Below are 71,896 nucleotides of genomic sequence, written 5' to 3'. Positions count from 1 at the left end.
TCCTAAAACTCTAAAACCTAAAACCCTAAAACCCAAAATCCAAAATTCAAAAACCCTAAAACCAAAAACCCTAAAATTCTAAAATCCTAAAACCCTAAAACCCTAAACCCTAAGACCCTAAACCCTAAGACCCTAAACCCTAAGATCTTGAACCTAAAACCCTAACCCCTAAACCCTAAACCTCTAAACCTCTAAACCCCTAAACCCCTAAACCCTAAACCCTAAAATCCCCAAATCCTAAATCCTAAAACCCTAAACCCAAAAATTATAAACTCTAAAACCTTAAACCTGAAACCCTAAATCTAAAACTCCTAAACCCCAAACCTCTAAAATCCCAAATCTCTAAACCCTCAAAACCTCCAAAACCCCAAACCCCAAAAACTCTAAACCCCAAAGCCTAAATCCTAAATCCTAAACCCTAACCCCTAAACCCTAATCCTTAAACTTCCAAACCCTAAAACCCTAAACCCCCAAATCCTAAAACTCAAAAATTCTAACCCCCAAAACCCTAACCCTAAACCCCCAAAACCCTAAACCCTAAACCCTAAACCCTAAAACCCTAAAACTCTAAAACTCTATACCCTAAAACCCTTATACCCTAAAACCTTATACCCTAAAATTTGAAACTCTAAAACCTAAACCCTAAACCCTAAACCCTAAACCCTAAACCCTAAACCCTAAACTCTAAACCCTAAAACCCTAAACCCTAAATCCTAAAACCTAAAATCTAAAACCCTAACCCTAAACCCCTAAACCCTAAACCCTAAACCCAAAAACCCTAAACCCTAAATCCTAAATCCTAAATCCTAAATCCTAAATCCTAAACCCTAAAAGTAAGTGGCTTGACATGCTACAATTCGTGATTTTTTTTTATATGAGATTCTTGTGTTGGAAAAGCATTTCTTATTGCTCCTACCAATATATATATATATATATATATATATTTCTCGTTGCTCATGTCAGTGCTAGTTTTTCTTGGTTGATTACCCACTATTAATCAATCAATCCTACAAGAATAAACTATAATAAATAATTTAGCAAGAGGGTTGGATGAAGGCACGATGATAAGGAAGAATCATATGATCTAAAACTCTAGATATGCCAACAACTCTTTATCCGAACATGGGGTTAATTAGTTAGGTGATGGTTATTGTAGCTTTAGCCATATGGAGAGCTTCAAATAACATCATAGGGAGATTTGTTTTTTAAAAAAAAATCGCTAGAGGGGGAAAAGTGGATGATTTTGATTGTGGCTATCTAACTAACCCAAGCATTATTTTCTTTTCTTACCCATAGATCTGAATGACTTATTTGGTTCGTGAGAAGGGGAGGAAAAAATTATGGTCAATGAAAAAAATGAAGAAATGCTTTGTGTTTGGTTGATGTTTTCAATGAAGAGAGAAAAAAATATCTTTTTTATTTCTGAATAAGATTTTCATATTTTATAAAAAAAATTGTGTGGATAAGAAAAAGTCCAATTATCACATGCTCAAAATTGGAGTAATTATCTTTTAAAAAATATTCTTAAACTTTTAGATATAAAGTCTTTTCCTTTATTAAGGGCATAACAAATATCTTGCACAATATTTTCAAAAAAGTAGATACTAAGCCAAAGATAAGCCGCTCTGTAATATACTTATTTGTTCGATCAAATATATAAAAATTACTTTTTCAGATATTATATATCTAAATATTAACTCTTAATAAAAAAATATTTTAGTAAAAAAAATTCTTCTACGAACTAAGTAAGTCTGAAGTTATTTTAGCTGGAATCAAAAAAATAATCGATCGAGAAAAATAACTTTCCACCATTCGGGCCAGCTTGGTCGATTAGGAGTGAACGCCCGGGGCAGGGCTACGGCCTACGGATAATCAGACAAGTGAAAGCCCCTCCGAAAGTGTCCACATTGGACTGCACCGTCTCGGCCCATATCCCAACTCAGTCCACTCTCCAAGGCCCCTCCTTCAGAGGAGGAGACGAGGGTAGCGAACATACTCTGTTCGATGCTTGGATTCCGGTGGAGCGGTGGCGGCGGGGCATGGTGCTCCGCCGCTCCTGACGGGTTGGGCTTCCCCTCGTCCCTCCGTCGCAGCATCCCGACGCTCCTCCAACGCCCAAGCCTAACCCTCCTCAGAAGCCCCGACGGCGGCGGCGGAGGAGCGGCGAGGAGCGCCGACGTCGTGGAGCTGGAGTACGCCGATCTCAACCTCAAGGACTTGTACGGCGCCGGCCATGTCAGTGTGTCCTCCAGCTATCCTCTCCTCTCCTCTCTCCATTTTCCCTTTTGTTCCCCCGTAAATTTTCCCTCTTTCCCTTACTTTTTGAACTAAAAATTAAAGAACAAAATGAATGGCAGCTGGGTCAGGTGCGGATCCGGCAACATGTGAATCCCCTCAGCTCGGCTTTCTCCGTGAGTGATTTCTCTCCTTTTTCTCGAAATTCTCTCTCTCTCTCTCTCTCTCTCTGTGTGTGTGTGTGTGTGTGTGTGTGTGTGTGTGTGTTTCCCTTCAAGAAAACTTTTCTTTTACATCCATTTTTCATAATTTTAAGTTAATATACTTTTCCTCTTTTTCTTTTTTTAATTTTATTTTCGGCAACACACTGAGAGGAGTGCAGGCACCGGTGCAGGTTCCGGACTGGAAAGCAGTTTTTCAGGGCTCGACGCTGCCGCTCATGGTGGATATCGGCTGTGGTATGAACATGCTCAGCCAGAAATCATGAGTCAGTAATGTGTTAACTCTTTCTTCTTTGACGTGGTTATCATCCAGCAAATGGAAAGATAATTTCCAAGAAGTAGATTACGTAGAAATGACCGTTAGGGATGTGAATGTGGTGTTCTCTAATAGGCAAGTTCTAGGATACCTATGAACCGACCGCAGACATGCATTGACTGATAATATCGCATTGAATCATGATTACTGAACAACATCGGATATAAAAAGTATGAAATTCAAAAAAATCACCAGAGACATAAGACATTATTAACTAACAAAAAGAATTATTGAGATGCTCTCTTTTTTTCCCAATGCTTTGTTGCACATGAAAAAAAAGGGGCCAAGGCTATCTGAGATGGGCTTTAGGAAGCCTTGCTTTAGCTCAGCCAAGATTCTTGCATCCCACATCTGAAGGGGGAAGCCTAACCCACACAAGAACACTTGTTACTCGAGCTCTGGCCGGGGTCCCCCTCCGGAGGGAAAAAATCTCATCTTTTGTTCTGCTCTTAAGTCCCTGAACTTGTGAAGTCTCGTTTCTGTAGTGGACCAATTTGTTAACATACCATCAAGCCATTTTTTATTAACATAATGACACCGAGCCCTTATTGCAGCTGATGCTACTGAATCCGCTGCTTTATTGTTGCTTTAGCATGGAACACCGCTGAATGCAAGGAAAAATATTGCAAAGTCAGAGAGAAAGAGAGTAGGATAATGTTGTATACTATTTGTAGAGAAAAGGGGATAGTCTTGGACTATTTATGATGGTACAGTGGAGTTTACATAGAGGTAGGAGGGGACTCAAATTAGGCTGAGAAATGGGGAAAACATTTTTTTAGTTGAGTAATATTTAGTCTAACTATTATAATTCAAATCTTCATTGAGATCCAACAAACCTCAATAGCAGATTTTAGTAACTTTTTTCTGATTGTTGAATGAATAAAATTTTAGGCTTTGTGACACCATATGCAAAATACCCACAATAGGCTGCATGAGCAAAACAAGGGAGGCTTTATGTACTCGGGGACTTGGGCTTCCATAGCATTAAACAGTCAGGATTTGAAGATGAAATCATATCTTAAATACTAAGTAGAGAGGTAGCTAGTATTGGGTATGTTGGACTTAGATTTGTGGGAGGGGGAAGCAGGGGTTGGTGGATTTGGGGAGGCACAGGTTTAGGCCAATGGCAAGAAGAATGAGGGCAGTGAATTGGGGGTGCATGTAAAGACATGGCTGTTGGGGTTGGAAACAGTTGCTGAAATATTACTGGATTAGTATAGCAAATATTAGCATGCTTTTTGTAGTTGTTGGGATGGGAAAAAAGGTGCCACATTGCCTTTCATAGGGAATTGGTTTTAGGATTTTATTTTTTAAGAATAAAGTTGATCATTAAACAATTGAAGTAAAAGTAGAATTTTGTGATTGTTAATATAATTAACTATAAAAATTAAGGTATTTGGCATATGCTATAACTTTGAACTGTTGATCTATTAGAGGGGCCATGCTTGAGAGATGTAGGTTTCCTGCTAACAGATAGACATTCCCAGGCAGTGGCAGATTCCTCATTTGGCTTGCAAAAAATTTCCCTGAACCAAGAAACTATCTGGGATTGGAAATACGTCAGAAGGTACCAGATAAAAGCTTTACTTTCACTTCACAATATTTATTGGGATACGTACTGTATTTTTTTGTGTTTTATACCATTTAAGATTACATCTTTTAGCTTATTTTTTGTGATTGGATATTGCTTACTGATACTGGTATTTCTTTATTAATGCAGTTAGTTCAGCGTTCACAATTCTGGGTGAATGAGCTGGGTCTCAGAAACATGTGAGATCTTGTTGATCAAATAACTGCCTTCATGTAGGCAAATGATAATGAGCCAAGTGAAACACTTACCAATATCTTTTTTCAACAGCTACTTTATGTTTGCAAATGCCTCGGTTTCTTTTGAGCGGTTGGTGTCCAGTTATCCTGGTCCCCTAACATTAGTTTCGACATTGGTGAGCATATTCATATTAGATTCCTCATCTGAGGTTAGTTAGTAATCATCATATATTCCAAGATTACAGTTGACCTCAGGCTGTTGATTCTTTTCCGAAGTTGTGAAGTGACGAGTAATTACCGTCACAGTCTTTGTTATAGATTACTTGAACATCATATGCAAAATTAAACTCACATGGAAGCTCTGCTCATTGCAGTGTCCAGACCCCCATTTCAAGAAAAGACATCACAAAAGAAGAGTTCTGCAAAAACCCTTGGTGGATTCTATTTCAAAAAATCTGTGTATGGAGGGACAGGTATGCACTTTTAATCGTTATAGTTTCTTCGCGTTGTATAACAATCTATCAGAGAAATATCTCTATCAAGGAAAAGCAGTGCAGTAATAAAGTCATACTTCATTGGTCAAGGGTTTATTATCCTCTGTTTTCGAAGGAAAGCAGTGGATGAGTTGAACAGTGTCTTTTATGCTGGAATTTGTCATCACCTCCACTATACATCGCAAGATTAAAACAACCAGAAGGCATATCATTGCCAGTTAGTTCAAAGAAACACTACGATCAGGCAGCAGCTGCAGAAACATAGGGAATCAATTCATAGAAAATATTTCCTTTCCAGATCTATTATTGTTGGGAAACAATTTAAATTTATTGTGAACTTCTATGTCTACAACTATTGCCAAATGAACATGCAAAAGAGTTTTTGATGATATATGTTTTCACACCCCTAGACCAACATTTTGGGAATAAATTGTCAATGCTCTCATGTTAGAGCCTGTTTGGATATATAAGCAAAAATTACTAGAGATAGAGGATTGAAAAAATATAGCAATGCAGTGATGGAAAATGAGGATAGCATGGGAAATTTTTTTATCATGGTTATTTATGGTATTTTCTGTTTGATTGAGAAAAATGAAAATCATTTGCAAAAAAATTTATGTATCCCAAATTGTATAGAAACTACAATGAGTTGTAAGCTCTAATCTTAATAAAATATGAGTTATTTTACTTGTAGTCTCCCAGAAAATTAATGAGTATCATACAAAATAAAGATAGAGATCATTTTGAGTTTAGCAAATTATTTTTTCAATGGTATAATTGATGATTATGTGCGCATAGATTTGTAAATTAGCATAAGTTGCCCGTACCGGTGCCGCACTAGTATAGGCGTACCGAGTGTCGATATGGTACGGTATGCGGTACGTCAGGCGTACTGACATTGGCGTACCGATACCGGTACCCATTGGTACGGATACGGTATGTTCGGTACCGATCGGTACAGCATACCATGCCTTGATCTTTCTTTTCACTTTTCTTAGCATCACTGTTCTTTCAACTGTGATGGACCGGCCACCATTTTTCTGAAAAATAGTGAAAATGCTATAGTTTCCATTATCTTTATTGCATAACATGCTATATTTGGAGTTAAGTCTACATAATGTTGATTTTTTCACATCATAATACTACTAAATAACATAATTAAGGACATTTGAAACTGCTATAAATGGCCAGTGTATAATTATAATGGCTGTTATTTTAAACTATCATTTATGATAGAAAAATTAGAGGTATTAGAAGTAAGAGCCTTGTCTACATTATAAGAAAAATATCATATTACCATTTTAGCCTAAACTAATGGTGGTTATATCAATATAATTTTCTCGACTTTTATCACAAAATTCCATCTCATGTATCATGGGTATGAGCATATAGCTATCTAAATATCTTGCCTAATTCACAAAAAGTTCTATTAATTGCTACTACAGGAATTATTACAAGCAGCTAATAGACAAAGGAAAGTTGCTTGAAGCCCTCCAACCTGTGAATCAAATCCTCCACCATCGCATTTATCTTTCCCTTATTCAAACCCCAATTTTAAAGTTTAGTTTAGGTGATATCTCACCTCCACTTATAAATATCTCTATCCCAACACCATTGATGTCCTAACCTCCCATCTCCCTTCTCCCACAATTGATATCATGTTCGCTGCAACTTCTCTTACAATCTGAAATGCTTTGCTGATCATACTCATTATGCATGCAACTTCTTCGAGCCTTCCATGCTGCCAACCACCTTGTATCCACTACCCTCACTGCTTTCACCACTCAACCGACAGCAGCTTTTGATGCGAGCACCTCTCAAACAAAAACATGGGAATAAAAAATTGAATATTAGTTGATGTTTTATTCCCATGGAATCACACATTTATTGTGGAATTTTTCATCCATGAAAATTGCATCCAAACTCCTATGTAGGGTTTTATTCCTTTCTGGTTTGAAATTCTTATGGATTATCGAAGTCCCATCCAATACCATGAAAATAAAATATATACAAATAGGCCCTAAATGTTTGCATAAGCTATTATCGATGGTGATGCTTATCTTTCAAGGAAAGATAGGTTTGGTAAGTATAGTTTCTTCATTGAAGTCTTCATTCTCCAAATTCCTCCAATGCATAATGAGAACCACCATAAGTAATTAGGTGAAAGAGTTGGAAGCTTCCCTTTTTCAAATGCTTTTATCTTACATGCACAACATACTAACACCCAAGGTTCGCCGTACCGGATCCGGTAGGCGTACCGGTCGCCTACCGGACTGGTACGGTTCCGGTTCTGGTTCGTTCTGAAACCGACCGGTACAAACTGGCCAGCTCTTTTCCACTGGAACCGGGGAAGAAGAAGAGAAGGAGAGAGAGCGCAGGGAAGAGAGGGATGGAGGAGACCCGTGGCCGCCATCGGAGAGCCACGGAGGGGCGGCGGAGGCCGGAGAGGGGCAGGGGAACCCTTGGGGGCGAGGCGGAGGCCACGGGTCTCCTCCCTCCCTCTCTTCCCCGCTCTCTCTCTCCTTCTCTTCGTCTTCTTCATCTCCGGCACAGAACCGGCCCGTACTGGTTTTCACTGCTCCGGCGTACTGGTTACGGGCTAGACCGGTTCGAACGGCCTGTACGGGCTGGTTCGTCAGATCTCGCTAACACCCAAAAAATATTTGATAATCATAGCTTTTTAACTATCTCTATAATTTCATTGCCTATTTAGTATGGGAGCATTCAGTTTGGCATCTTGAGATGGAAAAGTAGGCCTTTCAAACGTCTTACTGTATAGTGATTTTACATGTCCCTATATCAAAATTCCATTCTCATTTTCCTGCTAGTCAACATATTCATTGTAACATTTAACTTTGCCATCTGTTGTTGCATTTAATGTCACTATTTTGCTTTGAGAAAACCTCCAGACACCATAGTATCACAACCTAGAGCGCTAGCATATTGCCTTGTGGGAAGTCTTGAGTCCAACACTATGTGGACCTGATCCCTATCAGAATGCCTTGGGTCTTGATTGGTTAGTTTATATGCTCTCACAAGATCTTTGAACCCCAGGTTTTTAAAAAAACTGGATGCCTTGCAGTAATAAGGAGGTGGGACATGGCATGGTTGTAGGGGCCTTGCAGATCTAAATTTGGGGGCTTGGCAACAGACAACCAAGACAAATATTAGGAATTCAAGCAGACTTTGAATGTATTAGAAGCAGTATATGCCTTTAGTGGAAAGTGTCTCAACTCTCCATGCCCATACGAAATGGACCCATCATGGGACATTCGTTGCGTAAGGAAGCCACATGCTTTGTTGTCCTTATATAGAAGCATGTAAAGCTATTGGTTATACGAGCAAGTCATATCTTGCAGAGGGGAATTATTTGATGCTTATCCTTGCAGATTGCTATGGACCATCTATGCATGTTTGATCTCTGTAGTGGAGCATGCAAGTGATGGGGGGCAACTGAGTAAGCTTTGGCCTGTCCAAAGTCTGTTGTGCCGGTACTAGGCACCGTACTGATTGTCCGGCGGTATGAGTCGGTACGGGCCCGTGTCATGCCGTGCCGGGCCTGTACCGATACAGCAGAGGAGGCAGGAGAGAAAGCGAACGGAAGAGAGAAAAAAGAGAGAGAAAGGGGAGAGAGGGAGGGAGAGAGGAGGCCGGTGGAGGCCAACACCTGGGCAGGAGGTGGAGGCCGCGGTCGAGTCCCTGTTTCGTTCGAAACAGGGGTCCGACCACTAAAATATTTCGCGATTTTTAAGTAAAGTCGACAAATTATTTGCCGACTTCACTTAAATATCGTGAAATTAAAAAAATATATATTTAAAAAAATTAAGTGAAGTCGGTAATGAGCTTGTGTTTGCCAACTTCACTTAAAAATCGCAAAATTTTCAAAAAAATATTTTAAAATTTTTTTAGTGAAGTCGGCAATAGGTTTACCGACTTCAACTTAAAATCTGCAAAAATAAAAGAGGCCCCCGGGCCCCTGTTTCGAATGAAATAAAGGACCAGAGGCGGAGCCCCCCTCTGTCTCCTGGCCTTGGGCCGGCCTCTCTTCCTTTCCCTCCCTCTCCCTCCCTCCCTCCCCCGCTCTCTCTCTCTCTCTCTTCTCTCTTTTCCTTCTCGTTCTTCCCTTCCGACGACGGCGTTTTGGTTTGGTTGCCGGAACCATCCCAATCCGCCGCCAGTACGGCTCGGGATGCTCCGAACCGGGCGGTTCGGGATGATTCCACCGACCATGGGCCTATTGTAATAGGTAAAATTTGCAGGTCTCGTGAGGCAATGTGGTGCTACTCGGGGATCCAAGGGAGTTGGTCAGCCATGCAGCAAGATGAGGCTATTGAGATATCAATACCAGGAGTTTAGAACAGGGTGATGATTGTAGTTGGCCAACTGTTTAGACAGCCAATGTTTGTAGGTGTCAGACAATGGGCTGTGTAGAGATGTTGCCATTTTGGTTGCTAATTACTTGATGGGCAGACTAGGTGACAAAACACTGTGCCATTACACAACATTGTGTGAATAGGCCATGAACATATGACAAAGATTTATTAGGGATGCAAGTCTGGGATTGTGTTATGAGAGCTCAGATTAGACAATGGAATCTTGGTGGGTTCAGAATTGCACAATCACCTATGGCTTCAATGAGGTGGGACATATCAGCTTTGCAATTTGAGCTTGTGATATTGGGCTTGTCAAGGAGTCTTGCACAATATTGTGGTATTGCAAGCTGTGCCTCAAGGGCTTTTGTATTTGAAGGAAGCATGGTTAGCTTGTGGATTAGTGGCACAATGGAAAAGTCATGGCATGGTGATACCTTGTTTGGAGTCGAGATGATTGGTTGTCCGGTACCCAATTTAAGGGGCCAGATGTGACAAGGAGGTGTGTGGTTGTAGTGTACTTGACTTTAGGGAGGGGCAAAAGGATGTGGTGTCAAGGAGGTGCTTGGTTGCAGAGTGCTCAACTTGAGGGAGGGACAAAAGGATGTGGTGTCAAGGAGGTTTTTGGCTGCGGAGAGCTCCTGAGAAGAGCTATTTTTCAGTAAAGAGGTGCATATATGCATTGCAATTAACTCGGTGGTCGAGTTGCTTGTGGACACTCAATGATGTTGCAGGAATTTTGATTTATAATGGTGCTAGGTAGGGATGCATGCTTGGTCATGTGGCTATAATGTGTTTATAGGGTATGATTATATTTTATCAGCAGGAATTTTCCACTTAGGGTGCTGCACCATTTTGGAATGTTCTTGGAAACTTGTCCCCACATACGCTTCCTTATTCAAAAAGTTTTCAAGAGACCCAGTTCCCTGCATCCACTCTTGAATTTGCTCCCACATGCACCCTCTTCTAGTAACTAGGAACTACATGGAGGACTCGAGAGGAAAAGCACCTCAACCCAAGACAAGCAGCTCCAACGAATGATGCAGTAGATATATGGTGTGGATGACAAACTCATAATCCTCGAACCCCTAACCACTCCACCCAAATTGACGATGTCGAATCTTCTACTGTTCCCTAAGCCTCCTCTCCTTCATACAAAGTTGCTTGAGCTATTGGGCATAACATTTTCTCACATAAATGCCTTATGCAACCCCAGAAATAAATAAGTTTTTTCTTTCATTTTGGTTGTTTATCATCCTCTCAGTAACTGCATCCTAGTTGTATCACTTAAGAAAGTTCCTAATGTTATCTCTTTTGCATTTTCACTACTCCAGAAATGATAAGCGTCGCATTTCTCCAAATGCCTTTTCCTATCTAGAACCAATAATGGAATCCTTCTTGCAGTTGACTTCAGTCCTTTTTGTCCTTCCAAAACCAGATGTCATATCTTGATCGTTTCCAATTGATCCAAGTTATCCTCACATAACATCCGTGTTTTCATTGGCAGATTGTACATGGGATAGTACAGGCAACACCAAAATTACATAAAAGCCTCAAAGCTTAAATATTTCCTTGCTTTGTCAAAGATTCAATAGAAATATTTAAAACAGAAGTTAGAGAATAGAGACACAATATCATCTTCTTGCTGATATTCTATCCAATCATCAAAAGTATCCTCTCTATGGAACATTAAAAGGACAAAGCATTTGGCCATGTGATGGAGGACCACTGCAGGGAGAATAGAGAAGGAAGAGGAAGGAGAAAAGAGGAGGAAGAAGAAGAAGAGAAGAGGAAGGAGGAGAAAAGGATGCCAATTTTTATTCAATACTTCAATCTCTAATTTATGAGAGGGATGGTTTTTATATAGGCCTTACATCAGGTCGAACAATTGATGACATACCAAATTGGACCCTCAATCAGTTGACTAAGTCAAATGATTGATTACATACCAAAATCGATTCAATCACTTGACCCAATTACATAACTTAACAGCTAACCCAATTGACTTGTCTAATAACAAATAACTGACCAAATTGACTCGATTAAACGAAAGCAAAATGCAGAAAACAAAATGACTCAATCTAGTGGCTCAAGATCATCTTCCAGCCACAATAATGCCAATCCCTAGTGCGAATGTGAACGAGTGCTTCTGATGTCCCCATCAACTCCTCCTGGTTGGGAAAAATTCGACCCCGTCGAGTGCATGTTTGGACGGCTGTCGTACTGCTCCAGAAGGTCATGGTCAAGGCGCTGCAACTCGGCTCTGAAAATTTATGTCACGTCAGACTCTGGTCGACTTTTCTACCGAACAAGGTAACATTGGTATCCACCGTTTCTGGTTGACATAACCTGCTCATCCAATATATGTTCTAGTTGTTCTGCATGCATGAAATTTTGGAGGTGGCAGCTCAATAGCAGGTAATAGGTCAGGGTGATCAACAAAGGCAGGTGTGTCAACAAAGGGGTCAGAAAGAATAATTGTTGTCTTTTTGTAGGGGACTAAATCTTCAATATTAAATGTCGCACTAATCCCATAGTCATTAGAAAGATTCACAACATATGCATTCGAACTAATTTTTTTTAGAATTTTGAATGGTCTCGCACTACGTGCTTGCAATTTTTGAACGTTTCCGAAGAAAGTCGTTCATGCCTAAGTCTTACCATGGCATAATCTCCTACATTTAGCTTTTGGTAACGTCTGTGCAAATCAGCAAGGGATTTATATTTTAAGTTATTAGAGTGAATGCATTTGTTGATTTCTTGATGCAATGAATGCAGGTGCGATGCAAATGACCGGACAGACTCAGACATTCTATGCTGATGAGACATGGAGATCAGGTCTATGGGCACCTAGGTTTGTAACCATGCACCACTTCGAATGGGCTCATGCCTATGGACTTATTGACTGAACTATTATATGCAAACTCAGCTGTCGGTAATACTAAATTTTAGGTTCTAGCATGTTCACCTATCAGACATCTTAATAGGTTTCCAAAGCTACGGTTGGCAACTTCAGTTTGACCATCGGTCTGAGGATAATATGCAGAGAAAAATTTCAGTTTGGTGCCCATCATGTGCTAAAGAGTTTTTAAAAAGTAATCATGAGTTTAACATTCCTATCGGATACAATAGATTTGGGTAGGCCATGGAGTCTAACGACTTCGTCAAAATAGAGTTTGGCAATTCTAGAGATATCGGAAGTCTTAGAATAGGAAATAAAATGAGCTATCTTTGAAAATTGATCCACAACTACAAAAATGAAATCATGCTTGGTAGAGTACGTGGAAGCCCTAACACGAAATCCATACTAACATCTTGTCATGGACACTCGGGAACATGTAGTAGAGTGTACAGACCAGTATTCTGTTTGCGTTGCTTAGCTAGATGACAGGTGCGACACTAGCTGATAATTTTGGCCACGTCTCTTGAGACTTGGCCAGAAGAAGTGCCTTTCCACCATTTCGATAGTTGTTTTTCCCAAAATGTCCAGACAGTCCTCCAGCGTGTATTTTCCATACTAAGAAATCTTTCAATGAGGTTCGGAGAATACACAATCGGTCAGAGTGAAAGAGAATCATTTTGCAGAAAAAAATCATTTTGTTCTCTTTCTACTCCGTCTCGCAGGGTCAGGTATATTTTACTAAAGTCAAGATAAGTGGTATATTGCTCCCTGATTCTCTCAAAATCAATCACTTCAATGCTCATCATGGATAGGAGGAAGATCCGTCGACTAAACATGTCAGCAGTTTTGTTCGCAACCTCAGCTTTATGCTTCAAGACAAATGTGTAAGCTTGGAGAAACTCGACCCATCGGCCATGTCTATGGTATTCAGCTTCTTTTGTGAGTTGAGATATTTTAAAGCCTCATGGTCTGAATATAAGACAAACTCTTGTGGTAGCAAATAGTGTCGCCAATGTCGTAAAGCTTGCACTACCGCATAGAATTCTTTGTCATAGGTAGAGTAGCGTAAACTACCGTCATTTAATTTTTTACTGAATAATGCGACGGGGTGACCTTCTTGACTTAATACACCACCTATGCCAACTCCAGAGGCATTACATGCGACCTCAAATACTTTCGTGAAATAGGGGAGGCGCAAAACAGGAGCTTCGGTCATTCTTTTCTTAATTTTGTGAAATGCTTGGGACGCCGATTTTGTCCAGATAAAGTCTCCTTTCTTCATGCAATCCATAATGGGAGACATTATTGAACTAAAATTCCTAATGAGGCAGTGGTAGAAAGTGGCCAAACTATGAAAACTACGTACTTCTGCTAGAGATTTGGGCTCGGGCCAATGTTCGCAGGATCAACAGAGACACCTTTAGAAGACACTATGAACCCTAAGAAAGTGACATGATCGGTTAGGAAGGCATACTTCCTGGGGTTTGCAAAGAAGCTTTCTCTTCTAAGGACATCGCAGACTTGCCTTAAGTTTGTGAGATGGAGCTCTTGAGTTCGACTATATATGAGGATGTCATCAAAGTACACAACGACAAATTTATTCAGAAAAGGTCTAAGGATCTGAGTCATCATCTTCATAAAAGTACTAGGAGCGTTTGTTAACCCGATCGACATGACTAACCATTCATAGAGTCCATCTTTTGTTTTGAAAGCAGTCTTCCATTCATCTCCAGGACGAATTCGAATCTAGTGGTATCTACTCTTCAAATCGATCTTGGAAAATACTGTGGCACCAGAGAGAGTGTAAGAGGTCGTCCAGCCTAGGGATGGGAAAGCGATACTTAACCATGATTTTATTGATGGCGCGGCTATCCTTGCACATCCTCCAAAAACCATCTTTTTTAGGGGTGAGGATTGCAGGTATAGCGCGGGGGCTTAGGCTCTCACGAACATATCCTCTTGCGAGGAGTTCGTCCACTTGATGTTTTAGCTCAGCATGTTCATTTGGGTTGAGCCTATGATATGGAAGGTTGGGCAGAGATGCTCTCGGAACTAAAGCAATTGTGTGCTGGATATTACGCATCAGGGGAAGTGTATCTGGAAGATCATTAGGGAGCACATAATGAAACTCCTCCAGAAGGGGAACTACGGCGGCGGGGTGCTCAAAACTGGACTCCACACTGATAACTCAAGCCACAAGTGCAAATATGGGTGATCGGCTCTCGATATCTTTCACTACCTCTTTCGAAGTAATGATGTGAAGTGGCTCATTTTTGTGTAGATCAGCACTCTTCTTTTCAGGAGTGAGCACTCTAGGAGGCATTAGGTTCAGGCTAATTTTTCGATCCTGAAAAATGAAACTATACGAGTTCTAAGTGTGACGTCCATATCGTATAGCCAAGTTCTTCCTAAGATGACCTGACCTGCATCCATCGGAATGCAGTCGCACCAAATTTCGTCCTTAGATGATAAGAATTGAATTGGGACGAGGCATCTTTCCAATACAGAGATAGATGTGTTATCTACCCATGCTACTTTATACGGGTGGGGGTGATGGGTGGACTTCAGACCGAGGTGGGAGACAACTCCTAAGCAATGGTGTTGATGCAACTCTCGCTATCAAAAAGAATTTTACAATTTTTTTCATTGATCTTAATAAAAGTGTAGAATAGGAAGGTCCTACGCCAATCTTGTTCGGTCTTTATTTGGGCAAGGATACACCTAACCACATGAAGCCTAGGATTTTGGTTACTTGGATCGGTGAGCTCTTTTTGTGGTTCAGTCTGGACAAATTCTAATCCGGCTTGTTCGTTTCCAAAGTCGTCTATATAATCTTTGATGTTTGGCTCATAGACTTCTTCGACATAGTCTCTTGGGCTCCAGTTTCTGGTTCAGTAATCATGTAGGTCTTGGCATTACATTGGGATGCTATGTGGCTGAACTTTTGGCACCGGAAATATTGGGTTTGGCTTCGAGAAGGAGGGTTGGGACCTAATAGTCATTTTTTCTTATCATTTGAAGGGTTCGGGACAGGCATCGGGGATGCCCTAGCCGGTGCTTCGATAGAGTCGGTCTGATTAGGAGGATTGGGAAGCAACCTGGGTTGTGGGAGGTAATTTTGGGTAGGTCGAGCTCCTGAGGCCATTGGTCGATGGTCGATACGCCTCATCACTGGTGGCCGTAAGAAACTATCCACATCTTGAGCCAACTGGTATGCTTGGCTAAGAGTTGTAATCTCTAGTAGAATGAGCTCTTTCTGGATCTCCTCACGGAGTCTAGCCCGAAACCTAGAAAGAGTGACAATCTCTTCTTCTACTACACTGCATCTTTGTGAAACTCCTCAAATCATGCAATGTAATCAGCTACACTTAATGTTCCTTGAGTCAGTTTCTGTCACCTATCCATAAGGCGTTGTCGGTAAGAAAATGACAGATACTTTTCATTCAGTTTCTCTTTCATATCCTCCCATGTGGTAATACGAGGAAGCTTTGGGTCTCACGCATATGTTCAATATTATACTAGTACCAATGAGCTTGCCCAATAAGCTTCATCTTGGCAAATCGTATCTTTCTATCATCGGACATCTCATACCACTCAAAGTAGTTGTCCATGCTTGCTGTCCAATCGAGATACATGCTTGGTTCAAGTTGACCGGCAAAAGTAGGGGCCTCAACTCTAACAGTACGGAGTAGCCTCTCATCGAGTTCGCGTTGGTAATCAGGAGGTGGTTGGTTCCTAGGAGGATGGGGATGGACTACGGGTGGTGCGGCTAAACCAAATTCAGGAAGTTGGGCAGCGACGGAGGTCGGTGGTTCTGGGGTCCTAATGTTTCGCATGAGCTCACGGACCTCTTGTTTGAATTCTTCATTTTCAGCTCGAATGGCAGCGAACTGTTCAATGAGAAACTTCAGAGTGTCGAAGTCCATGGTAGTTAAAGTGACCTTAGGTTGAGTGACTTGGTACTCTTTACCGCTACTGGTCGGCATGCAACGAAGTCCGAGATATGCAATGTCAACAATGAAACCCTAGCGATGCGGGACAACCTACTTAAGCAACCTACTATGATTTCAGAGATCAGCAAGCTTTCACAAATGTAACTTATAATTTAAATGTTGTTGATTTTACTTCAGTTATTTTGAAGTTAAAGTACGAGATTAATCAATGTAAGAAATTAGGTTACAATCAAGTTTTACGGTTGTTCTGATCCTAAAGTAAGTTAGTCGTTAAACGTTGAGAAACGTCCTATTGCTAGGATGTGCTAATTTAATAAACAAAGATTTAGTTATTAATAGGACGGGTTCGAAAGTGAGAGATTCAATGTTCTGAATTTTGACAAGAATGTGAGTTTGCAAAAATATGACAATCATGCAAGAGAACTAGAATATAATTAAATGAACAAGCCCAAGAAAAGTAGAAATCGATCACCTGTCGTGAAGCAGACAACTAGAATCGCTTGCTCGTGGCTTCTCAAGCAGTGGAGACGACGACGGACGGCGCGCAGTAACTCAGTTGCTGAATCTGACTGCTGCACGGTTGAAATGGGCGCCAAGGGGATGCTACTGTGGGCCTGTGGTTGTACGGTGTGAGCCTGATCAGTCTGCGGGCCTGTGGTTGCAGTTGGGCCTGGCAAAGGGGAAAGGAGGTCGTGTGGGCCTGCGAAGGAGGGGGGGTGGAGTGCGTTCGCGGGCCTGCAAGGCCTGAAGGGCCTGCGGGTCGAGTGGTGCTGGTGGGCCGCAGGCTTGGGATGAAGTGGTTGGGCCTGTTTGGGCCCGCTCGGTGATTGAGAGAAGGGAGGAATAGACCCTGAAGGGGGGGAAGGATCGGGAAGGGGGAGTTTGCAAGGGTTGTGAGGGAGGGAGAGTTGTAGTTCGGTGGCGTTGGATAGGTGTGAATGGGGGGGGGGATAACCGAGGGAGAGAGGTGGGGAGATGGTGGTGCTCAATGGGAGGGGAAGCGGTGGCGGCGGTAAGGGGGAGGGGACGGAACGCGATGGGGTGGTGGTGTCGGCTGATGGGCGGAAGGAAGAAGGGAGCAGAGCGGAGGAGCACTGCGGATGGAGACGCGGCGGCCGACAGTGAAGGGAAGCTTGGTGCGGCGGGGACGGTGGCTCGCGGTGGCACGGCCGGAGGAGGTGGCGATCGGCAGAGAGACTCGGAGGAGGCGGCGCTCGGAGCCGGAGGAGGAGATGGCGCTCGGGTGGTCTGTCGGTGGTGGCTCGGCCGGTGACACTCCAGCGACGACGAAGAACCGAGGCGAACGCGGCGGGGGCCTCGACGGCGCGGCGACGACGGCGGCCGGGTGGGGGGCAGTCGCGGAGAAGATGAACATGTAAGTGGTTTTTTTTTTAACAGCACATGTGGTCACCTGCGATTTTTTTGTGGATGGCATGTACGGTCACGTGCGGATTTTTTTTTTAACAACTCGAATCCGGTTGGATTTGGGTTGTCGGGCGTGACTCGCTTCAATAACCCGTTGCGGATCCGCACGTGCAGGTCATATGACACTTTCTTTTTTTTTTTTGAAGCAGAGCCGGGTTAACAGGTTAGGAACTTACCCATTAGTGCTAATCTCCTTCAACCTCCTGACGGTTGCAGGAGGTTGCGCCGATCTTCACGGCGCTGGCTGTGGGCGGGACCCTGTGGCTTGCGGCGACGGTCGGCGGCCGGTCACAGGGTCCGGCCGGGTAGAGCGCGGCGGAAGAAAAAGTGGCAGGCGGCGGTGCAGCATTGCGGATGGCCGCAGAGGAGATGGTCGTGGGCTTGACGGCAGAAGGAGGAACCGTCGAAAGGGGCTTTCCGCTCTATTTTTCTGGTGAAGTCGAGAGAAAGAAAAGAGAACAGGGAGCTTAGACTTTCCTTTCTCTTTGCAGTGCGCTGACGGCGAGGCGGCGCTGCGTGGCGGAGGTGGTGGTGGCCACGGGCGCGGTGACGGGTGGAAGGGAATCTAGTAAGGGGGTTTTCCCCTTTGGACACCAGATGAGGGGTTTTCCCCTCTGTTCCTTTGAGTGAGGTCCGAGAGAGAGGAGAGAGAAAAGGGAAATAAACTTTCTCGGTCCCTTTGCAACGCGCGCTGTGTGACGATGATAAGACCCAGCTCTCCTTCACGTCCCAGATCAAGGAAAGAAGAAGTCGCAAAGAAAAGAAAGGAAGGGATCTTTATTTTAATAGGCTTCGAAAGGTAAGAAAGCGAGGTACAAGCTCTACTTTTCTGGGTGAGAGCAACCCGATGCATGCAAATATAAAACACTCTACTTCGGGCGAGAGTAACCCCCAATGCAAACTAAGAGACAAGAGATAATACCACACCCCCCCAGCTACCCTCTCACCCCCTCATTTATTTCCCATGGGTGACCTCTTGATAACTGACGTGCGGAAAAGCCGGATGTCATTTCGGAGGACTGTTTCTTACTTTCGACGTTGTAGCCTCGTGCATGGCGTTCGTTCCCTCCTTCTCCTTCGCACCCGAACTGCAAGTGGCTGACCTCTTCTTTTCCTTTACCAGACTCCCTGCGACTCCGGCGTCTTCGTGGGGAACGTGATCGATGGTCGCGGGATAACGTGGGTTCGGCCTCCGAACTCGTCGAGGTCTGTCGATCCCATCATCCCTCCCCCCTTCAGCCAAAGCCTTGTCCTCAAGGTTGGTTCTTGGGTACTGTTGCTTCAATTGTTTATATTCTTCCCAGGTAGCGTCTTCCCTCGGTAATGATCGCCATTGAACGAGAACTTCTTCGATGATCTTCCCTCCCTTTTTTACCCATCGATAGTCCCTGATGGTGGCTGGTTCCAGTGCGAATTGTCCGTCCTCTTGGATGAGTGGAGACCCTGAACAAGGAACTTGTCCCTCTCCTAGCTTCCGTTTGAGAAGCGATACGTGAAATACCGGGTGAACTCTTGCATCCTCTGGTAATGCTAGCCTATAAGCGACTGGCCCGACGCGCTGAATAATGCGATAGGGTCCGAAATATTTCTGAGCAAGCTTCTGGTGCACTCGTCGGAAGATCGTCTGTTGCCGATATGGTGGAAGCTTTAAAAACACCCATTCCCCTACTACAAAAGTAACTTCCCTTCTGTTCTTGTCTGCTTGTTGCTTCATTCGTCCTTGAGCCTTCTCCAAGTTGCCTTTTAACTCCTTCATCAGTTGGTTCCGGTTAGCCAAAGTTCTATCAACTTCATCCACCGCTGTGAGCCCTTCCATGTACCGAACGATTGTTGGTGGGGCTCGTCCATACAATGCCTGAAAAGGTGTCATTCCGGCAGTGGAATGGAACGTAGTGTTATACCAGTACTCTGCCCAAGCCAAATTTTGCTCCCACGTCTTCGGAAACTGACTGCACAAACACCTAAGGTATTGTTCGACACATCTGTTAACCACCTCGGTTTGGCCGTCGGATTGAGGGTGGTACGCAGAGCTCATGCGAAGAGTGGTGCCTTGAAGCTTGAAGAATTCGTGCCAAAAATGACTTACGAATATCGGGTCTCGGTCGCTGACAATCGACCTTGGCATCCCATGCAGTCGGGCCATTTGGTTGACGAAGAGTGCTGCTACTTCTCTTGCAGTGTATGGATGGGATATGGCCAAGAAATGGGCATATTTGGTGAGCCGGTCGACGATGACCAGGATGACGTTCTTCCCTTTAGACCATGGTAATCCTTCAATGAAATCCATGGAAATGTCCTCCCACACCTGGGTCGGCACCGGCAATGGTTGGAGTAGCCCGGCCGGGACTTGAGTCTCATATTTATGCTGTTGGCAGACCACGCACTCGGCTACAAATTTTTGGATATCTTTCTTCATCGACTCCCAGTAAAAAGCCTGAGAAATCCGTTTGTAGGTCCTTAGCGTTCCTGAGTGTCCTCCAATTTTTGTATTATGGAATTCCTCCATCAACCTCACTCCCAACGGCGAACTGGGAGGGATCAAGACCCGATCTTTATAATATAGAATTCCCCCTCTGAACTGATAGTTCTTCATGCGGTCGGGTGTAGCTTCGAGTTGTTGAATTTTTTGCTGCAAATAGTGATCTTCCTGATTAGCAGTCCTTATCTCCTCCCAGATGTCGAATACGGGGCGACTGAGAGCATGAAGTGCAATCTCTTCGGGTAGTCGGGATAAAGCATCGGCAGCTGAATTATCCTTCCCCGGTTTGTACACTATTTCGTACTCGTATCCCAGCAGTTTGGTGACCCATTTCTGTTGCTCCGGTGTGCTCACTCGCTGCTCTAGGAAATGCCGTAGACTCTTCTGGTCGGTTCTTATCTGAAACTTCCTTCCCAGCAAGTAGGGCCGCCACATCCGCACCGCTTCCATTATGGCCAACATCTCTTTAGCATAAGTCGACCATCCTTTCTTTGTTACACCCAATGCCTTACTCATATAAGCAACTGGTTTTCCTCCTTGTGTTAGCACAGCGCCAATGCCTTTGTCTGAAGCATCTGTTTCAACCACGAAGGTCTCTGAGAAGTTAGGAATGGCAAGCACAGGGGTGGTCATCATTGCTTGCTTAAGAAGATGGAATGCTTGCTCAGCCTGAAGATTCCATTGAAACTGCCCTTTTCTTAGCAATGTCGTCAAGGGTGCCGCGATGACTCCATAGCTCTTAACGAATTTTCGGTAGTATCCAGTTAACCCCAGAAATCCCCTTAGTTCTGTCACGGTAGTGGGTCGCGGCCATTCCTTCATGGCTTGTATCTTGGTGGTATCAACCTGTACCCCAGCAGCGGATATAATATGACCAAGATACTCCACTTGTTGTTGTCCAAAGAGGCATTTTGAGGGTTGTAAATAGAAGCAATGGTCAGCCAAAATCCTTAGTGTGGTGCGGAGATGGGATATGTGAAGCTCCCAAGTAGCGCTGTATACCAGAATGTCATCAAAGAAGACCAAGATGAACTTACGCAGGTAACTCCTGAAGATGGAATTCATGGCTGCCTGAAATGTTGATGGGGCGTTACATAGTCCAAAGGGCATCACCAAATACTCAAAATGTCCGTGGTGTGTGCGGAAAGCCGTTTTATGAACATCATCTGGATGAACTCTGAGTTGGTGGTATCCGGCCTTAAGATCCAGCTTAGAGAAATAGCAAGCTCCGTGCAATTCATCCAACATATCATCGACAGTGGGGATCGGAAACCTGTCTTTAATGGTGACCGCGTTGAGAGCTCTATAATCTGTGCAAAATCTCCATGTGCCGTCTTTTTTCTTTACCAACAAGACAGGAGAGGAGAAAGGACTCTGACTCTCCTTGATAATCCCGGCCTCTAGCATCTCAGTTACTTGGCGCTCGATTTCATTCTTCTGGTAATATGCATATCTATAGGGCCGAACGTTGATTGCCGAGGTTCCCTCTTGCAGAGGAATCCGATGGACATAAGGTCGCTCTGGAGGTAATCCTCTGGGTGCCTCAAAAAGTGGAGAGTACCCCTTTATCAACTGCTGGAGGTCGGTGGGCCATTCCTTTTGCACTGTCGTTGGTTGATGCTCTTCGGCGCCTCGGATCATGATCGCAAAGAGTTGGCTACTCCCCTTGATCTCCTTCTGTATTTCTCGGAAGTCTACAGCTCGGGTAGGTCTCGCCAGTTGCCCGGAGAGCCCACACGCTTGGTCGTTCCACCAGAATTTCATGGTCATGTGCTTCCAGTCGCAGAGCACAGGTCCAAGTTTCTCCAGCCACTGTATGCCTAGAACGGCATCCAACCCCACCAGCGCCAGTGTATAGAAGTCTACCAGGAATCGCTCCAGCTCCACCGACCGGAATATCTCCTGGCATTGTAGGACCTCTCCGTTAGCTACTCGGACTCCAAACTTGTCGGTGGCGTCTATGGGCAGCTGAAGTAATTTGGCAACACGGCCACTCACGAAGTTGTGGGTGGATCCGCTGTCAATCAAGACTGTCAAAGGATGCCCTTGGATGCATGCCACCACCCGCATCGTCCGCGGCCCATTCCATCCCGAGAGAGCATGGAGAGAAATCACCGGTTGCGCCTCTTCTCCGGTCGTATTTTCGTCGTAGTGCTCGATGTCGCCGTCCTTAGATCCTTCTGCATCTTCCAAGCGATCGGCTTCGATTAAATAAGCCTAAGGGGTCTTGCACCGGTGTCCTGGGGAGAACTTCTCATTGCATTTAAAACAAAGCCCACGTTCCCGGCGCTGTTGCATCTCCTCCCAGGTGATGCGTCGGATCGGTGTCGGAGCCTGCAGCCGCGGTGCAGTTGTGGGTGGGCCCTTGGTTACTCGGGATGCCACGCCACGGAATGCCTTCCGCTTCTGCTCCAGCCTCTCCTCCCGCATCCGGGCTATCGTGACTGCTTCGCGCAAGGAGTGAGGTCTCCGCATTCACACCTCCTTTGCGATCTCTCCTTGAGTCCTCCGACGAACGTGCCAATGAGTGCGTCTGGCGGCCATCCCCGGACTCGGTTAGCTAGTTTTTCGAACTCCTGTTGATACTCCCGCACAGTTCCATGTTGCTGAATTCGGGATAGCTTCTCGTTGAAGTTAATATACTCGTTGGGTCCGAAACGGGCCAGAAGTTCCCGTTCGAACACCCTCCAGGTGATTACAACTCCCTCATCCTGGGACATTCGCCGTAACCACTGCCACCAGTGGTTGGCTTCCTCGTCCAAGTAGAATGAAGCGGTGATTACCCACCGGTTAGCGGGTACTCCTTGGCCATCGAAGAACTGCTCAGCTCGATCGAGCCAAACAATCGGGTCATTACCAGTAAACCGTGGGAAGTCCATTCTGGGATGGCGTTGGACCCCCACGATGTCCTCCGTTCGCCCAAGGGCTCCTTCTCGTGGTGATGGTGGTAGTGATGCCGTTGGTTCAAACGGCGGAGGGGACTGCACTGTAATTTGGAGGTGTCGGATAGCCTCCAGGACCTCAGTGAGACGCACCTCCATCCGTGCTTCTAAGCCGTGCAGCTCTTCTTGCATGGTGTTCACGTCGACTTCCAGACGCTCGATCCTTTCTTTATTTGACATAACCGGCTCTGATACCAGTTGATAAGACCCAGCTCTCCTTCACGTCCCAGATCAAGGAAAGAAGAAGTCGCAAAGAAAAGAAAGGAAGGGATCTTTATTTTAATAGGCTTCGAAAGGTAAGAAAGCGAGGTACAAGCTCTACTTTTCTGGGTGAGAGCAACCCGATGCATGCAAATATAAAACACTCTACTTCGGGCGAGAGTAACCCCCAATGCAAACTAAGAGACAAGAGATAATACCACACCCCCCCAGCTACCCTCTCACCCCCTCATTTATTTCCCATGGGTGACCTCTTGATAACTGACGTGCGGAAAAGCCGGATGTCATTTCGGAGGATTGTTTCTTACTTCCGACGTTGTAGCCTCGTGCATGGCGTTCGTTCCCTCCTTCTCCTTCGCACCCGAACTGCAAGTGGCTGACCTCTTCTTTTCCTTTACCAGACTCCCTGCGACTCCGGCGTCTTCGTGGGGAACGTGATCGATGGTCGCGAGATAACGTGGGTTCGGCCTCCGAACTCGTCGAGGTCTGTCGATCCCATCAGACGACTCTCAACGCAGTCCAGAGTCCGTGGTGCGATGCTTCTAGCAAGAATCTTGTGCGGTAGGCGGAAAAAAAGAATCGGAGGTGGTCCGTCCATACATCGGATCCAGGGCTTTGGCAACAGAGGCAAAGCCATGGCTCTGATACCAAGCTGATGGAGGACCACTGCAGGAAGAATAGAGAAGGAAGAGGAAGGAGAAAAGAGGAGGAGGAGGAAGAAGAAGAGAAGAGGAAGGAGGAGAAAAGGAGGCCAATTTTTATTCAATTCTTCAATACCTAATTCATGAGAGGGGTGGTTTTTATATAGGCCTTACATCAGGTCAAACAATTGACGACATATCAAAATTGGATCCTCAATCAGTTGACTAAGTCAATTGATTGATCACATACCAAAATCGATCCAATCACTTGACCCAATTACATAACTTAACAGCTAACCCAATTGACTTGTCTAGTAACAAATAATTGACTAAATTGACTCAATTAAATAAAAGCAAAATGCAGAAAACAAAATGACTCAATCTGGTGGCTCAAGATTATCTCCCAGCCCCAATGATGCCAATTCCTGGTGTGAACGCGAACGAGTGGTTCTGATGTCCCTATCACCATGACAATATATATTCAGTCAATCCATTTGTTTCCAAAACCCATCCAGCATAACAAATTATTATCATTATTGCCTCGACATTGTTCCTTTGTTAAGTTTTGCTGAGCAAAAACATTTATGATAAAAAAAATTTAATTATAGTTATGCATGTGATTTATTTTGTGAAATTGTAAAAGAGCTATGCTAGAATATAAAAGAACAGGATTATTAGTATTTTCTAGAGAGCATTATTTCTACATCTAGTTAGTCTAAGGCCCCAAACATTATTCCAGCAAATTTTTGCTAGCATATTAATAGCTATAAAGGGGCATATGGCATTGAGACAATGACACTTCATCCTCCAGCATCTCATTGAAAGCAGTATAGTATTCGTATCCTGAAGTCTATGCATTCTTTTCCCCTGTTTTTGCTTTGTGGTGTTTGGGCACATAAGTGTTGCTATTGCTAAAATTATGCCTTTGGTCTTCTTCTCGTTTTTATCCTTTTTTTCCTGTTTTTACTTCATGATCTTTGGGCACATAAATTGTCAGTGTGCTGCTAAGCCCACTTTGATTTTGATGTAGCCAGGTCTTTCTGCAATCAGATGTGCTTGAAGTTGCCCTTGACATGAGGAATCAGTTTGATGCTCGCTTGGATGAGTTTGAGCATATTGACACTATTGACCCGAATTTTTTATGCGACACTCAAGGATGGCTCTTGCACAATCCAATGGGCATACGGACTGAGAGAGAAATACATGCTGAGCTTGAAGGGGCAAAAATATTCAGACGGATGTATCAAAAACGAAATCGTCGTCTTTCTGGATAATCATTCAGACTTATTAGTTACAGTAGGCACATCAGAGATCACCACCCGTTCCTTCTCTCTCTGAGAACCCATCTCTAACTTGTTTGTGGTTGAAGCTTGCCACCATTTTTCTTGTTGCCTCCGTTGGTGTTGGTTCTGTTTTTCGGTTATTTTAGTGCCTATCTTTTTATTTTGATATATCATTCAGGGTGCCAAATTGTTCAACACTGTGCAGTTTGCATATTTTTTTATATGATCATCATCTAACTGAAAGTTAAGCTTTAATTTTTGATAGATGACTGGAAATTGCCTTTTCTCTTGGTACTTTTGTCAGCTAAATTTGCCTGTATACCTCATGTCAATCAAGCAAGGTGCGTATTTGTACTTCTATGCATGTCTTACGTATTGAGGGAGAAAAAGGCCCTACAAATCATTGCGTGAAGGCCTTTACTGATTATGCTGATCGTTCCAGAGGCATGCAGGACCCACTAGCCATCTGATTTTTTATGCATTTAGATAACAAAAAGTGGTGTTTCACTTGGTTTAAGCGCATCCTCACGAGTGATGACCAGGTACCACCAAGAAAATAGAGGGAATCTTTTATTTGTTTGTTTATTTGCTTCCTAGCTTTTTTGTTTTACCCGGGAAACAACGCAGAGGAGGTTCATCATGTTAAAGTAGCACCAAAGTTGGAGGTTCATCATGTTAAAGTAGCGCCAAAGTTGCGCTATGCTGTATTTTTCAATAGGATTTGCAAAAAGAAACGAAAGAAATATTTGATTGCTAGATAACAAAATATACACACCATTGCGTCATTCATCATTTCTTTACATTTTACTGGAAAGAAAAATAATGTTTAGAAGTAGAGAAAAAAACACATTTACGAATGTTGTCGGTGCATGCTACATTATCTTTTTTCCCGAAGGCAGCTCAAAAAAAGAAAGAAAAGAAAATTGATGTTTGAAAAGTTATGGGCTCATTTGGTTCGCAGGAAGTATTTTTCCTTCTAGGAATATGATTACTGGGAATTAGATTTCTAGAAAGAGAATACCTAGGAAAGTACTTTTGGCACGTTTGGTTGACCATGGGAAAGTGACAAATTTCCAAAGTGCTTATGTTTGGTTAACCATCCACTTTTCTGGGAAAGTTATGTATAATTTTTATTATGCCCTTAATACAAATTAGGTCTTTAATGCCTCTTTAATGCTTCTTTAATGCTGAAGGGTTTTTTTTGTGAAAAAATAAAAAAAGAGTGATTCCCACCTCATGGGAAAGTAACTTTCCCATGTTTCTCATGGGAAAGACTTTCCCATGAAATGTGGGAATCATATTCCTATAGAAATACAACTTTTCCATCTCTCTCCTTTGAAAACTTCAACCAAACAAGAGGCATCTCATTACTTTCCCGTTGACCACATTTTTCCCCCTTCTTTTCTTGCGAACCAAATGAGCCCTATAAGTACTACCAATACATGTTGGAAAAAAGATGAATAATGAAGATATATAACTCATCAGCAAGCAACGTTTTTTGGCAGGACTTTCATCTAGGGGGTTGAAACAATAGCTTCTTCCAAAGCCTCATCAGTATCAAAGCATCCCCAAACCCTAGTCACCTTTGATACTTCATCATCTTCACCTAGAACAACATCCACAAAAGATCTAAAAAGTATGTTGTTCCTCAATTCAATGCCATAAATAAGAGCAAGGAGCACTAGTTTATGAACAACCTCATCCAACTTTAGTTTGCATGATATTTTAAAAAAATCCATGCCTACAATTACAGGTGAGAGCAGAATCAAACATCAAACTAAAATATACATGATACATAATTTATCAAACAACGGTTTATCTATAGGAAAAAATAGAAGAGAAAATTTACTCTACAACAAAACAAACAAACTATAACAATAATATTTTTTATCAGCCTTGAACATAGAAAAATGAAAGGAAATTAATTAAACAATTAAAGCTAATACCTTTTTTTTTGTGCACTTTGTCACTAACGGGTGGAGTGATCATCCAACAAAAAAATATGTTATAGAGAAAAAATGGTAAAGAAAAATGTGGAAGAGAATTGGCAAAATACCACTCCAAAGGACAAGTAATGAGAAACAAGCATTAAAAGCATACTTATGTGGATAGTTCATAAAAAAATAGAATTAACAAAAAAATATCCTCCTCTTTCGAATCTTTTTCTTCCTCTTGGTGCGCCCCTAAAGTCCTCCCCTTTTGCTAGGGCATCCAATCAACAACCTTCTCTGGTGACGAGACAGTAGCCGTGATATGGAGACACTGGTAGTTGCAGTATCAAGGAACTCCACCACCAATTGAGAAGTTGTTGGACAATATACTCGGAGTTCAGCGTCTGTGTTAAGCAATGATCTCTAGTGGTAGCACCCCAACGCACCAACCGTGACAAAAACAGCTACCATTGTCACCGTTCTGCATCTCTTCTCGCATCTCCAGCCAACTAATGGTTAAACCAAATGAGCCGACCTCATCCCTATTCCTTGAGGCTCATCGCTATGGCTAGCCCTTTGGATTTCCATTCTACAGTAGAAATTTTTTCTCCCTCTTCCTCTTTATTATTATGTTGCCTTTTGTTTCCTTCTTCTTCTTCTCCTCCTCCTTTTCCTCCTTTCTTTGTCTTTTTTCCTTCTCCATTTCTTTCTCCTTGTCCTTCTTCTTCTTCTTCTTCTTCTTCTTCCCGAAATAAACAACAAAAAACAAAAAAAATTGTTGTCCCCTCTTCTCCTCCTCCTCCTCATTTCTTCTTCTCCTGCTTCCTGGTGACGAGACAGTAGCCGCGACATGGAGATACTGGTAGTTGCAGTATCAAGGCGCTCCACCAGCAATTGAGAAGTTGTTGGACAATATACTCGGAGTTCAGCATCTGTGTTAAGCAACGATCTCTAATGGTAGCACCCCAACGCACCAACAGTGACAAAAACAGCTACCATTGTCACCGTTCTCCATCTCTTCTTGCATCTCCAGCCAACTAATGGTCAAACCAGGTGAGCCGGCCTCATCCCTATTCCTTGAGGCTCATCGCTATGGCTAGCCCTTTGGATTTTCATTCCACAGCAGAAATTTTTTCTCCCTCTTCCTCCTTATTATTATGTTGCCTTTTGTTTCCTTCTTCTTTTTCTTCTTCTTCTTCGCCTCCTTTCTTTGTCTTTTTTTTCTTCTCCTTTTCTTTCTCCTTGTCCTTCTTCTTCTTCTTCTTCCCGAAATAAACAACAAAAAACAAAAAAAAATGTTGTCCCCTCTTCTCCTCCTCCTCCTCATTTCTTCTTCTCCTTCTTCCTGGATCTTATGCTCCATTTTTTTTTCGGATTTTTATTCTGCAGTAAGAAGAAATATAGAAAGATATATTTATTTCTTCTTCTTCTTCTTCTTCTCCTTCTCTTCCTTCCTTTTTCTTCATGTTCTCCTTCTCATTGTTCTTCTTCCTAGAAAAAACAAGGAAAAAAAATCTTTTTTCTCTCTTCTTCTTCTTCTCCTCCTCCTTCTTTCTTCTTTTTCTCCTTCTTCTTCTTTTCGGATCTTATGCACTGTTTTTTTTGGATTTTCATTCTGCAGTAAAAAAGAAACAGGAAAAATATTTTTTTTTGTTTTTTCATTCTATAGTAAAAAAAAGAGAAAAAGTTCTTCTCCTCCTCCTCCTTCCTTCTTCTCCTCCTCCTCCCTCTTCTCCTTATTCTTCTTCTTCCTCCTCCTGGAAAAAATATGATAAAAAAAATTCTCTTTTCTTCTTCTTTTTGAAACTTAATATTCAATGATGAAATCTCACTTGTTACAAATTGCAATAATATTCAAAGATGAAGTATTTTTGTCCCCAAATTTGAGCTAATGCATCATATAAAGTTTGTAGAAGATCTATTATTGAATCTTTTAGTATTGCAGATGAATCTTTTATTGATGAAATATTTTTACTTTTTTGACAAATAATGTTATCACAAAATATACCTTCTTTAATGATGAGTTTGTTTATGTCAATAGAGATTAATCTTTGATGATGGAAAATATATCATATCGTGATGAAATTTTTAATTTTTTATGACAAACCATCATCGCCAAATGTTTTAGCATTTGGTGATAAATATATTTTCACCACAATAAGCATATATTTGTTGACAAAATATTTCTAACGTCACCATGTATCTTCAATGACACATCTTTCTTGACGTGTAAAGATATATATCATGCGTTGTAAAGATTTTTTTTCTGTGACTAAAAGTTTGTTATGATGAAATTGATGGTGACAATTTTTTTGGTGAGGAATAATATTTTTTGTTGTAGTGTAATTTTGATAGTAATAGTCCGAGGAAAGGCTTGATTTTTGTTCAATACATTGGTGTGGTGAATGTTGTGCATTGATTACTTTGATGTGTTTTATTTTTATCCTGAAAAAAATTGCTATTTTTTCATTGTAGTTGGATGCTTGAAGTTCACATATAATTTTTTTATTTTTATCCTTTTAGTTAATTTTTATAGATATTTCATATTCGTCATTTATTAATATGCAATATTTGTATATATTTATTCTTTTAATTTTTATCTTATTTTATATTTTATATTTTCAATTGTCTTGTTTCACATTTTGGATATTTTATTTTAGTATCCAATTTATGTATAATTTTATCACAAAAATATTCAATTTATGTCATTTCATTTCTTATATATATTTTTGCTTTTTTAATATTGTCATATTTCTATTTTATCATTTTAATTATTTTGTCATAGTTATGCACTTGTGGGATATATGTTTTTTCCAGAGTTTTTTTTGCTTATTTTACTTTAAATTTTGTTTTATTTAATTTCCTTATTTATCAATATCTTATTAATATTTTTTTGGCTTGTCTTTTCTTCTTCTTTTTATATAAATTTTCATGCAATTAACATTTTCTTATTTTATTTTATAATAATTTATACTTTCATATTTATTATATTTATTGTGTTTTATTAAATATGTATTGAATGCTAGTAGATATCATAAGATTTAGTTACATTACTACTTTATTTTGAGATGAACTAAAGAAGTTCCATTTTATAGCTAGCGGACCCTTTGGTGATCCGATGTACCTGAAAGAGTCAGCAGGAGCCTGGATAGAAAGTCTCTGACCCGACCCGTGACCACGAGGGATCTCCTATCAGCCACGCTCCGTCGTGCCCGTTATAGAAAAAGGGTCTTCGAGAAGTTGGAACGAGGGCGATGACGAGGAGCAGGAATTAGGGCTGGGGATGGCGTCGTGCAATCCGTTCCCGGAAGGGAAGCCCCTGTTCCTTGTGATCTACGCCACCGTCGTCGCCGGCATCGTCTTCTCAACCCTCTTTATCCTCTCCACCGTCTATTCCCCCGCCACCGACGCGAACCCCCTTTCCTTCCTCCATTTCTCCTCCTCCGCGGCGCCTCCTCGTCTACCGGGTAAAAAAGGCTTCCCCTTTTCCTCTTTATTTACTTAAAGAGTGGATGGAACGTTACCTCATAATTTTATGGCGGACACTTAATCACTGTATGTAAATAAATATGATTACGACAAATGTTGCAGTGCCAATCTATATCGGTGAGTTGTGCTCTTGCTAAATTCCCCTCGACTGCGTTTTGTGGGAGCTGTTTTCTGCAACGAATTTTTTGGCCCGGGGTGCTCTCGATTTGCTCACATTTAATTGATGTATTTTCGCTTTTTAGATAGAGACTTTACCAGGAAGGGAAATGGTTTGTCCGAGTCCGAAGCAAGTCGGAACGCAACTGCAAATATTCCTCCTCCCACAGCGAAACCTCGAAACATGTTCACCAGAGGTATATGGGATGCCCCTGTTGGTACCAAAATGCCAGATTTGAAGTCATTTCGGCTTACAAAGGAGATGGTGGAGCATCGGGCAAGAGATAATGTCATAATCGTGACCTTTGGGAACTATGCATACATGGACTTTATCTTGACCTGGGTCAAGCACCTGACAGATCTTAATGTTTATAACCTTCTTGTTGGTAATTCCCATAATTCCGTAGAATTTATGCAACCTATTACCAAAGCCATCCTTCCTTGATCTAATCTGAGCTAGATCAATTTATTCTTTAATTGCTTGATGAAGTTTAGTGTTGTTGGTGCAGGGGCAATGGACTCAAAAATCCTGGAGGCTTTGTATTGGAAAGGTATTCCTGTTTTTGACATGGAAGTAATATGGACACGGCGAATGCTGGATGGGGGTCCCCCAAATTTCATAAAATGGGAAGAGAAAAAGTCTTTTTGATTAATGCTCTCCTGCGTTTCGACAATGAGGTGCTAATGTGTGATACTGACATGGTTTGGTTAAAGGTATACATATTATTTTGCAATATATGGCTTATTTCGCTTTAGTTTTATCTTTCTAATGTGTCTTAGCATATTATCCTCAGTCCATTTTGTAATTGCAGAGGTAGTTAACATGACAAATTAGAATAAAATGTTACAAAATTAGAGGGCATAAAAAACCTTGAAATCCTTGCACTGCCGATCAGCTAACCAAGATTTCTGAGAGGTCACTTACTTTTCAATTTGACATTTTACAATTTTATTTGAAGGAGATGAGTAATTTATTAGTTATCAATTCAGCCTAATAAGGGAGATTAGCAGAGCCGAACCTGATACTGCACATTCTGTTTCACTAGAGAACCATTGTCACTAAAATAATCATGAGTCTAGTCTGTACCATTTAGTATCTTTCATTATAGTGACCAACCTGGTGGCCTTGAAGGCTCTGCCTGCAATGTTCTTGAATTATTTTAATAATTTCAGCACTTTATAACAAAGCCTTTTCCCTTTACTGAATGCAGTTTCCTTTTGTATTTTGTGTGAAAAACAGAATCCACTTCCATATCTTGCTCGTTTTCCTGAAGCAGATGTTTTGACCTCAAGTGATCAAGTTATACCGACAGTAACTGACGACAGTCTGGAAGTCTGGCAGCAAGGTAATACCTTGCCAAAATTTGCAAATTCTTATGACACTTTTTTCCATCTCCTTTTGTTTCTCTAGACAATAGAATATATCTCTGTCTCTGCTTGGACCTAACTTCAAACACCGTCTTTTAAATTGTCAATACTATATTGCAATCTTACATGTGTTGAATTTTAAAGCTAATTTACTGGATTGTATTGTTTTAAGCTCAGCATAATATATAAAATATTGTGATTTATCTCACTGGACTTCTAAAAACAAGACAACCCTTTAAATTATCATTTGTACTTAATGTCGTGTAAAACTTATTAGATTTAATCCAATCCAGCCAAAGATTGAGTTTGGGTTGAAGTTTTTGAGGCGGATCGATTTTGAGTTTGGGTGGTTAGGTTGATTCTTAGATTCGATATTATTCATGAGCTAGGATATTTATGATGGTCCAGTTTAGGTCTGGGAGTTAAGGAACACATCCAAGTGAAGTTAAAATGGAAAATAATTGGAGTCTTATATTGAATTTGTTTAGATGTCCTTTTTTGTGATGCAACCTTGTGTTAAGCAAAGATATGGATTAAGAGATTAGCTTAAGTAGTTTAAGGTTCTCGTAAGGATTCAAGTCCCGAGATATTAGGATGGGGCATCATCCTGAGTGTTGGGAATAGGACCAAAATGGAACAAGAATCCATTGTCCCAGTGGTCGGAAGTGGCGCATCCCATTCCATGGAAAGGCTAGGATTTCCTGATCCCACAGGATTTGAATCCTTGTTCTCTAAGCCTTGTAGGTAATTTTGTAGAAATATTCATGTTCTCAAAGGAGATGGATTGTTGAGAATCCATAGGAACAAACGAGACAATGTGGTTGAGCTTAGTTGGTGGGATAGGAATTGACTTTCTTTAAATGATGACAAATAGCGGAAAAGAGGAGAGAGCAGAACAGGTCCCTTGAGTGATGGGCATGAGTTATAGTTTGGCTTTAATTTCTTTTTGAATATGAGTAGTTGGTTGGTGTTCAACTATAGTTGCATGAAGTGGGGGGTAGAAATTGGAGTGGAACCAACTGTGAAGTGGAAAACAAGAATTTAGATAGTCATAGATGAGCATCACCACCTAAGAGTAATTAATTTTTAATATTGTTCTTCCTTTTCTTCGTTACTATCATGTCACTGTTGTTGTTATTGGTTGAAATGGTACTAAATATGAAGAACTTATAAAATTTACCTTTGACAAAAGATGGACCATGCGCAATAAAGTAATATTGAGTTCCATTAGCAAGTTCTAATTTTGTTGGCTTACTGAAGAAGTAGTTAGGGACATTACTTGGTGTAAAAGGCTTGAGCTGACAAGCGCAACGACATGGGTCAAGTCTTGGGGCAGCCACTTTGTACAAAAAGATGCCAAACATTAGGTCTATCCCCAGTTTTGCCCCTCCCAAGTCCTTGGATTGCTGGGACCATAACTGGGTAATTGCCTTTTTTTACTAATGAAGTAGCTAGTGTACATACAAGTGAAGCTGAAGAAGTTTGGAAACGAGAGATAGAAAGGATTTTGAAGCAGATTAAGGGCCCACGAAGTTTAGTGCAGGCAAATTTTATAAGATTTTCATGTTATCGTTATCTATTTTTAAATATACATCTTTTTAGTTATTATTTTCTTTCTTTTTTGTTTTTGTGGGGTGGGCAAGTACATGAGGAGATGTTTATGATTGTGAACCAGGAATATAAGCTACAATCTTTTTATTCAATATTTGGTAAGGGGTAAAAAGATTAACCTAGATTGGAAGGTGGTCGTTGCAAGTCCAAAGAGGTCGAGATTCTTAGATAGAGATTTGAGAGAATGTAATATTTAGCATGTCGAGAATTCTTAGTGTTGGGGGGAAAACTCAAGTCATGCCAGCCAAAGCGCTCACTAAGGAGCGCGACCAGAAAGGCGCTCGACCAAAGAGCGCCGACCAGGAAGGCGCTCGACCAAAGACGCCGACCTGAAAAGCGCCCGACCAAAGAGCGCCGACCTGAAAAGCGCCCGACCTCACAACGAGACACCCCGCTAAGCAACCGGCTCGGCTCGGCACGGGCCAAAAATCCAACCCCCGCCTATCCTCTAGGAGGATCTGACAACTAAATACCACGACTCCACCGTACTCTGTACCATCCTCAAGCCATTTAAGGCACATGACCTCTGCAGGCCTTCGGCACGCCCTACTCAATTAATGCGTGTGACCCCCTGCGGGGGCCTCCGATGCACTCAAACCATTAATGAACACGGCTCAAGATGATCTCCGGATGCACTGGAAGCCATCAAAGCGTATGGCTCTTCCCTGATCACCGCGTTCACTCAGTAATTCAATGCCAACTTGCCATCTACGAACCCCAGGGCCCACCCACGGCCGGCAGGTTCAACCACTCCCAACAGGTCGATCAACCATCGACAGTTTTCGCTGACTGCCGGTCTGATCCGGTTTATTCTCCACACGCCATTAATCGAGCGTTGATCCGTGCCCCAATTATTCACGAAAAAGACAATTTACCCTGTCACCTTCAGGTAACATATATCCTTCGTTAAAGGAAACTTGGGGGAAAGAAAAGGGGACTGGACACATCACAGGAACAAAACATTTCTCCTTTTTACTCCACTCATATACCTAGCCCCCAGTCTGACTGTAAGCCTTCGGAAGGCCGGCGCCCGGAGTTCCGGCCCACCGGTTTCTTGCAGGATTCTCGCAGCGAGGACGCCACCTAGCCCGACGCCGCCGCCACCCACTGTTCCAGCAGCGGAGCTCCTCCCTTCTCGGCTCGCGGTCGCCCCCGGGTCCAATTTCCAGCAACAGTTGGCGCTAGAGGAAGGGCCCGAGTTGCGGCCATGAAACTGAGAAGTAAGGGGGCTTCCAATGCCTCTCGACGTCCTCCACCCAGTCCTGGACACTCTGTCCAGAACTCGCCGCCTCCGGCCGAGTCAACTCCTCAAGTTCGGCCGGAGCAGTTCGATGCCCTGGTGCAACAGATGCAGGCCTTGGCCACCGCTGTCCAAGGTTGCAACCCAGGGGCATCCCGCCGGCACCGCTCCCTCCGGCCCCAGTTCAACCGGTGCCTCCTACAAGCGGACTCCCCCTTCGAGGTCAGGACTCTTAAGTCCAGGCCTTCCTCTGGAGAGAACATCCAGTTAGAGGCCCCGGTGGCTGGCCACAACCCTCGGAGGTGAGTCAGTTCCAGGGCAACCTGCACCGGAGCGGACCGCTGCGGCGATCCCCCAGAATGATGAGCTCGACAAGAAGGTCGAGAAGCTGGAGCGCCAGATTCAGGCACTCCACGGAAGGAAATCGGGACGTGACGGTGACTTCGAGTTCACCACGAGGTCCCCCTTCTTCCAGCAGATTGAAGACGAGCCAGTCCCGCCACGGTTCAAGATGCCCCAGGTGGAGCCTTACAACGGCAGGACCGACCCCTGACCACTGAAAGTTATCGGGCCTTAATGGCCCTACAAGGAGCCTCGGAAGCCATGCTGTGCAAAGTTTTCCAGCGACGCTCCGAGGACCAGCCCGGCTTTGGTTTACCGGGTTGAAGCCGAGTACTGTTTCCTCCTTCGAGCAGCTCGGCAGACAGTTCGCCAGCAATTTTGCCGCCAGCCAGCCCCAGCGGCGGACATCGGACTCCCTCCTTGATATAAAACAAAAGGAGGGAGAGTCCCTCAGGGAGTACTTGGACCGATTTACCGCCGCGAACCTGGGAAGTCCGAGAGCTTGACCAGTCAATTGCCATGTCGGCACTAAAGACTGGAGCCCGGTCTTACAGGTTCCTCTTCTCCATCGAGAAGAATTTCCCTGCAGACCTCACTGAAATGCTTGTTCGGGCGCGGAAGTATGCGAAGGCGAGGAAGCCGTGGCCGTTAGGCGGAGCGGGGCCGAGCAGACTTCCAAGAAACAGAAAAGACGCCGCGAGGAGCGTGGCCAGCCCAGAAGCCCGTCCCCGCACCGAGCCAAAAATCCGCCCCGTCTGAAGAGTCCACCCCGATTACGGGGACCGCCTCAGCAGAGGTCACCACTCCGTCCGAGGTTTCCACCACGGGCCCGTGCACCGAAGGGAGGTATGAAAACTACACTCCCTTACTGCTCATCGGGCCGAAATCCTCATGGAGATTGAGGGTCGGGATTATTTCCGGCCCCCACCCCGAAACCGAGATTCCGGAGCCCGGCGTGATCCCCGAAGTACTGCCGTTTCCATCGGGATCATGGCCATGATACTGAGGACTGCTACCAGCTCCGGAACGAGATCGAAGCGCTCATCCGCCGAGGGGTGCTCGATCGATTTGTGCGAGGCCGGCGTGAAGAAAAGAGGCCAGCGGAGGGAGCCGCACAGCTGAAGGTTCAAACGCCAACAGGCCCATCGCCGCACCATCAACACCATCCGAGGCGGGGCCTCGGTTGGAGAAGCTTCAGGGGAAGGAACCTCCTCGAAGCGCCTACGCGCCTCGGAAGCCATCTCGTTCTCAGATGATGATTTGGAGGGAGTCGAAACTCCCACGATGATGCTGTGGTCATCTCTATGGTTATGAATAGATTTGATGTAAAACGCATCTTAATTGATAATGGAAGCTCGGCGAACGTTTTGTATTTTGATGCCTATTGTAAAATGGGGATGACAGAAGAGCAACTACGGAGGATGAATGCTCCGTTGGTCGGATTTACTGGGGATTCGGTCCCAGTAGAGGGCGAGGTCGACCTCCTGGTCACGGTCGGGCTCGCCCCCGGGAAAGTACCGTGAGAATGAGCTTCCTTGTGATACGCCTGCCCTCGGCTTATAATGCCATCCTTGGAAGACCAGATCTCAACGCCCTCCGAGCAGTGGTCTCACTCGCCACCTGCTCATGCGGATTTCCCGCCAGCCAAGGAGTTGGCGAAGTTCGTGGGGACCAGGCGGTAGCAAGACGATGCTACATGGCGACCCATGAGGCGAAGCGACCGGCCGAGTGCCGGTCCAGCAACCGACCAGCCTTCAGCTAAAACCCTGGAGGCAGGGTCGGCCCTCAGAAGAATCGTGTAGAGCCCGGTGAGTTACTAATTCAAGTTCTTTGCGCGAAAACTTTCCCGAGCTAACCGTGCAGGTCGGCTCCGGCCTCAATGATCGCGAAAGGGATCGCCTCGTCAACTTCTTGCGGAACAACATGGATGTCTTCGCATGGTCGCCCGCGGATATGCCGGGGATAGATCCAGAGGTCATGGTCCACCAGCTCCAAGTAAGCCAACCTGCAAGCCGTGCGACAAAAGAAGCGAGGCGCCGCTCCTGAACGACAACGAGCAGCAGCCGAGGAGGTTGGAAACTTCTCGAGGCTGGCTTCATTCGGGAGATATCTACCCAGAGTGGCTCGCCAACGTGGTCTCGTCAAAAAAGCTAGCGGAAAATGGCGCATGTGCGTCGACTACACCGACTTGAATAAAGCCTGCCCAAAGACATCTTCCCACTCTCAGCATCGACCAGCTCGTGGACTCCACTCGGGGCACGAGCTGTTGGCATTCATGGACGCCTTCTCCGGATATAACCAGATCCGTATGGCGCCAGAAGATGAAGAAAAGACGGCCTTCATCACCGACGGGGGTACCTACTGCTACAAAGTAATGCCATTCGGCTTAAAGAATGCCGGAGCAACTTATCAGAGGCTGGTCAGCCGGATCTTCAAAGACCAAATAGGCCGAAACATGGAGGTCTATGTTGATGACATGCTGGTGAAAAGCAAGGTGGCGCAAGACCATGTGACCGACCTTGATGAAGCATTCTCCACACTCCGAAGGTACCAAATGAAGCTCAACCCAGCCAAATGTGCGTTCGGAGTCACCTCGGGCAAATTCCTTGGCTTCATCATTACACAGCGGGGAATCGAGGCCAATCCTGAAAAGATCCGAGCGCTCCAGGAGATGACGCCTCCGAGGACAGTCAAGGAGGTACAACGGCTTACGGGCCGAGTTGCAGCTCTCGGGAGATTCATCTCCCGCTCGGCCGAGCGCTGCCTTCCATTTTTTGCGACTCTTAAGAAGCCAAAAAACTTCCTATGGTCGGCCGAGTGCCAGCAATCTTTTGAAGAGCTCAAGCACCTTCTTGCTTCCCCTCCCCTGCTCACAAAGCCTCAACAGGGTGAACTCCTCTACCTTTATTTAGCTGTTTCCCCTGTAGCAGTGAGCTCGGTCCTGGTCCGGGAGGAGGGCAAGCTCCAAAAACCAGTATATTACACCAGCCGGGTCTTGAGGGATGCTGAGACCCGATACTCCAAGCTGGAGAAGACTGTTTATGCCTTGGTCATCTCAGCTCGGAGGCTCCGACCTTATTTCCAAGCCCACACAATGGCCGTGCTGACCGACCAGCCAGTAAAGCAGATCCTGCAAAGATCAGACCGCGCGGCCGGATTACTAAGTGGGCCGTCGAGCTCGGAGAATTTGACCTCGAGTACCGACCCAGACCGGCGATCAAAGCGCAAGCACTCGCCGACTTCATAGTCGAGTGCACCATACCGGACGAGGCCGAGCCCAACCTGAGCCTACGCCAACAGAGCAGACCCCGAGTTTGGCATGGACTTTGCATGTCGATGGCTCTTCAAACTCGGGGGGTAGCGGAGCGGGTCTCATCCTCACCAGCCCGGAAGGGGTGGTTGCCGAACAAGCCTTACGCCTCGAGTTTCCTGCTTCCAACAACATGGCGGAATACGAAGCACTCGTCGCCGGGCTCAAGTTAGCCAGAGAGCTAGGAGTGAAGGACCTGAAGGCCTTCAGCGATTCTCAGCTCGTCGTCAACCAAATCCTGGGTGACTTCGAAGCCAGAGACCCCACAATGCAGGAATATCTTCGGAAGGTACGGATCTACCTCGACCTTGAATTCTTTCCACATCCAACATGTTGCCAGGTCAGAGAACTTAGGGCCGACCAGCTGTCAAAGCTGGCGTCCTCTCGCATGAGCGAGCTCCCCAAAACGGCGGCACTGGAGTATCTCCAAAAACCCAGTACGGAGGAGCCCGAGCAGGCCCTTTGCATTGAGTTCGAGCCAAGCTGGATGGACGAGCTCATCAGCTATCTGCAAGACGAAGTCCTCCCCAGTGATGAACGTGAGGCTCGCCGAGTAAAGCGTTCCGCCACCTGGTACATATTGCACGAGGGAAAGCTTTATCGGAGATCTTTCACCTCTCCCCTCCTCAGATGTCTCCGCCCGACAGAGGCTGACTATGCAATGCGTGAAGTCCATGAAGGGATTTGTGGAAATCATCTGGGAGGACGAGCATTGGCCCATAAGATTTTGCGCCAAGGATACTATGGCCGACACTCCAGAAAGGATGCTTGGACTTCGTCCGAAGATGCGACCGATGCCAGAGAAACGCCAATGTCCAACGCCGACCCTCGGCTCCGTTAACTTCCATCAGCTCCCCTTGGCCTTTTGCCCAGTGGGGAATTGACATTCTGGGACCATTCCTCTGGCTACCGGGCAAAGAAAATTCCTGTCGTCTCCATCGACTATTTTACCAAGTGGGTGGAAGCCGAGCCACTCGCCCGGATCACCGAGCAGAAGATGCGGGATTTTGTCTGGAAGTCAATAATCTGCAGATTTGGGCTCCCCCGCATCCTCATATCAGACAACGGCCGCCAGTTCGACAACCTCCGCTTTAGAGAATTCTGCTCCGAGCTCGGCATCGACCACCGCTTCACCTCGGTCGCGCACCCTCAGACGAACGGAGAAACCGAGGTAACAAATCGTACTATTTTGCAGGGGCTCAAAGCCAGGCTCGACAAATCCAAAGGACAGTGGGTCGAAGACCTATACAATGTCCTGTGGGCTTACCGGACCACATTCCGTGTCCCCACCGGCGAGACTCCCTTCAATTTAACATATGGAACGGAAGCTGTCATCCCGTTGGAGATTGGACTCCCTTCTCCGAGGGTAGAACACATGATGCCAGCTCCAACTCCTCACAGCTCAGGAACAACCTGACCTGATCGAGGAAACAAGGGAGGCCGCCCGAGTTCGCATGGCGAGGTACCAGCAAAAGACAGCACAGTACTAAACGCCAGGGTCAAAGTTAAATCCTTCAAAGCAGGGGACCTCGTCCTCAGAAGAGCCGAGGCCTCCCGACCAACTGAGCAAGGAAACTGGCCCCAAATTGGGAAGGACCTTACGAGTCACACGCATCCGGCGGCCCGAACTTACAAGCTGGAGTCTCTCGATGGGACTCCCATTCCACGAAGCTGGAGTTCTGAAAATCTCCGCGTGTACTACCAGTAGAACCCCGAGAGGTTCCCATTCTTTAATCATAAATTTCATTTATAACGGGCTCATGTGCACTTGTTCGAATCACCAATTCTCCTAATAATGTCTCATGGTACCAGACTCGCCGGCTCGTCAATTAGCATAAAGCGGAGCCGGATGCCTTGACGAAATCTTGGAGCGTCAGACATCGAGCTCGGCTCGATCTCCATCGACATCGAGCTCGGCTCGATCCACGAACATCGAGCTCGGCTCGATCTCCTACTCGACCACGGTCGGATGTCCCGATACTTTCGGGATGACGGAGTACCTACGTGGTCTCCCTGAAATTGTGAGTTAGATGCGGTCCACAAATCGAGCTCGGCTCGATCTCCATCGAGCATCGAGCTCGGCTCGATCTCCATCGAGCTCGAGCTCGGCCGATCTCCATCGAGCATCGAGCTCGGCTCGATCTCTACCTCGACCACGGTCGGGATGCCCGATACTTCGGGTGACGGAGTACCTACGTGGTCTCCCTGAAGATGTTCGTGAGTTCGAGATGCGGTCTCCACCAAACATCGAGCTCGGCTCGATCTCCATCGAACATCGAGCTCGGCTCGATCTCCATCAAGCATCGAGCTCGGCTCGATCTCCATCAAGCATCGAGCTCGGCTCGATCTCCTACCTCGACCACGGTCGGGATGCCCGATACTTCGGATGACGGAAGTACCTACGTGGTCTCCCTGAAGATGTTCGTGAGTTCGTGAATTCGAGATGCGGTCTCCACCAAAATCGAGCTCGGCTCGATCTCCATCGAACATCGAGCTCGGCTCGATCTCCTGCTCGTGATCAGCGAAACGTTCGTGATTGGCGACAAACATCTTTAACGACAACTGGATTCTTCTATTATGCCAGCATCCCCAAAGAACGGACTCCGAGCAGAAGAGCGTCCTCAAAATCGCCAGGCAAAGTTCACAGCCTCGGCGTAAGACGCTCATGGTACCAGGTACCCTTCGATTAATGTCTTTACATTATTTCATTTATTTCATTCCTGGTTAATTAATTACCTGAATGAAACCCTGACCAGCGTCGAGGTACCAGGTCGGGCCAATTATTGCTCGGCCTCACCCGTCCACATGCACCGTTCGATAGCGAGCTATAGCCTAGTTTATACCGGCAGCTCGATGAATCCTCATCCCGAGCTTCGGGACATCCGCCTCGACAACCTAAGGTCCGAGTTTGAAGTCCGACTAAAGTTCGAGTTTAGTGACCTTTGGTCCTGGGGCTCGGCCGAATTCTGAGCTAAGCTCGAAAAGGCTTGCCGAGCCTAAGCGTATCCTAGACATAAGCATCGCGATATCACCGGTCGAAGGTCCGAGCAGCGAAAATTCATACCTAAGCTCGGACTAGACAAATGTGCCAAACTTGGACGCAGGTCTAACTACACAATGGACGAAATTGGGGCCGCAGAGCCCAAGTCCTTGGAGCCTAAAGCGGATCCAAGTGAAGAAACTTAGGTCTACCGAAAATCGAAACACAACCAATTGCAAGTTACAAAAAATATATATATATATATATTCATTAAAGGAGCCCGTAGGCTAAGGACAAAGCTCGGGCTCGGCCTTAACAGTATGGAGGCCATTCCGATTACAAAAAGAAAAACGGAAAACTAAGGCTCAGCCCTGCTGTCCTCGGCGACTTCAGGAACGACTGGCTCCTCGGCGATCGAGGCTTCTACCTCAGTAGCCTCGGCAACCTCAGGAGCAGCCTCGGGAGCCGCTCGGCGACCTCGGGAGCAGCCTCGCCCGCCTCGGCCGGGCCTCCTGGTCAGCCCTGTCAGATGCCGAAGCTTCCGCCTCCGCTCTGACTCTTCGACCCCTGCTCCTGGTTGAAGCAGGTTCAGGTCGAAGTTCGGAAGAAGTCGCCGCAGTTGGTTGCGGAAGTCCTTGAAGCCCTGGATAAGCCCGTTCACGCCTTCCTCCTCTAAAAGGTCGCGGAACTCTCCCGACTCCCGTTCACGCCTTCCTCCTCTAAAAGGTCGCGGGAACTCTCGCCGGGACTTCACGGAAGAGTTTTAACGGCTTCCTGGGCCTGCTCCCGAGCCTCCTGGTCCCGAGCCTCGTGGTTAGGCGGCCTTCCGCTCCAATTTTTTATTTCCTGTTCGAAGCTCCTGGGGTTTTGAGGTGAGGCGTTCCCCACCTCCTGGCGTCGCGGATGATGGCAAGCGCTGACTCCGGCCTCCGCCAGACGAGCCTCCGCGACGCGCCACTTCAGATCTGGCAAGTGTTGGTGCGGCGACCCTTCTCTCTTCAAGCTCGGCGGTCAGAGCCCGAATTTCGTCCTCGGCCGCCCCCACTCTCGCCTGGAGCGCATGGCGCTGGTCGGCCTCGGACGCCAGGCACCTCGCCTCGACCTCCTCGTGCCCCGCTGTGCCTTCGGGCTCGCTCCGATAATCTTGGGATAATATGCATCAGCGTCTCCGTCTCGTGCAGATGCTGTAAAAGAGAGACGTGAGAAACGAACTTTAAAATTAAAACTTGCACAAATTGAAGTTGCACAAATGAAAAGATCAACTTACCCGGACGGCAGAGCAGAGGGCAGAGTCCATGAAGGCGCCATAATTCATGGACCGGATCTTGGCCTGGGTCGGGCCGGGAGCAGCGCGACTCGAAGAACCTCGGCGCTACCTGGGGGTTATCGAGGGTCGAGTCGCCCTCGAAAAACTGCCCACACGGGAGCGTAAGGCACCCGCTCCCGGGGGCCCGACGAGCCCGAAACGCCGGCCTCGGCTGGCCTGGCGGAGCCGACCCCATAGCTCCTTGACTGTTCCCCGGCTCGGGACTGGGGGAATTGGGGTCGGACAGGCGGCCGATCTGACTGCCGCAAAAGCTGGGGGCGGGGCGGCACGAGCGGAGCGCCAAACCCGCCGACTCCTCCCTCCCTGGTCGGCGATCGGGGCTTCCTGCCCGACCAGGAATCTGCGAAATCGGCGCCGGGCACGGGAACGCCGACCGTAGCTCCACCAGAGCTCGCGCCCCTGGAACCTGCGCCCTCCCTCCGACCAGCCTCGGAGTGTGCGGTGCGAGGAGCGCCCGTCTCGACCGCCGTGGTCGCCGAGATCTTTGCTTTCTTCTTCGGCTCGGTCGGCTCCCCCGAGAGCTCGGCCGCCCTCTTTTGGAATCGGGCGTACAAGACCTCGCTCTTGGTCACCATTTTTGCGGATATCTGCAAGGGCGAGCAGGATTAGAACACAGAATAATAGCAGAATAAAAAATGACTTTCTACTGTTACCCTTATCCTGAGGACGCGCCGAGCTCAGGCCAACATTCACTAGAGCGTCCTCACTTTATGAGGCCGCTCAGTAGAATACCGTCCCCGAGCTGCGAACGGTGTCGAGGATCCCCTGCTCGCGCGTAGAAAGCTTGGGGACTTTATTGACGGACCTGAGTCGGGCCGGCCCCCACCTAGGGTCAAACCCCCATGTCCGTTCAGAGCCCAGAAAGAAGAATTTCTTCTTCCACTCGTGGAATGGACGAAGGAGCGCCCTGGAAGAGTGGCCGACCCGTCCGAAGGGCAATGTAGAGCCACTCTCCGTCTCCCGGGTTCGACTTCAACACGAAGAGTCGCCGGAAAACGTTTACAGAAGTCGGAATCCCGTACGCCAAACACAGCGACAGGAAACCGACTACTGTCCTCCAGGCATTCGGAGCGAGTTGCACCGGGACCAACTGGTACTCCGTAAGCAACTCGTTCACGAACCCGTGAAGAGGAAATCGTAGGCCGGCCAGAGTGCCTCCAGGTACACTCCGATCCGGCCTACCGGGGGATTCGTTACCCGATCCCCCAACCCGGCGGGCTCCAGACGGAACCCTCACTGAGGAAAGAACCATTCCTCGGCCATCTCGACCTCCAGTTCACTCATGGTGGACTCGACATCACTCGGACCGGGATCCATTAGGGAAGAAGAAAGAAGGGTTCTGAGAGGATAGGGACCTGTGAAGGATGCCGGAGATAAGAAGCTTCAGACTGAGAAAAGCTGGAGGAAGGAGGACAATAAGAAAGTAGCAGGAGGCCAGGTGAGGATTTATTATAGATCCCTCCAACGGCCCAGATCAGCCGTGAAAAAATGCTGCTCCCCATTCAGATCACGACGCGTGTTGGCCCGAAAAACGGAGCACCACATTTAATTCGGGCTGACGCTTCGAACACAGAAGCGCCTCGTCGGATCGTGCGGCCCTATCATGAGCCCACGACGCGAGGACGCTTCGGAGAAGGCACCCTAATAATGAGACGTTTCGGGAAAGAAGAGACGCCGCCCATTAAAAGCACCTCGAAGCGCGCGATAATTCGAAACACGCGATAATTCGAAATTTCCTTAACTCCTAATGGCCCGACTAAAACTACTTCCCGCGCTCAAGCTGGTGGCCAGCTGGAACTCGAAAGTCGGGGGGTAGTGTTGGGGGAAAACCCAAGTCATGCCAGCTCAAAAGCGCTCAACTAAGGAGCGCCGACCAGAAAGGCGCTCGGACCAAAGAGCGCCGACCAGGAAGGCGCTCGACCAAAGAGCGCCGACCAGGAAGGCGCCCGACCTCACAACGAGACACCCCGCTAAGCAACCGGCTCGGCTCGGCACCCGTGCCAAGCCCGTGCCTTAGCCAAATATCCAACCCCCGCCTAATCCTCTAGAGGATCTGACAACTAAATACACGACTCCACCGTACTCTGTTACCATCCTCAAGCCATTAAGGCACATGACCTCCGCAGGCCTTCGGCACGCTCTATCATTAATGCGTGTGACCCCTGCGGGCCTCCGATGCACTCAACCATTAAATGAACACGGCTCAAGATGATCTCCGGATCACTGGACCATCAAAGCGTATGGCTCTCCCTGATCACCGGTTCACTCAGCAATCAATGCACTTGCCATCTACGAACCCCAGGCCCACCACGACCGGCGGTTTCAACCACTCCAACAGGTCCGATCAACCATGACAGTTCGCTGACTCCGGGTCTGATCCGGTCTTATTCTCCACAACGCCATTAATGAGCATGATCGTGCCCAATTATCACGAAAAAGACAATTTACCCTGTCACCTCTCAGGTAACATAATATCCTTCTATAAAAGGAAACCTGGGGGGAAAGAAAAGGGGACGGACACACACAGGAACAAACATTCTCCTCTTTTACTCCACTCATATACTAGCCCCCTCTGACTTAAGCTTCGGAGGGCCGGCGCCGGAGATTCCGGCCATCGGCTTTCTTGCAGGATTCTCCAGGAGGACGCCACCAGCCGACGCGCCGCCACCCACTGTTCCAGCAGCGGAGCTCCTCCCCTCTCGGCTCGCGGTCGCCCCCGGGTCCAATTTCCAGCAACACTTAGATAGGAGATTTGAGAGAATGTAATATTTAGCATGATAGGGAATATATTCTGCATGGGAGGAATAGTGAATTGTTTGAGGAGCATTATCATAATGGAAAGTGCAAAGATTGCAGAAATGTTTCTTAATAACCATGCAAGGCTGTGGCATAAGAAAAAAAGTAGGAGCTTGTATTATAAAGAATAGTGCAATCAACAAACTGCCTTTTTGTAACTTAAATGGGCTACATCTTCAACTCTCAATGGGTCTTTCCATATTTGGAAGCCGAGCAACACAGAACATGAATTCTAGATTGATGTAACTTGTTGCATGAATGAATTCAAGTTAAGCATTTCTTATATCTTTTATAGTGAATAATTTTTAGAATATTAATGATCAGTATTCTCTAACGACAATAAAAAAGCATGATCATGCTAGTCTACGATGGACAGAATTTCATTAAGTGTTTTTTGAGAGTATAATTTTATTAACTGCTTATGAAGTTATATGTATATGTCTTGGGTCTGATCATCCCTGTAGCTTTTCTTGTTTCAAAAATGTAGATCTTGGCATCTTATTTATATGTTTTAACAAATTTAACATTGAAATTTGAGTAATCATCTAATCAATCTTTGTTCTTTCATCATTGTCAGTAACTGGTGCCTATAATATTGGAATTTTTCACTGGCGTCCTACTGATCCTGCTAAAAAGCTGGCAAAAGAGTGGAGAGATCTGCTGGTAGCTGATGATAAGATATGGGACCAGAATGGCTTTAATGAGCTACTCCACAAAGTTTTAGGACCACCAGTTGAAGGAGAAAATGGGCTTGTATATGCTTTTGATGGGACCATCAAATTAGGAATCTTGCCAGCGAGTATATTCTGCAGTGGACACACATTCTTTGTCCAGGTAGTGCCATTTAATGTTTCTTTCAGCATTTAAAACTGCTACTTTCTCCCTTTCCGAGCATTGATCTTTATAACCATCATGGATGATAGACACATTTTTTTGTTCCATATTTCTTATCCATCCATCATTCCTTATGTTCTGTGCTTTAAGTATATGGGTATCAATAAATGTATTATTGATGAATTTTCTTGTGACCATGCTTGTTAAAAAAAAATGGCAGGCTATGTACCAGCAGCTCAGACTTGAACCCTATGCAGTGCACACTACTTTTCAGTATGCAGGTACTGCAGGAAAACGCCACAGATTACGTGAGGCCATGTTTTTCTATGACCAAAAGTCATATTATGATTCACCAGGTACTCTTTCTGTGTGTATCTAATTAAACCAGTTTTACATGCTGCATTTAAAAAATTCTTAGATTACTATTTTGCTCTCCAGTCACACTTTTTAATACATCTATTACAAATATTAAAATAATTATCATATATGCTATCATATGATTGATTAGGATGGCTAGACTATGTTCTGTACATCAAGGAAGGGGACTTTAGTGCAAGGTTCGCCGTACCGGTACCGGTCAAGGAAGGGGACTTTAGTGCAAGGTTTGCCGTACCGGTACCGGTCAGCGTACCGGTGGCGGCCCAAACCGGTACGTACTGGTTTCATACCGGTCCCATACTGGTTCTCCAACGATAAGCTACGGGTATCAGATTCCACATTGATTCGGTATCGGTCCCCAGCCGGGTACGGGCCGGTACGGACCGGTACGGCAGACCATGCTTTAGTGCCATTTTCTTTTTCCAGAAGATTCATGTGGATGTGTGATTTGCTAGAAATAATACTCGAGGAACTAGTGTTGGAGCAGACAGGTGTGGACCTAAGTGGACTTAAAAGGGGGCGGAGGGCATTCCAGCCCCCCACCCTGCAGATCCATGGAAACCTGATGCTATGAATAGGCAAAGAGAACTTTAACCATCTGACAACAACACCTAGACCCCTCCTCCATCCTACCTTTGGTTTCTCACTCAGTTTATTTGATTATTATTTCTTTTCTCTACTCTATTAAATATCAATTAGAACTTAAACCTAAACATAAACCACTCATAACTGGGTTGTGATATCATTTGATAACTCTCCCTTTTTTCAGATGCAAGAGTATTTTAGACTCTTTTTGTGGGGTTTCTTATTATTTAATTTAAAATCCCTAAAATCTTTCCATAACTTTTGAGATGTGAATTCCATGAGAGAGAAATCACTTGACCATAACTAGCACTTGAGAAACTATATCTCTCTATCTCTTTCTTCAATGTAGGCGGAAAGGCCTAACATTAGTTTCAGGGCTATCAAGTGGAGGACTAAAATAGCTAAGCAACAATGTAAACCACTAAGAAAAAATTAAACTAAACCTAAAAGTAAGAAAGCGGAAAATAAAATTAAAAAACTAAAAAGCTAGTTGAAACTAATAAACAAAACTACCTACGGATAACTAGTAGCTTACCACCTTGCTGCAAAGAGAGCTCCATAGCCGTCAAGGAGTCCAACTAAAGTGCCGTAGCATGCCATGACTAAGGACTCCACCAACTAGCCTCACCGCCAATCCCCGGAATCCACCACGGTTTGCATAGAATCCACCATGCCAAAAAATAGAGCAAACATGACTTAACATGCACTCAAGAGAAAACAAACTTCATCGATTTCATGAAAACAAGTGGTATATAGGGAGTATTTATAGGCTCTAGGACCCCTCACTAGTGATAGGATTGATTGGGTATCCTCAAAGTCAAAGAAAAACTTAAAAACTATGATGCAGATCGATTAGTACAATTAAACTCGCCTTAGGGATGCTTCTAGAAGAAATATCCATCTGGTGATGATGTAACTACCGCCGTGAATGGATGACAGTTAGTGTGCTGTCGGAAGGGGTGATACTCCTATCATCGGATTCACCACTTTTGGTGACCACTTTGGAATTGTCCTTTGATCTTTTAGATCAAAGGCAGCGGAACCATTCCGAACTGTCCGGTTTGGAATGTACTGAGCCGTACCGGCGACGATCCGAGCTGTACTGACAGTGGTTCGGGATAATTCTGGCTTCCGGATTGAGAAATTGGCAACTGAGGGGGAGAGGGACAAGGAAAAAAAGGAGAAGAGAGAGGGGGGAGGGAGAGAGAGGGAGAAGGTGGTGAAGAGTGAAAGAGGTGGATGAAGGGGTGGAGAGAGGCTTTTTGAAGCTCTCTCTCCTTTGCTTGCTGGAACAAGAGCGAAGCCTCTGTTTTGAAACGAAATAGGGGCTTCAATGCCTTTTACATGTTTTTTTTTTTTTGAATTTTTAAGTGAAGTCGGCAATGACTGCTCACTTCACTTATTATTTTCTTTTGATGAGGCCTCTTCCTTATTGTCACAATCTCGTTATCAAGGATGGCCCCGATTTCCTACCTTTTTTTTGCTTTGTCGATGTTGGGAGTTACAGCTCTCTATTTTCAGCCACGGTCTCCTGTCCTTCAAAATAGGATGCGAGGTCAATGACATTGAAAGTGGAGCTGAAGTAGAGATCTTTTGGTAGGTCCATGACGTAGACATTATCTCCCACCTAGTTGATGATGTCAAATGGCTTAAGATACTTAGGCTGCAACTTGCAGTGGGAACGACGAGTGCCATTTTGGTCTATTACGGATGGCACTTTGTCGCTAGGTTGAAGTGGATTTGTTGGCTCTTTAGGTTTGCTTTGTTTTGGGAATGCTTGTTACTCTTCAGGATCTTCTTCTTGTCTTCCTCATGGATTTGCTGGATATATTGTGAGAAAATCTGACCTCCTAAGTGAAGAACTATTGGATATTAGAATTGGGGCAAAATCTACTGGGTATCATAGTGTTTCCCTTGTCAACTTCTCAAACAGAAACCATCCTGTTGAGTGTTTGATGGTCTTTTATAACCAAACTTAGCTTGGGGAAGGATGGTGTCCTAGGTGGGTGAATTCTTCGCGACAAGACTTAGTAGGTTTTCCAAATTTCTGTTGACAACTTTTCTCTGTTAGTTAGTTTGGGGACGAAAGGCACAGAAAATTGGAGCTTATTGCCGAGCTTTGCCCCGCGTCCTCCAGAAGTGGCTGGTGAATTTGACATCATAGTCAGACACCATTGATTTTGGATTCTTGTGCGGGTGAGCTACCTTGTTGAAGAAAAGCTTCGCAACAAAGGAAGCATCAGTAGCTTTTTTGTAAGGGGATGACATGTGCCATCTTGGAAAATTGATCCACGACAATCTGATCCTAGATCTTGGGCCGGGGATTGCTGCTGAATCTATCGATCTGTTGGTTTGGGGACTATTGGAAATGAACTTGAAGAGTGAGCTCGTCAAATTCCACTCAGTACTTTTGAACTGATCAGTGTATTGCTTGTTTAGATCATCTAAGTGTGGAGCTATTGGGAATAATCTGAAGGGATATAGCGGTCCTCCAGCTTCTCCCTCATCTAGGACCTGTTGCATGGGCCTCTTGCTATAGTGGGCACCATTCTCTGCTAGGATGGACCATCAGATGTGGGCTGGACCTTTCAGCTTAGCTAATGAATTGGACTTGCTTCCGGTCAGGCAGATGGTGCCAACCAAAATAAGCATCAATTGAGACTAGCAAGTCTTGAAATGCTATTAGCTCCAGCTTCTAGAAGAAGTCATCCATGGTTAAGCATAGTATTTTATCATGATGCTTGTCGTGTGCATCTTGGCTAGGATGCTGGTTCTAGTTGTTGTAGCGGCAGTTTTGACATGGTGAGTTGCTAGCATTGGACTCCTGGTTTGGGTTGAGCTATGCTGCTGATGTTATGGGTTGCAAGGATGGAAGTGCCTGCATCAGGCCAAGACATCTCGTAGAGAGGCCTAAAGCTCTCTCATGGCTTTCGTGTTCTCAGCCATCTATATCTCGAATTGTTCAACCTTGGAGTTGGTGTTGTTGTTTGTGTCCATGGTTGCTTAGGCTGATGTTGCTGCTAGTGTGTCATTTAGTTGAGCTTGCTATCATTGTGAAGGTGCATGGAAGGTCACGAGCACAACTAGAGTTGCACCTGCAGTTGGGAAAACTTTTGATTGCTGACTGGTTCTGATAGTGGGAAGGTCATTGTCGGTAGGGTTTTGACAGTGAAATTGCTGCCTTTTGAAGCCTTCTGAGTTTTGATAGTTTGCAGGCTGTTATTGGAGGCTAGGGCTTGCTAGAGTTGCTTTCGATCTGATAGTGGATGTTGGTCATTAGTTGGGGGTTCCGATGGTGGGAGCTTGCCATCGGTAGGGTTTTTGACTGTGGGATTAAATGCCTCGGTACACCTGTGGGACATGGCTGCAATAGGTAGCAATATTGGGTGGTGCTATGTACTGCCTTACCTTTGTTACTTTAGGCTGTGAAAGCAGGTGCAACTAGGGTTTGCGGGTGCGAGTGGGGGGATCCCTCCGAATGGATGATAAGCTTGGATTGAATTTTTAGGGAAAACAGATGGGAACTGAACAAGCCTTCAAACGATCCCACACAGGACATGGGATCTAAACACATTCTCACTCACCCAGTGGGATATAAATGCATTCTCTTTTGCTCAAGTAGGAAAGTAGACAATCAAGGGGGGAATAGAGTTTGACTTCTGGCAAAACACTTTATCCTACTTTAGATTAAATTAGAATTTTGGAAAATAGTTTGAGATAAATTTGAATTCGAGCAGAAAAAGTATCGAAAGCATTTTTTGTCCAATTAAAGTCTAAATCAAATAAAATTTAATTAACCCTAATCTAAGCATCCAAGCATGAATATTTTGTTAGCAATAATAACTTGAGATCGAGCTCTAATACCAAAATCTGCTGATGCAAATGAGGAAGGCCTGACATTAGCTTCAGAGTTACCTAGTGGAAGACTAAACTAGCTAAGTGACAAGCTAAACTACTAAGCAAAAATTAAACTAAACACAAAAGTAAGAAACCAGAAATTAAACTTAAAAGTCTAAAATGTTAAGGGTAACTAAGGAACCAAACTATTTAGGGATAACTAGTGGCTTACTGCCTTGCTACCAAGAGGGCTTTGCTATTATCAGGGGCTCCACCAACTGACACCATTGAAGCATGCCATGAATAAGGACTCTACAATTGGCTTTGCCACCAATCATCCAAATTAGCTAGGGCTTGCATAGAATTTACCATGTAAAAAAATATTTTAGGAAAAACATGAGTTGATGTGCGTTCAAGAGAAATTAAACTTCGTTGATTGACGAAATAGGGAGTAAATAAGAGGATTTATAGGCTCTAGGAACCCTTACAAGTGATAGGGCCAAGTGGTGTTCTCAGAGTCTAAAGAAAACTAAACAACTAAGTCAACCCACGAGAACAAGTAAACTTGCTGTAGGGGTGCTTCTAGGTGAAAATATCCTTGCAACAATGACCTAATTGTTGATTGTTGGAAGGGGTGAAACTCTTGCGTTGGATCCACCAATCTCTAAGTCCACTGTGGAATTGTTCTCTAGCAAAGTTCGCTGTTTTGGTACCGGACTCTAAACCAGTGCCACACTAGCACTATGTTGGTATAATACAGGGTCTTTTCGCCATATCGAGTATTGGTACGCCATCTGTACCGGATATCGGTATCAAACCAGTACTGTATGGTATGCTCCATATCGCCTGGTTAGAGCTGGTATGGCGAACCATGTTCTCTAATCTTTTGGTCAATGTCCTGATTCTTTAGATGGAGGCTCTGGTGCCGTCCAAATTGAAGTCAAAAGCTTTGACTTAGATGCTTCACGGGCAAGCCTTCTAGAAGCTCTCTTTGATTGTGAGCATGAGATTGTTGGATGCCTTTTGATGGTGCAAAGTTCGCTATTAGATCTGTCAAATTCAAGAGATCGCGAAACATTAGAGCATGTTAGTGCTGGTTAAAACATCCCTTTGAGCTGGCTTTGGCTAATACCTATAGGAACAACTTTGGATGCAATATAGGTATATAACTTGTTCTTTAGTTGTGGGATTTATTCCTTTCATCACCCTCTCCAAACCTTGCAGCGGCAGGAGCCTTGTGCATTGAGATGCCCTTTTTTATTTTGCTTTATGTTGAGTAATGTAAAACAGCTTTTTTCATGCTTAATTGAATCCTAATTTGCAAAGAGGCATTTCAAAGGAAGCTCTTTGCAATTTTCATTTTAGGCTGGTCCTTTTGTCTAGTCAAAAGATTTTCGAAATCAATAATTCTCTCATGTCCCATTATCCACGGACTCTTGGACCTTAAGAGGGATTCTGAGTTTGAATGTTAATGAAAAGAATACCGCAACCACTAAGTAGTACTGAACTGAGGAAAAACTTGATTAAAAACTCAAATGTGTCCTACTACATCATAAATTATTTCCTTATGCTCACACGGTTATTTTCTACAGCATGCATCCTTATATTTTGTGCTGACTGAATCTCGTAGCAATTCCTATGGTATTTTTTACTTGATGGAAGTCTTTTCACAGATGGTTTCTTGACATTTAAACCAAATATTCCAAAGAGCTTGTTGCTAGATGGCCCACATAACCTTGAATCTCACTTTTCATTAGTCAATTATCAAGTAAGATTGGCTTTCATTTTAGTCAATACCTCATATAATATAAATGCTTCATGTTAAATGATCAAGCATTATATATATATATATATATATATATATATATATATATATATATATATATATATATATATATATATTGGCTTTCAAATTTTCAGTTGAAGCAGATGAGGACTGCATTTGCTATTGCTTCATTATTGAACCGGACACTGGTAAGTGAGATTTCTCTTGTTACAGATAGTACTTGATATTCATTTAAAAGTTTCTCTTTTCCTATTCTTTGGTGTTACTGTTTGAAACCTATTAAAAATCAACAACTCTATGCCAGATTGTAGTTAACTTTGTAAAATTAATAATAGTTGTATAAATGTTATTTTTCCCTTTCAAGTATCAAAAGATGCATTCCAGCATCTGGATGCATGCTTGCAGATATCACCTCTTGATCGATCTATATGTTTTGCTAACTGGAATTTAGTTGTGTTAATCTTATTATTGCTTATTCATAAATCATAATAAATCTTAATCAAAGCCATAATATACTTCTTTCTTGAATGGTCTTCAGGTTTGCTATGATAGCTGATAAACTTCTTTGCACCAGATTCCTTAAAATAAACACGTTTTTAAGTGTAGCGAAAATTCTGTAGAAAAAGATATTCACTAAGCATATTTAACAAAAAATTATCTCGTTATTGCAATACATGATATGACGCAATGACTTTATTATCTTTAGTATAGCCACCGGTACGCCGATCGGTACCGGTACGGCGGACATTGTTTAGAACCTTTTTATAGGCCATTATTTTTCTGTTTGTTTGTTTTTAAATGAAGAAATGATTTGTTTTTTGTCAACTATTGTCTCATCACTAGTGTAAGGCACTTCGATCTTGACAAAATTATGAATCTGTTATTTTTCATTTTATATTGCTGTTGTTAAGAGCTTTGATACCATTGTTGAAAAGATATGAAAGGTTTATAGTTCCTCCAGCAGCATATAAATACCTAGTATGTGGAGTTTGATGAAATGCCTACTCCAATAAAGTTAAGGAATACTACGTTTGACAACCTTGATATGGAGCATGCTTCTTCACATCATTTATCGTTATATATATTTCTATTAGAAATACTGAAATTCTGACCTGCTTCTGTGTTCATTTCTTTAGGTAATGCCTCCATTATGGTGCAGGTTTGATAGAATGTGGTTTGGACACCCTGGAATTATGAAAGGAACAATGACTAGGCAACCTTTTATCTGCCCTATGGATCATATATTTGAGGTACTTAATTTGTTAGATATACTCATCTACATGTTTGTGTAGACTGCACTGCTTATGTTGTATTCTCCTGACATATTATTAATGAGAGGCATGTGTCAAATATTGTGGTTTTTTTTTGTTAGGCCATTTGCTCCCTTACAGTGGATCATGGAAGCATTTTGCCACTAATCCAACTCTTGCTCCTTAACTTTCAACTTTTGAAGGATCAACAAATAGTTAGTGTATTCTAGTTGCTGGAAAATGCATATCTAATGTTCGGAAGCTACGGCGAGGCCAAACTGGGGAAAAAGTGGCAAAGGTCACTGTCTACTGTGTAGCCTAACACCGTCCATCTAAACCTGAATGAAGGATAAGGACAAGAGTGTGGTCGGGCATGAGGAAGGTTCAACAACATAGTAAGGAGGTTCAACAACATAGAGGGGCAGCACAAGTGGGAGGCGTAGGGATCAGGAAGGAGGTGACCGTATTTGGGGAAGAGGTGAAGTGGGGGCTGAAAATGAGACCCCCATTTTCCTCTTAAAGGTCGACTTTCGATACCTTTAAGTTGAGACAGGCTGGAAGTCATGTTAACCCCACCTAGTTGTTTTTAGGAAAGTGATTTTAGGGTCCAAAGTCGCTTTCATTTTTTACATTTTGGTCCAAACTCTCAAAAAATGAAAAAATCACTTTTGACAAACCACTTTCGTCCACCTCGAGGCCAATTTAGAAATGCCTTTAAGTAATGAAGAATATTAGGTGTTATAGTAGGTTAATCGCTAACTATTAGCCCATAATGAAGGCATTTGGTATCTCACCGTCCCAAATGTGGGAACTAGATGAGTTGGGACATGGACTAGGATCACGGAATATGGGACATCCATTGTCTTGAGTGTCAGTATCTAAAACCGAGATGAGATATGGACCAGGATGATGGGATATGGAACATGGACCAGGTGTCATGTTCCATAGGAAAACTGAGATGACCCTGTCCTATAATATTTAAAACCTTGAGATTAGCTTTTCAAGACAAGACTGAAAATCTACGAACTAAAATGTTGCAACTATTTTATATATTTTATTGAAAAGGACTAGCTGGCTATTGGTCAACAACTACCTCTGGTACCCTTCTCTTGGAAATTAACCAAGGATGTGCAAAAAAGGGGCCAAATTGTGAACCTGATCGGAACCAGTCTTGTTGGTTTGGTTTATATCGTTTTTTTTTAAAATTCGGTTTGGTGTCGGTTTGAGAAAGTCTTGAACCGAAGAAATCCGGTTCAGCTTTAGTTTGAGTTTTTAGAAAATCAATTCAAATCGACCCAACCCAACCTATATGTACATATATAAATATATATTTTCCAACCAACCCAACTTGACCCGACCCGACTCATATATGTGCGTGTATATATTTTAATTTGTTTTTATTTTTTTATATTTTCTCTTATATATAAAATAAATTTTTATGTTTTTGACTTAGCTCAGCCCATTTAGTCCAGTTCATTAAATATCAACCTATAAAAACTGAAATTTTTATGTTTAAACTTAATCCAGCCCATTTAGCCCAACCCATTGTACATGAACCCAATAAATCGAACCAAATTTCTTGGATTGGTTTCAAGCAATTTTTGTACATGGTCGATTCGGTTTCATTCCGATTTTAGAAAACCGAGTTAAATTAGTTCAGTTTTGGGTGTATCTCCAAACAAATCTGACCCAACCCATGCACACCCAATGTTAACATATGGCCTGATTTCATGTCAGTAGTAAGTCTCCAATTTTGCAGAAGCCTTTTATTGCCTTTGTGATATTCTGCTAATGGCATTGCAATATTTCTTGAAATTTCAATTGGGAATACAGTGAGCCTGGTTCTTGTGCACAGTTATAACTACATTGTGCAATGCAGTTGCTGATTTGACCCTTTTTTCAGCTCTCCTAACATAAAATTATTTTTCTGAAACTCAAGTGCTTCTGCTAAAATGTTTCAGTTTTCTCTCTTTCAGACCACAATTTTGAGTAATGCGAGTTGAGAACGTCTTTAATGTGTGGAGTTCAACCTCAATCTTGTCCATCTTAACTTTCTATCCTGTAAATTCGAGACTTGTCTTCTTTCGATTGGAGTCCAAATAAGTCTGTAACTTGAGCTCTACTTCTTAGCCACTTGGTGTATGCCTTTGTGCCCAGTCTTTTGGCACACTTTGGCACAAAGAAGGTTTTGTAAACTTGGCCTTTGTTTTTTCTTTGGTGCTCTTACTCCCATTTCCTCAATTTTTTGGGTTCAATCTTATGTACCCTTCATCACCATCATTGTTCTAGTCAAGGTTCAAAAATTCGTTCTCACTTCTGGCCCCAACCAGATGAGTTGTTGTAGCAGTTTAGGCTTCAAATTGCGGCTAAAAATTAGAAAACTGTGAAAAGATTACAACAATGATAACAATCAATAAAGTGAATTGGTTAATATTTTCAATATGTCTCTATAGCTGTTTTCTGTTTGCTGTATGTTTTTGCACTTTCCATGTGCAAGTAACCAAAATTTTACTGTGGGATCACAAATCTGTCCCTTGGTATTAAACCTTAGGATAGATATTGATACACAAATAATTTAGGGTATGATTTGTTCAAATTCACCCATATGTCAGGGTTTGTTATTTAAGTAGGTCCAAGACTTCCAATAGACTCAAGAATGTTTTATTGATTACTCCTTTTTGATTAGGAAGTCTCCGATTAATAAACTTTACACAGTTGCTAACTAATACAAACTTGGATTTATCAACTTTTTTTTCTTTATTGTATAATTTCAGAAGATAGAAGTCAATATGACATCAATTTGGATGAATGTCAATATAATGTCAATTTGGAATTAAAATTATATTCTGAATTTTGTGAAATTAAGAATTGAAGTTTAATTATTTTTATTTTAACAATATCATTATACTTAAGACTTTTGAAAGTGGAGTTGAAATCAAATTCTATTGCCAGTAGAATTTAGATTTCTTTTTAAAGTAAGGCTAAACGCCCATTTTTATTTTAAAACCATGATATTATTCTTTTTTTTAAAAAAATATTAATCATAGTTGCTTTTGAAGCATAATTTAAGACACTTCTTGTTTAAAAATCTTTGATTTCTTTTCATTAATACAGTCTAAGACTCTTAATCAATATAAGATCAAGATGTTACACCAAATAATGAAGTCAAAGATCCCATTTTGATTTAGTCTTTGGTTTCCAAAGTAGAACCAAGGGTCTACTTCATGTGTCCTCTATTAATGGAGTTTAAAACTCCTTATAAAATAGGATTGAAATCCTGTGGGAACTACGAAACCAGAATCTCTTTTTAAATGAAATCTGTTGACTTCTAGTGAAAGTATTATTGATGGCATTCTTCATGTTAAGCGGGGTTTAACCTTCTATTGATGGAGTCCTGGACTCCTTATAAGAATAGGATCAAAATCCTATACTTGTGGGACTCAATTTTCATTTCAATGAAGTCCGTTGACTTCTAATTGAAGCATGACCAAAAGGCCTGCTCCCTATTAATGGAGACTTGGACTCTTTATGAAAACAGAATAAGGATCCTATTTAAATTTTGAGACTGGAATCTCATTTTGGATGAGGCTAATTCATTTCTGATTGAAGTATGAATGAAGACATACTTCATGTTAAGGGGTCAATGACCTGTATGCACAGAGTCTTGAGACTCTCTTATAGAAGAAGGGAATAAGATCCCTACTTTAGTATTTGATCTTAAAAAAAAAAGAAGAATCGGGTGTGCAATGGGTGGCATCTCACCTTTTCTAAGAGCGGGAGTATGATTTTGGGGGGGAATATCAGAGCAAAAATTCTCATATTCTCTAAGAGAGTATTTATAGAGGATTTCATGATAACCACCTGGCAACCATTTATTTTTTAGTTGGCTATTCTTTTTGTCGTCTGAATATAAGGTGGCCTCTTCAGATGAGTAGTTGCTCCCATCTTTAAGGAGCAATTATGTATTTTTCTAATGCAATAAACCCTAAGAAACTGCTCTTAATTTGGGATCACATCATGACTAGAGCCGTTAGACTGTAAGTGTTGCATCTACAATCGTTAGATTGTAGGCATCTTCCATAAGATGTAGGCATGGTTTCTAAAACATTGGATTGTAAGTGTACTTTTCATAGCCTATGATGATAAGTTACATTGACTAAAATAAATCCCATTCGTTTATTCGTTAGCAAGGCTTCTAGAGCCATCAGATTATAACTGCATTTAGTTAATGAACAAAACAACTTAATCTGATCTGTTAATTGTTCTACGAGGCTTTTGGAGCCATCGGATCGTTAAGTGGCTTTAGTTAAATGTATTAAACGACTTACTCTGGTCCCTTAATCGACCTGCAATCCTTTTAAATCCACTGGATTGTAAATGACGTAAGTGAACCAAATGACTTAATCTGGTCCATTGATTATCCAGAAGAGTCATAAGTGACTTTGGTTCAATGAACTAAATACCTTAACCTGGTTCATGGATTGATCTGCACGGCTTTTAGAGCCATCAGATCATAAGTGACTTAGTTATATTATATAAACCAATCGGCTTAATCTAGTCCATTGATTGATGCACTAGGCTTATAAAGCCATTAGATTGTAAGTTAATCTGGTCAGATGAGCCAAACACTTTAATCTGATCCATCTATTGATCCAGAAGGCTTTCAAAGCCATTGGATTATAAGTTCATTTAGTTAGATGGACTAGACAAATTTATCTAGTTCGTCTATTGATCTGTGAGGCCTTCAGAGCCATAAGATTATATCTTCTTTTTGTTAGATATTAGTGATATGGCCTAATCTGGCCCACTCATCCATTTACAGGCCTTTTCCAGGCATTGGATAATACACTTCACCTATTCAAGATATAACAGATGCCATCTGTTTGTTTGAAAAGTCATTATAGCCATTGGATTTTGAGAATTTGGTCCCAAGATCACCCCATGCATTTACATTTTGGTTTACATAAGGATAAAGTCATGGTCCACATCATTATTCTGTAACATAAAATTTTCTTTATCTGGTGATAGTGTACTGCATATAAATGTATATGCTTTTTTTTTCCCTTCTTCTTCTTTTTTTTGTAGTTCGATATTGTTCTGAGAAGCTTATTTTAAGGGATAATATACCTAGTATAATTATACTATCTTCATGCTTAATGCTTATTTAAAGAGATTATGATTCATAACATTGCAAACAGTCTAAACTACATAACTTGCATGAATCAGAAGATTTTTATGGCTATGGAAAATTATTCTGCTCTGAGATATCATTGTAATAAACTAATATTCAGACTTCTGCTTTGATAGATTTTTCATCTTTGTTCAGTAATTTTCTTCAAATTAAAATTCTTGTGGTGTCTGCCGCATCTATTTTCTCATTATAAGAAAACATGTAAATGCACAGGTGAATATGATGCTGAATGAACTTCCTGAAGCAGAATTTGGCCCTAGAATTGATTTCAGAGAGTATTCCTTCCTTCAGAATCCATTGGTTCCAAAAGAGGTAAGTAAATGAAGCTATTTTAGATGCAAAAACAGTCAACAGCTGGTGTATTTCTTGCATATCAATACAATTCACTTTTCCTAATTACTTTAGATAAAGGAGTCACTACTTGAAGTTCAACTTTGTGATGACCATTCTGCAAAATGCCAAATAGCCAATGAAACAACTAGACGAGGAGTTCTTCGTTTTCCAAAGCATAGCACCCAACAGATGGTACTTGCATATGCCACTTAATTTATGCTTCTGATAGTTTGGATTGTACTTATGGCTATTGAGTTTTAAATTTGGTAGCTTGTTTAATTTATGATGACATTTCTTGGAAAGTCAACTAAAAAATTTCTTTCTTCATAATTACGATATTTTTTTAATTTATCAACCAATGAAGCTTGTAGCTTTGGAACCTTGCATATATGCAGTGTTGGATATGTACAAGGCATAGAACACTAGTCCTAGATGCTGATATGATATTACATATCCTCTTGTTTGTTTAGGTTCTCGTTCATTTTAGTTTAACTTTAGTAGAACTTTAATTACAAATTAGAAAAATAAAGTTTAAAAATCAACACTTCATGAATCATTCACCACTTGTTTGCTTAAATCTATTGGATGTACTCTAATCATCATTTCCTGTTACATTTGTTGTTTACTTGATGCTCTTCTCATTCATTTATGGCCTCAAAGTACATATAATAAAATATAAACATCTACAAAAATAGGAGCACTTTTCACCTTGTTCTTGAAGTACGAAGTGAGAGTTGTATCTATAAAAGTCCATTGTTGTGAGAGAAAGATGTGTTCACATCTCGCTGTTCTAAATCCGTTAACTCGATATCTTTGATTAATTTGCATTCTACCACAGAATTTACTCCAAAAAAAAGTATATTGCATGCAGAATTCTTTGAATATTTTAGGAGCTTAGAACCATTACAACTTATTTCCATCTTATTTATCTTATTCAGTGGAAAAAAAAAAGAAAAACAATTGAAGCTTGCCATCGATGAGATTCTCAACATGCACGTAACTAATTGGACAGAGTTGTTGCCTTTGAATAGCTGATCACTGTCTTGTTAGATAGTTAACCACAATACTGTATAGATGAGTTTATTATCTGAAGGTAATATATTGTTCATCAAACGGAGTGGGTGTCCTTTTCAATTCAATATGAGACAAATGCTTCACTCTACACATCCAAGCACTTTTGGTCCTATGTCTGTTTGGGCAGAAGCCTGACTCGAGGGTGTTTCGCCATGCAGTTCATACAAGCTTTCTCCCTATACAAAGATGTGAAAGTCATACAGTTCTCATCGATGGAGGATGCCTTTCAAGGATTCACGGATGAGGTAAGCTGATTATGTTCTCCTTTTTTTCTGCAACTCTCAGGCATTTTTGCTCAAAAGCACAAGATTTTCTGAACTATGTGCCATGCTAATGAATGATTAGGTAAGGGAGGAGAAGTTCAGAAAGCGTGTGAAAAGATACGTGGGCCTGTGGTGCTGTGTGGAGTCCCGTGATCCTGGCCATATATATTATGATATGTACTGGGATGAGAAACCTGGTTGGAAACCAGAGCCACCGCGAACTAGGGAAGATGACCGTCCGCCTTGGTAGACAGGCAGCTTAAAGTTCCACATACATAATCGATAAGATGAGGAGGAATGCTAATTTATACCTTGCAGTGGCTTAACCATCACTATTCCCACCGGACCTGTATCTTTTCCCTTCCATGGCTGCGAGAAATTATTCATATACATCAAGATTTACCGTCTTGGTACTGGGCTCCATATCGGCGCTATTCTGTCACTATATTGAGTGTCGGTGCATCCCGTGTTGAACCAATGGCATACCATGCTACATATTGTTGTGCTTAAAATGCTACTTATTGGGAGAAAAGGAGGTGGTTTTGTATATTAACATACAAATTTTGACATTTAAAATCATTGAGAAAAAAACAGTAAAAAAAATATATATTGAACTGTTTATTCTGATGGCAACGGCCAACTTGTTTCTTCAGCTGGTTCAGTTATACCGTCTGGAGGCAAGGGTTCTGTTTGTAAAATGTCATATATACGCGAATAATCTTTATTGCTAAATTCTAGTCTGTAAACAATACAGGGCAGCATGGTTCCGAGGCATGCTGCAGCATATGACGCATGATATCTCTTCATGGATGGTACTTAGAAAATGTATAAAAATCTATAAGTATACATATGATGGAAATTGATATGGTAGTTTGTTTTGAAAGGTTTGCATGGCATATTGGATAACCGGAAGGTAGGCACACGTGAATTTCGATGAACTTCCACGTCAGGATAGCGATATAAAAGGCAACAACAAAGGGATAGAAAGCTTATACGAGGAGTGAAGGGCATGGATTACATGCTACTCAGTTAGCATGGTTTGATGATGCTTCCCTTGCAAATATTCTGCTGACTTGACATAGCATGATGTTGATTGTCGATGCATGTAAATCAAAATTTTTTAGAAACCAATTAATAATTATCAACCTATAATTTAGGGGGATGCATATTATTCATTAGGGTCATCTCAATTCAAAATGAGTGATCTACATGCTACTTGGATGGTCAATAAAAATTTAGACGAGAATCCTAAAACTAAACAAGTAAACATGCCAAAGCATGGTAAAAGATTGCATGCTTTGTCATAGAAAATTGGAAGCTTCCTCGCCCCCAACGGAGCCTCTAGTACATTTTACTGACAAAGGAGAATTCACAATCCAACACGATATTTTGTCTTCGCAATGGAGCATCATCCATGCCAGAGCCTTCAGTCGCATAGAATACATGCCCCTGTCAGAGGAGAAAACTAGCACAATCCATACCACAAAGCGCAATCCGGAGGCACTCTCCGGATGAGAGTGCATAATGCTACACTTTCTATGACCAACCAATTATGCAATGTCACACGAATTATAGGCGCATAATGCTGGCAAACTACAAAGTTAGTAACTTGTATCAGATGCAGTTGGAATGGCCCCTTCTCAACAGACCAAGCCAAGCGGCCCAAATCCAATCCTTTATAGTTCCATGTAATATTAGCATTTAGAAAAGGATATATGTGACAAATGAGCATGCCGAGTTTTTTTTTTTTTGGTCAAAACGGTATTTCATTCATATACCTCTAACGTGAATACATCCAGACATATCAAAGAAAAGTAGACAAAATAAAGCATGTGGAATGCCCTCTAATCTAGACCAGAAGGCCTCCCCAGTATGCCGGGCAACATAAGAGGCGACCCAGTCTGCTGCACTGTTCGCCTCTCGGTAGGCATGGGCAATCTGACAGGAAGTCAGCTCCCGTACCAGACTGCGTGTGTCCCGTATCAGAGGGTGACCATCCCCATACGTATCCACACCTCGTATCCAGTCAATCACTGTAGAGCAATCACCCTCGAGAACAAGTCTGTCGGCCCCCAGAACCCGTCTCGCGACCAGAACGCCCTCCCAAGCAGCTTGCAACTCTGCTCCCACCACCGAACATCCAAAAATACTCCGTCCTCCAGCCGCGATAAATGTACCACGGTGGTCCCTGATCACGAAACCCACGCCTCCCGATGCGCCATCCTCCGCCATACCACCATCGAAATTCACCTTAAGATAGCCAGGGGGTGGGGGTACCCAAGAGAAGAAACTAAACCTGGACGCTGAAACAGCAGTGCAAGTACCCCAGATATCCCTAGTCCTCCCAAGTGGAGCCGACGTGGCCAACATAGATGTCTCCGCTGCCTGCCGCAGTGCTCTCTCCATCACAGCCCGTGAGGGTAACCGCCCGCCCTCGAAAAGACGGTCATTCCTAGCCAGCCATATGTGATAGGCTAGATAAGCCACAATGGAACCTGTCTCAGCATCCCTCGGCCTCCGAGTAGCCTCACGCAAATACCGCAGCAAATCCTCCACCGACTCCCACAAAGGAGGGAGTAGCGCCGAGGCCGATCTCCAACACTGCACTGCTATTGGGCATCGGAGAAGTACATGGCCGATGGTCTCCTCAGCATCCAGGCATACCTCACATAGTGATCCCATCCTCATCCCCCGTCTGGCCAACATACTCCTGGTCGGAAGGCAGCCCCAAGCCACCTTCCATAGAAAAAGTGCCACCCGGGGATGCACCCTCATCCTCCATATCCATCCGCCATCAATCCGCCTCTCCGGCTCCCTACTGGTCCACACATGGATGTCCCTGGCACGCACCCTCGACCGGCCTGTCGGAATCCAGACCAATCTGTCAGGCTCCGCCCGGAGCGGGATCGGTAAGGCCAAAATCCTCTCCGCCAAGTGCTCCCCAAAAGTCTCCCGAACAAACACTTCATCCCATCTCCCCTCCCCTGGGACTAGCAAATCACTAACTCGACGTCCCATCAGCCTACCCGTGTCCACCATGGCCGGTAGCCTGCTAATCGGTAACTCAGTCACCCAACTATCCTCAAGGACATCCACCGACATACCATCCCCGATAGCCCACCGGATCGCCGGAAGCACTAATGTAGCCCTAGCACTGATCTCCCTCCAGATAGGGGAGTGGAGCCGCCCCGCCCTAACACCAACCGTCAATGCACCGTACTTAGCCCTCGTCAGGGAGGACCATATACTCTCGGGCTCCAGCATGAGGCTAGCTGCCAACCGCATAACCGAGTCCTCCCATCGTGCCACCAAGGACGGCACTCCCAAACCACCATGTCTAACCGGCTGACAGACCACCTCCCAAGCCACTAGATGTGCTCTGCCTCTGTCACCACGCCTCCCCCAGATAAAGTCTCTGATAAGTCGCTCAACTGATCTCAACGAAGATACGGGGAGGACAGCGTGGGAAATAAGATATATCGGAATAGCACTAAGTACTGACCGTGCCAATGTGACTCTACCCATCATAGATAATGTATGCATCTGCCATCCCTCCAACCTGTGTCTGATGCTGTGCTCAAGAGAGAGAACATCTCCACTACGTAGACGTCGCCCAAGAATCGGCACACCCAGGTATGCCAAGGTGCCCACCTGCTCACCAACTCCCATAATCTCCATAATAGCTGCCTTTATCTGAGCCTTGGTCTTCGGACTGAAAAGAATAGACGATTTCTCCAAGTTGATCCGTTGACCAGAAGCAGTACAGTAGTCATAGAGGATCCTCCGGACCGTATGTGCAGTCTGCCAGGTCGCCCTAGCCAACAGTAAGCAATCATCAGCAAATAGCAAGTGGAAAATCGGCATGGCCCTCTACACCGGCCTATAAACCTCCAGAGTCTGTGAACCCACTGCAGATCGAAGAGCTCTGGATAATGCATCTGCACAAATGATAAATAGCAGGGGGGACAATGGACATCCCTGGCGAAGTCCAACAGATGTATCAAAGAAGTGAGAAGGTGTGCCATTTACCAGAATGGAGAAGGAGGAGCCCGTCACACAGCCCATAACCCACCTAATCCACATCTCATGGAAGCCAAAACTCTGTAAGGAAGATCGAAGAAAATCCCAGCACATCCTGTCATATGCCCTCTCCATATCAAGTTTGACCCCCATGAGGCAACGCCGCATAGGAGCCCTCTCCAGATCAAACATGAACTCCTGGGCAATCAGAACATTATCTGATATACTCCTCCCCCCTATGAAAGCACCCTGCTCTGGACTAATAATCCTGGGTAAGATCCCTCTCAGTCTAATTGCCAAGATCTTTGCCGTGACTTTATACAGAGTAGAGCATAGGCTGATTGGCCTAAAGTGGCCAGGCTCAGTAGCATCCTGGCGCTTGGGAATCAATGTAATAAATGTCCTCTGCCAATCCGGACTCATCATGGCCGTACTAAAAAACTGCTGGATGGCCTCAATAACATCATGTCCAACTATCAACCAATACCTACGAAAGAACACGGGTGGAAAGCCATCCGGCCCAGGGGCTTTGTCCCCCTCTAGGGACCACACCGCCTCCTGGATCTCCCGCCCCGATACCGGTCTGATCAGTGCTAAAGCATCCTCACCGGACACCCCCTCAGATGGAAGGGGTAGCTCATTATGTATCCCACTACCTGTCCGCTCTGTCCACCTGGCCCTGAAGAACTGCTCAAACACCCTGCATATCTTATCTGGGTCCTCTATGGTCTAGCCATCCTCACCCCTGATAGATCTGATCCTGTTCCGCTGTCTTCTGATCAATGTCGACTGATGAAAGAACTTGGTATTCCTGTCCCCATCCTGAATCCACTGACCCTCGATTTCTGCCTCCAGAAGATCTCTTGTTGGTGAAGGAGGGAGTCATGCATAGATAAGAAGGATCTCAATTCCGACAACTCCTCATGTGATAGACCACCCCCCGCAGCCTCTCGTGATTGTAGATTTGCAATGGCCTCCTCTAACTCATCAATTCTACGGAATATGTTCCCTACCTCCACCCTGTTCCACCTCCGAAGATATCTCCTTGTCAACTCAAGTCTGCGAGAAACCCGATACATAGCATCCCTTGGACCGGCTTGCACCACGCCTCGCTCACAACACCCCAAGACCGAGGGTAACACAGCCATAACCTCTCAAACCTGAAAGGGCAGTGAAAAGGGATGTGTCTATCAGTGCTCACCAGTATTGGACTGTGATCTGAAGCTATCCGCGAGAGGTGTCTGACATGATAATCTGGGAACTCTTGAATCCAACCAGCCGTGGCAAAAGCCCTGTCAAGCCTCTCCCACACTCTAGCTGGGCCCTGTTGATTGTTGCACCATGTGAATCTGGGCCCTGTGAACCCCAGATTTATCAGCCCATTTGTCGAAATAAACTCCTGAAATTCCTTCACCTTCCTCTGATATGAGAATTGGCTCCCACCCATCTTCTCCTGTGGATCATCAATACAGTTAAAATCTTCTGCAATCAATACTGGGTGCCCCTGATCCACCAACTTGGATGCCTCCTCCCACAATGTCCTCCGAGCCTTGAAATCAGTACTAGCATATACAGCTCCAATAATCCATGGCCTCCCCTCCCCTTCTGATATCACCATAATCACTTCTTGGCTACTTACATTAAAGATGTCCACATTACTACAATCCAATTTCCAAGTTACAATAATACCTCCCGACAACCCCTGAGCTTCCACAGCATAGAATCCCCAAGATCGCGGGAGTGCCCTCCTAGCTCTCACAATACTCCTCTCGGCTAACCGGGTCTCAAATAAAATACACATATCAGGGTTGTGCACCTGCACCAACCTCCGAAAAGCCGGGGCGAAAAAAGGTTTCCCGGCCCCCCGACAATTCCAAAGGATTAGCTTCATTGACAACCTGTTTCATTGGCCCGGCTCTCCCTACCAGAGTCGACCCCACTATCCACATTCACTCCTTCCTTGGGAAAAGACTCAGAGGCTTCCTTTTGCACCGCAGCCAAGATCTGAGACAATACTTGGCTGTGGCTTGGGGCACTGTGTTCCCGTGCCGGATGGCACACAGAGTCCACAGTAGCCCCAGCTTCCTTCGTGCCGCAACCTTCCTTCAAGCCAGCCCCACCCCCTGTTTGAACGGCCGACTCCCGACCTTCCGACTGTCGCACCGTCCCCGCCAAAGCCTCCACCGCCCCTGCCGTCGCCTCCACCGCCGGCAAGACTGCCGAGAGGTCCCCAACAGAAGTGGCACGGGAGATCCTCCAACCTGCAGAAACTCCGCCCGTACCTTCCCGCCCATCACCGGTCGCCACCGCTGCCCTAGGAGGTCGGGGACACGTCGATGCCGTCGGCGGAGGTGAGCTCTGGCTCCTCCGATGTCCTCCCGCCGCCAGTCTCCGAAGACCCATGGCCGGCCGGGCACCTCCAGATGGGCACACGAAGTCGGCACATCGATTCCTTTTAGACGGGCTGCGGGCGCGCTTCATCGGACTCAGACCCGGTCCGCGCCCCGGATCTGTCATGGGCAAGCCTCGGTTAAATGGGGCCGGCCCATCCCCAGGCCTACTTGACCCCGGCTTCGAGCAAAACAGCCCAAGACCAGTGTTCCCCGCCCGCCCACCCTTAGGGGAAATGGGCCGTGCCGTGACGTGGAAACCCGCCCGTTCTCCTGCATGCAAGCCCCGATCAGCCACCACCGAGTCGCTGGTCGACTCGGACAACGCGCCGAACACGTTCCCAGGTTGACTCACCCCTCCTCCTGAGTTACCAATGGAACATGCCCCTTTTTCCTTGTCCGGCGACTTCCGCCGAGCCACCTTGGACGGCTTTTGCCAACCGTCCAGGTCCACCGGGGAGCCAGATAGGATCGTCTCCCCACCCACCGAAGAGACCTCCGCACGGATGGGCGTACCCACAGGTTTGGGACCGCCCGCCACCGCCGACTGCTTCCTAGGTTTCTCACTCCCTTTCCCAGTCCACACTTGCCGAACCCTGTGGGTAACCATCCACGGTCCGTACCCCGGGGTCTCCGAAGGGCCATTCCCACTGAGCCCTCCCTGTGTAGAGTCCTCCGATGATCGGATCTCTTCCTCCATCACTGCCTTACCACTCCTATCCTCTGGAATCTCGATTGGTCCGGACACACATGAACCTTCCCCATGGCCAACTCTGCCACACCTGCAGCACGGATTTGGAAGATTCTCAAAGATGAACGATTGCCAAACCCTCTCTTCCATCCTCTGTGACTTCCCCTTCACAAACGTGCCACCTCTTAGAGGATTCTTGAGGTCCACCTCGATCTTGACCCTAGCAAAGCCCAATTTCTTTCCTTGTTCCGTTGCCTCGTCCACCGCCAGCGGCCTACCAGCCTTCGCCGCCATCTGAAGAATGATGGACTTCTCCCAGAAATCTAGTGGCAGCCCGGGCATCCGAAGCCAGACAACCACCTTGCTCAACCCACCGGCACCAGGGATGAAGTTTGGCCTCCCCCGTTCCATGGCATGTAACTGCCATGCCACCATCCATGGCCCCCCAACTCAGTGCCAGCTCCCTGTGTTCCTCGCAGGTAAACCGAACCACATGGACGCCTTCCAACAGTGGGAAGATTTCCGGGATATCAGAGAGCTTCAGAACCCGACTAAGTTCCTTAACCACCCATTCGGCAGGGACGACCCTTCCCAGGCTCCGAATCAGCACCGCCGAATCCATCCATGGCTTCCGGGTCTCCTCCAGCTTATCCTCCTCAACTTCCACCACATCATCGTATCGTCTCTGCAGCGCTTCCAGCTCCGCAGCCGTGATGCGAAGGTTCGTCCAATGCGGCCGCATCGGGGCACCTCTAGCCACCCCCGACCACGACGGCCCCTTCGCACCTTCCCCCACATGACTCCGGTTGGGCTGCGTAGGTACGCCCTCCCTCATCCCAGTCTTCCTTCCCACCTCCGGCTCCGCCATGACTCCCGCCCACCTACTGTTCGATAAAATCCCCGTGAGACCACCCAAGGTTGCACGAAAATTAAAGCACCCACTCACCTAACCCCACATCTCTCTCTCTTAAAAAAAAAAAAAAAAAAAAAAAATGCCGAGTTTCAATTAACATCCGCACAACGTGAATATTCGCGAAGCCATTTGCGTAATCGCGTTATACCATGGTAGCAACGGAGGCTAGGGAGAGAATCCCAAGTTGTTGGAGCCGCGCGAAAGAGGAAGCCTGAGAGCTCGGGCGCTGATGATGATGCGATCCTTCTTCTACCCCCTCGCTTCCCTCTTCCGCCTCCGTCTCTCTTCTCCTTATTCTCCTCCTCCTTTAAAAGCCGTATTGCCTTCCGTCTCTTTTCGGAGGCGTGGGTATATTCCTCCGCTGCCGCATCCGGCCGCGACGAGGCTCGAGCTGCGGCGCGGTGGACCGCCCCGACATGGAGGCGCCCCGGCGAGTAAGTTGTGCAGCGTGCGGGCGGCGCACGTTTCGGACTCCGGCTCAACTGATTCCCCCATGATGCGGTCGATGGAGAAGAAGGTCGGATGCTATCTCTTCTTGATCTAAAGAAAACCCTTCTTTCGGTCCTCATTCTCTTATGTTCTTGGTCGAATAGTTGTCTGATGAGAAGCTTAGAGCAGTGCGCTTGTCTTGATGACTAAGTTCTTCTCTTCAATCTATTGTCACAGCGTCGATATGCTCAGCTTGTCAAAAGGAAGCCAAAGCTGTGCTTTTGATGCCTCGAAGACTTTCAATTCGAGATGTATTCACCCCACTCCCTCCAGATAAAGCTGATTTGTTAGCACAATAGAGGAGTAGCACTTAGTCATTGATCAAAAGGTGAAAGGTCGAGGAAGAAATACTAGAACATAAAAAATATTAAAAGAGCTAGGAATATTGCTGGTTGTTATGAATTATGATTACTCCGTTTCCATCGAAAATTTCATGGGGTTTTCCCGTATTTCGACTGGAGAATCAAATGCTTAAGTTCTATCATGATTGAAATCGAATTTAAAAATATTGATTATATAAAGGCTGGATCAGGGAATTGAAACTAAGGTTGTAGAGTCTCCAAGGTCTCCATATACGTGCTTTTGTGTATCAATGTCCATGCCTGTGCCTGTGCATAAAAATGCAGCTTCATGTTTTTGGTTGATTGTCACATTATTTCAACCTCCCATAGATTGCCTTAGGATTTCTTTCTTATTGCCAATTTTGCAAATTTTAGATTTAGTTTCTAAATATGGATTCTCTACAGCATACCATTAGAAGTACCTCTTTCATTTCAATTACCCAGCTTCTCAGGCTTTCCTCTATAGCTGCACTCTTTTTTGAAGTAGATCCATTACCATGATTGTTATGCTATAATTAGTAATGAGTTATGTTCTCAAATGTCTAACAACTGCTTATAATATCTGTTTCCTAAAAATGTCTCTATATCATTGTCTTATTCATCCTGCAATTTAGCAGATCAAGGAGCAACTAGATGCAGATATCGTTGTAGTCAAGGATGCATATGGAGATGGTCGACATGTCAGGTTAGCTCATTTTTTCTGCTATTATCCATAATGGCTGTGCTTGTAAACTTTTTGGTCTCTTTTTTATTTATGTGTATCTGCTTGTGATTCAAACTGACTCAAAATGTAAGAACATCGTTATAAGTTGTTTCATATCTTGCATTGTTTTTCTGTGCCCTTCGACTATGGGGCACTTTGTAGCTGCTAGAGGCTTTCTGTAATCAAATTTTTTTGATAAGATTAGTCAGACATTTTCCTTAATTCCATGACCTTTTATTGACATACTGTCACAATGATTGTGAAGGATCTGAGCCACTTTTATCTGGGAATCATGAAGTTACTTGCTTTGGCCTGGTTCTTCTAGAGTAACTTGTTACTTTTGGTGCTGTTCATTTGCAAATACTGGATTGCATGAATTGGTTACCCATTGTTGTTATTCTTAGTGTTTTCTATCTCTGCATGCTTGTATGTGTGTGTGTGTGCACTCATGCTTTTGCACAGGAATGCTGACTTATATGAGAGACCATGTATGAGTTAGATACCCCCCCTTTTTTTTCTTTTTTGCTTATAGAGTCGTTTTGACAGTTATTTGTGTCAGAGTTATTGACATATGAGCTCTCATTGCTTTGGAGCATTTTCTAAAGCCATGCTTTCAAGTTTTTGTTTTTTATTTGGCCCTTCTCACCATGGCATTTGCAAACCTATTGATACCAATATTTTTCATCTTTGGTTCCTTTGTTTCTACTTATGGTTTAATGTAACTTGGACAAAGGTAATATGCTTTCATTTAGTGTCGATGAGATTGCTCCTTCTTTTTCTATTTGGCATGCATTGGATCATTGTTTAGGATCTTTCACTTTGTAAGTCTCTCTAGGGAGAAAATAATAGGTATTCATGTGATAGAAAAAGGAGAGAGTAGTAAATATTCATGTGATAAAAATGGTCAGAAAAGAAAAAAAGGAATAAAAGGTATCTCAATGCATGAGGCTCCTGCCGCTACTTGGTTTAGGGAGGGTCAGATGATCATAACCTTACTCCTACATACGGAGAGGTTGTTTCC

At 44.3% G+C, this 71,896-nt stretch overlaps 3 protein-coding genes across 8 annotated transcripts in view; all 3 read left to right on the top strand.

The window, feature by feature from the left end:
- The first annotated feature begins 1,898 nt into the window (after nt 1–1,898).
- On the top strand, nt 1,899–25,513 carry LOC103696232 (tRNA (guanine-N(7)-)-methyltransferase). 6 transcript variants are annotated; one of them, XM_039121213.1, is made up of 8 exons: nt 1,899–2,235; nt 2,358–2,411; nt 2,630–2,693; nt 4,260–4,339; nt 4,493–4,542; nt 4,631–4,748; nt 4,914–5,012; nt 24,999–25,513. In XM_039121213.1, the coding sequence occupies exons 1-8, from the start codon at nt 2,005–2,007 to the stop codon at nt 25,236–25,238; spliced, it is 936 nt and encodes a 311-aa protein (XP_038977141.1). In that variant the 5' UTR covers nt 1,899–2,004; the 3' UTR covers nt 25,239–25,513. The 6 variants fall into 6 exon arrangements, with proteins under 6 accessions (XP_038977141.1, XP_038977145.1, XP_038977143.1 ...); XM_039121217.1 differs by having other exon boundaries at nt 2,618–2,693; nt 24,995–25,513; XM_039121212.1 differs by having other exon boundaries at nt 1,900–2,235; nt 2,618–2,693.
- A 4,810-nt stretch (nt 25,514–30,323) lies between these two features.
- LOC103717721 (arabinosyltransferase XEG113) lies at nt 30,324–61,961 on the top strand. The gene is given in 15 exon segments (XM_039121218.1): nt 30,324–30,645; nt 30,770–30,784; nt 30,910–31,209; nt 31,333–31,389; nt 31,392–31,537; nt 32,064–32,169; nt 46,375–46,631; nt 46,852–46,987; nt 53,105–53,199; nt 53,352–53,405; nt 54,354–54,467; nt 59,872–59,970; nt 60,064–60,183; nt 61,224–61,310; nt 61,411–61,961. Coding segments are annotated over 15 exon segments (1,938 nt in total). The 5' UTR covers nt 30,324–30,461; the 3' UTR covers nt 61,579–61,961.
- A 7,495-nt stretch (nt 61,962–69,456) lies between these two features.
- Nucleotides 69,457–71,896, top strand: part of LOC103717708 (protein BOLA4, chloroplastic/mitochondrial-like) — a 9,069-nt gene continuing 6,629 nt past the window's right edge. The window contains exons 1-2 of the mRNA XM_008806189.3: nt 69,457–69,859; nt 70,790–70,857. Coding sequence (XP_008804411.1) covers nt 69,572–69,859; nt 70,790–70,857 — 356 coding nt within the window. The 5' untranslated portion in view covers nt 69,457–69,571. The remainder of the gene's footprint in view (nt 69,860–70,789; nt 70,858–71,896) is intronic.

This window comes from Phoenix dactylifera, unplaced genomic scaffold (assembly GCF_009389715.1).
Source record: "Phoenix dactylifera cultivar Barhee BC4 unplaced genomic scaffold, palm_55x_up_171113_PBpolish2nd_filt_p 001013F, whole genome shotgun sequence".
Taxonomy (NCBI): Eukaryota; Viridiplantae; Streptophyta; class Magnoliopsida; order Arecales; family Arecaceae; genus Phoenix; species Phoenix dactylifera.
Note: the sequence above shows the minus strand (reverse complement) of the source record. Positions and strands in the feature narration are given on the sequence as shown.

What these genes read in the sequence shown, in the direction of transcription:
- LOC103696232 (XM_039121212.1), top strand. Translation starts at nt 2,005, where the DNA reads ATGCTTGGATTCCGGTGGAGCGGTGGCGGCGGGGCATGGTGCTCCGCC. An exon ending in ACTTGTACGGCGCCGGCCAT is followed by an intron (nt 2,236 to 2,357) that starts GTCAGTGTGTCC and finishes AATGAATGGCAG; the next exon opens with CTGGGTCAGGTGCGGATCCG. An exon ending in ATCTGTGTATGGAGGGACAG is followed by an intron (nt 5,013 to 24,998) that starts GTATGCACTTTT and finishes TGATGTAGCCAG; the next exon opens with GTCTTTCTGCAATCAGATGT.